This window comes from Saimiri boliviensis, chromosome 4 (genome assembly GCF_048565385.1).
Source record: "Saimiri boliviensis isolate mSaiBol1 chromosome 4, mSaiBol1.pri, whole genome shotgun sequence".
Classification (NCBI taxonomy): Eukaryota; Metazoa; Chordata; class Mammalia; order Primates; family Cebidae; genus Saimiri; species Saimiri boliviensis.
The window spans coordinates 32,069,252-32,141,340 of record NC_133452.1 but is presented as its reverse complement, the minus strand read 5'-3'; the positions used below and the strand labels follow the sequence as shown (position 1 = coordinate 32,141,340).

The following is a 72,089-nucleotide window of genomic DNA, read 5'->3' as shown; positions in this document are numbered from 1 at the left end:
TAGGAAAATATGAAGGGAAATTACAATGGGGGTTTTAAGTTTTATTTGAGCAAAAAGAACAAGAAAACAATTTTCCCGCTGCCCAGAGCGAATGAGGTAATGTTGACAGATTTCAGAGAGACAACAGAGCATCCCCAGTTCGGTGATCTCTTTAGAGAAGGCTGTTCAGAGAGACAAAGGTGAGTCAATGGACGTCCAAGATTTGTTGGGAATTTTTGGAAAATATGACCCTAATTAAATGGAGTCTATCAAAGGTAGTCAGTTCTCTGTGAGTCAGGCACATTATAGTGAAAACAGAGAGAGCCAAAAATGATCTTTCAGTAGCACAAGAGCAAGGGAGATACTCAAAAAAGAAAAAAAGAAGCACATAACATATTGATTTGGAGTCTGCAGACTATAGATCAGAAAGACTGATATTGGTATTAGATAAAATTCTAGGGAAATATATTAAAAGGATGGCCTATGATGTAATGACATGGTGACCCTGAGGAGACACAGTGATTTCTGGGAGACAGCATCTGGTTCATTAGAGCATGTCCATCTGGGCAGTGCTCATTGCCTTGATTGATGGGTTTACTGGAGAAGTAAGAGCAGTGAATACAGATTTGGCATGGCCTTGACCAAGAGTCCCAAGGCATCCTTGCATACAACGAGGAACATATGCCCATGTTGATGGGTATGAGTTGCTTGCATTGATGTAGCTCTAACACGCAGGTTAAAGGATCCCGGTTGGAGGTCTCTCATGGTCAGACTCAGCACTGAAACTCCCTTCTGTTCCACATTGTCACAACTATCTAAAGGGGATTTATATGGTACAGAGATGACATCTTTGAGTGCTGATGAAAAGCTGACATTAGTGGTAGGAAGGAGGATATACATATAGACAGAAAACTTACACCAGTCTGATAGAATTAGAATTCTCAAAGGGTTTTCACAGACTAGGGTGATGGACCCAATCTAATTTGCTGTCTAAGTCTCAATTTTCTCAGCTGTGAAATGGGAGATCATGAGATTATCTTTCCCATAGGATTGCTGTGGAGATTCAGTAAAATAGTAGATTAAATGGCAATGCATTTAGCCCCATGCTTAGGCCATGGTTAGTGCCCAGCTATTATTTTCTTTGATACAACCACTAATATAGTCACAGGCAATAAGTAAAATGAAACAAAATGAAAAACCAAAAAACTTTGGACTTAGGGCCAAAAATCAGCTCCATATATACAGAACCAGGAAATTATAACTTGAAGGAAATTTATAGGACAAATACCTAAGTGTTTGGATTGACGTTAAGTTCAATATGAGCCAGAGTATATCTAACTGTCAGTAACGTCCCATGTCTGACTTGGGTTGCCTACCAGAATTTTAGTGTCTAGAACAAGGAAAGTAGCAATTCCATTTGCCCATTTGAAGCTCTCTCCACACCAGAGGGTCCAAGTTCAGAGCTGGGCCACCCACCTTCAGGGATTCTTAGCCCTGGCTGCAAATTAGAATCACCTGGGGAATTTAGATGACTACCAGTGTCTCTGAGCCCCAACCCAAAACAAAATCAGAATTCTGGCCATTGCTTTAAATTAAACATTGGCCATTAGGAGCTTTTCCTTTAGAAATGCATCCAGGACAGTAATGGGATTTGAAACTCAGCTATCTAAAAAAATGATTATGCAAAGATCCAGGATTTATTTAAGAAAGGTGAATGTGTGCCATTAAATAACTGAAGGGCTGAGATGTAGAAGCTAAGATTTACTTTTCCTGTTTTGAGAGGGCAGAACTTGGACACCGCATGAACTAAAAGAAAATAGATATGTATTAATTTAAAAATAATCTTCCAAACTGTCCAAAGTATTAAATTTGTTAGAAAATTAAATGAGTTATTTTGGGAAATAATTAAATGTTCATGATTGCCAGTGTTCCGTGTTTTCCTAACTACTTTCCAGGTATGTTACAGAAGGAAATTGCATACATAAAACGAGCCTTTCTGTTTCAATCAGTTAATACATTTATAATTTTATTAAAAATTCTTGTTCTTTTAGCGTATGAAATTGACCACATTCACCAAGCCGTCAGGGGCAGGCACTGGTCGTTTTTAAAGGCTCATCAGGTGCCTTACCACCGCCCAGAAACATTCTGATTCCTGACTCCACGTAATTCCCAGAACCTCAGTGATAAGAATGCTGTATGATTAACCAGGGGCTTGTAGAAACAATCCTCTATGCTCCATTCACAGTGTACTTACGAAAGACTTTAGACATACAATTAAGGTAACCAAACCTAGAGGTCCAGACAACAGTGTGTAACACAGAATCCTGGAATCCTTGGGAATTTTCTTTGCTTCAACGATTCCAATCTCTAACAGGCAGATTGATTTCTGTTTAAAAAAAAAAAAAAAAAAAAAACTTTATAGTAAAAGTCTTCAACACATCACAAAAGATTTTTGATCCTCAGCCAATTACCCATTTATTTGAAAACAGTCAATACAACTGAATTCCAGTGAAATAAAAGTAGTTGGATAGTCCCCTGGAGGTTGTGACAATAGAGGATTAAATTTTTACTTTTAAAATTCCAGCTCAAAGTCCGGAATACCATCTGCTTAGTCCACCTCTTTTTGTTCCCATTTTTAATGCATTGTTCTTTCTGAATATGAGTAACATTTCTGTGCTAATAAGTCCGCATTGCTGTAGGTAAATGATTATTAGTTTATCAAAAGGGAGCGAAAGCACCTTAGCAAAGAAGAGAGTTTTATTTCATCCAGGTTATTCATTAGTGATCAGAAAACAAGAGCCATCCCAGTAATTCTGTGAAATTCCAACGGATCTCTTTGTTTCCCCGCCAAAGACTGAGAGGGAGAAGGGCCTTTCCTTTTAATCCTTAATCTCGGTCTCAAGACAATTTGTTTTTAAATTTTAGGCAAAGCCTTTTCAGTTATTAATTGATCTAGTGAATTGGGTGGGGGTTGGGGGGGATCCGTTTTCCACTTCATTACTCAACGTCTTTGTTTTTCCGTGTGTTTTCTTTCATTCAGCATAACCATCAAAAGAATTGACTGTTTTTGACTAATGTGGTATGCTGTAAAGAATATTAAGATATACCTTCATTACTTGATTTAGGTTAGATCATTTTGAATCAAAATGGGATCAGAGAAAAGTCCTTCGACTTATAACATTTTGAGTGTTTAACAAATATTAGGTTAGTAAATCATTCCCATAACATTAAACAGAATATAGAAAAATATTGGAGGCAGGGACTAACTCTGTTGCCCAGGCTGGAGGGCACCAGCACGATCGTAGCTCACTGCAGACTTGAACTCCTGGACTCAATTGATCTTCCCACCTCAGCCTCCTAAGTGGCTAGAACTACAGGCTCAAACCACCATGCCCGGCTAACTTGAATTTTTTTTTTTGTGGAGATGGTGTCTTGAAATGTTGCCCAAGCTGGTCTCAAACCCCTGGCCTCCCAAAGGAATGGACAAAAAATTATTTTTACATCCACATTTGTCTATGGGATTCACTTTATCCCTGGTTGAGTTCTACAATTTTGTGTTCTATGTTGTTAGTGGCCTTCCCTTGATCCCTTCTTTCATTCCTCAGGCGCTAACAAAACCCCAATTTTGTCAGGGCAGGGACGTACCCAGGAAAACATGCTGGCCACTAGGTGGAGCCAGGAGATACGGGTCTAGTCAATGAGAAGAAATCTTAGCTTGCTGGAAGCCTCGGAGAAAGCTTTTGGATTTCTCATTAAAGGGAAATTGATAAGGTGCCACCTGTCCCCTCTTTCCTGTCTTGAACCAGCAACTCAAGCATACATGTTGTGAAGTTGGGGAAAGGCCAAGCAAACTGCAGAGACATTGGCCCTGCCATGGAAGATTTGCTACTTAGAGAAAAAGGCTTAACCCATGATACGTGCAGCAGATACATAGTTTCTGGTAGGCTCGAGGTACTGTTTTGTCTAAAGGCAGGTAACCAAGAAGCTCCTTTCATTTGCCTGAAAATTGGGTTTTCAGGCAAATGAAAGGAGAACATTCTGAATTTATACAATGACTGAGAGGAGACTTAATGTATTCTTAGAATTGCAACTCCTGTTTAGAGAGATTGCAAGAAGGAGCACCAGGGACAGAACCCAGGGAAGGGCCACAGGTAAGAAGCTAATAATGAAATGAAAACTGAATGCATGCTTCCCTTCTACGCAACTACTGACTCTCTGACTAAATACGTTAGTTCAAGCCTAAAAGAAATGTGATTAAACTGGAGAAAAAGAAATGATAAAAATTAAAGATTTTACTTCTTTATCTTTTTTTTTTTTTCAATTAATAATGTATGAAGTGGCCAAGTGTGGTGTCTCACACCTGAAATCCCAGCACTTTGGGAAGCCAAGGGGGTTAGATCACCTAAGTAAGGTCAGGAGTTCGAGACCAGCCTGGTCAAACCCCGTCTCTACTGAAAACACGAAAATTAGCCAGGTGTGGTGGTGTGCACCTGTAATCCCATCTACTTAGGAAACTGAGGCAGGAGAATTGCTTGAACCCAAGAGGCAGAGGTTGCAGTGAGCTGAGATCATACACCACTGCACTCCAGTCTAGGCAACAAAGAGAGTTTTCATCTCAAATAAATGATGATAATGATAATAATAATAACATATGAAGCAATATTCAACTGGCAGTGAAGATTATAGCTGGGTTATCTTCTGGTTAACTCAATGCTTCTATTTCTCTTGATTTCCTTTTCTGATCATTCTATAATCTTTTAGTAGGGTGGTAAAATAAGTTCTTTGCTGTTAATGATTCTTTTAAGGAATCACATTTAATTTCTCTAAAGCAGCAGTGAGCAAACTTTTTCTGTAAAGGATGAATATTTTAGGCTTTGTGGGGCACAAGTTCTCTGTTGCAACTATTCCACCTTACCAATGTACTGGGAAAGCCGCGCTAGACGAGGCGTAAATGACTAGATGTGGTTGTTTTAATAAAATTTTATTTACCAACACAGGCAAAGTACTAAATTTGATCCGTGAGTCTAGTTTGTTAACCCCTACATGTAACATTGTTATGAAGTTCCAACTATCTGCTTTGGATTAAGCTACTTAGTCCACACTTAAGACATGAGAATCCATAATTAGAGAGTCTTCAGTTTTTCAAGTTGGAGGGAAACTGATTCAGTAAGGATAAGAAACACACCCTCACTGACAGCAGAGCCAGGCGTGGAATCTGGGGATCTGGGAACCCCAACTGAGTTGGCATTGTTCGTTCTACTATCAAATGCATTCTCTTCACAGGTATTATTCATTCGACTATCAAAAAAACACCTGTAATGTATTGAAAGATGAACACATGGTGCCTAATTTCAAAATTCTTCAGTGCTTTTTAAGAAAATATTTTTGCCATATTAAATAGTAAATATTTATGCATGATTTTAATGTTAGAATTTATTGTGATTTTCGTTTTTGTGTTCTCAGAGATTTTATAGGTTAAACATCCACAACGTTGTTTAATTGATGCCGTCTTTTATTAGGCAGAACTTCCTACCATTTGCAAATTTAATGCTTCTTTCAGGACTAAAGATGAAAATAGTGACGTGCTCTTCACACCCAGTGACTGGGCCTGCAGAGTTCCCACTCTGTCTCTCAGAGAACCTTGCATGCATCCCTAAGCCCGAGAGAGAGCAGTCACATCAAAGGTTCATTGTTCATCAGAGTCCTGGGGACTCCTGGGCAGCTGTTAACCTGGAACTCAAAGAGAAAACTTCTGTTTCCAGTATAAAAAGGAGTCAGTATAGGTGGGTGGCTGATGAAGGAAAAGGCAAGAAAAGAGTGATATTGAAAAGCTGATGAGGGAAAGGCAAGAAAAGAATGGGGCCGAACCTCTGGGGACCAAGAAAAACAATATGGCTATTTGGTTCCAGGCAAAAAGAAAAAGTCAAATGGCATGTGTGCTCATTTTCTGCTTCCAGACTTACCATGCCTAGCCTCAGTTCTCGGTTCTTCAGGGCAACGTCCCTTCCAAGCTAAAGTTTTACAACTGCTCTCTGTTGGACAGAAACTAAATTTCATCATGTCTTCTTACGGGCCAGTTTAAGTAAATCAGAAATGTTCGAACTACACTCTAGTCCCGGTGGGCTCCAAACCACCCATTCAAGGCCAAAGTTTTTGAGAATGACATTTTTTTCCCCACGTGGGCAATCGGGAACATTGATGGCTCTTGTGATTCTAAAATCAGTGTGTCCTGCTTATGTAATAGATGATAGAAGAACAGTGCTATGGCAGTGATTTCCAAACTTTCTTCTTTGGTAGCTAATCATATTCAAACAAAAGCTTGAATACACTGCTCTGTTGGAATTTGGGACCCATTTCAGACCGGAGCAGCCCCTGGAGCCTCTCCACAGAAACAAAACACCAAACAAAGGCAGGTATGGAAAAACGTACCTCAACAGAATCTGTGTATAGAGAAATCCTAGGGAGAATACTTTGTGAATTTCTTTTTCTGTTTAAAACTTTTTAAATAAATTGATCTCCAAATGATGAATCACTTTTCTCCCTCCAAATGTTTGTGTCTATTTTATTATTTCCACAGACAAAAATTCTGCCAAGTTTCTGCAGCTCAGTAAGCCACAATCAGTATGTAGTGTTATTGTCATCAAAGATGATAGGAACATTCTGGAAGGTGTAGAAGTTAGAGGACTATATACTTGTCCACACAAGGTGGTCTCTGGGGCTGCCTTCTAAAGCTCACCAAGTGCTCATTCATTACTTATTTAAAGATACAGTGCTTTAACACTTTATGGGATTAAAATGAAATGATTTTCTTGTTTCCCAACAGTGGGTGTATCTCTTGGGAACAGACCTAGTATAAGCAAGAATCAACATTTTTTAAAAGTTAAAAGAATTAACTTATTGAGAAATATGACAATCACACAGAGCATTCTCTACTATGATAGACCTACAAGATATCCTAGCCTATCAACCTGAAACCTAAAGGAGCAGACCTGAAGTCTGGAAAATTAGGTTTAGAGAACCATTTGCAAGCAAGGAAAAAGCTGAGTTAATATAGAATTTGAAAGAAATGTGGTATTAAGGTGAACATTAAATGAAATAGTGCTTTGATAGGCTCAAAAAAAAAAAAAAAAAAAAACAAGAATGTGAGTAGAGGATCAATATCAAGTCTGGACCATGACATGGACTTCAGGCCCTGTTTTCTTAAAAACCACAAAGTTAAGTAACCCAGAGGATTAGAAATCATTCTATTATAAAGACACATGCACAAATATGTTTATCGTGGCACTTTTCAAATGCCCAATCGATGATAGACTGAATAAAGAAAATGTGGCACATATACACCATGGAATACCATGCAGCCATAAAAAGGATGAGTTCATGTTCTTTGCAGGGACATGGATAAAGCTGGAAGCCATCATTCTCAGCAAACTGGCACAAGAACAGAAAACCAAACACCACATGTTCTCACTCATAAGTGGGTGTTGAACAATGAGAACACATGGACAGAGGGAGGGGAACATCACACACTGGGGCCTGTTGGGGTGTGTGTGTGGGGGGGTAGGGGAGAGTTAGCAGGGGTTGGGGGTAGGGGAGGGATAGCATCAGGAGAAATACCTAAGGTAGATGACAAGGTGATGGATGCAGCAAACCACTATGGCACGTGTATACATATGTAACAAACCTGCACATTCTGCACACGTATCCCTGAATTTAAAGTATGATAATAATAATAATAAAGAAATACTATAGGGGACAGGAGAGCTGAATGGGAATACTCTGCTATATGGTACTTGCACTACATGTGAAGCAGTAAAATGCTATTTGAAATTGACTTAAAAAAAAAGATTGATGTTGAATATTGTGTCTAGATACCCCTTATCTGAAGCTCTACAAGTGGCTTGGAAATGGAGGTTGCTTCACTGTTCAAGGTGACTGAGGTCCTCTGGGCAAGAATGAAATATTTCATTTCTACCGTATAATTTCAAACAGTGACATTTTGATCAACTGTGATATTAGATAAACATGTCTCTTCATGAGTAAGAAGGCAGTAATCCTTCCAAGAAAAAGGTCGTGTGACACTTTATAGCTGTGGTCCTTGAGAGAAACATTATTTCCCCTAAATGTTGTTGCTGGCTTTATCATGTCTGTTATTCTAGACTGATGGATGGCTGGACGAATGTTTACTTTCTCAGGGGATGGCAAACAACTCTCTCAGTTAGCTGGCAGAGCATGTGAGCCATCTGTGTAAACAAGATCACTGGTGTCTCCAGCAGTTGAGGGCCCCAGGTGAGGACGGCCGCCACATCCCATTGACCTTGACCCTTCCCCGTTTTCTGTGCCTCCCTTCTCCCTTACATCCTTCCTTATTTTCCCTTGTGGAGAGATGGGGATGTGGAGGTGACAAAAACTTTCTTTTGATACATCCCTCCTTTATATGTGCTAATATTTTCAATCAAACTTTCCATCTTCCTGTCTTGGTTCATTTTGCATCATCTTCATAGCTTAATTCTGAGAGGGGAATGGGCATCACATCATATTTTTAAATTATTAGGGGACATATCTCAAAATTTGCCCTCAAATATTATTTTTAAAAACTGTGTATTTGTTCAATGCAAGGGAAAAAAATGACCAAATTATCCTTAGTAAAGGATTATACTTGGTTGAAGTCATAATTTGGTTGAATTATAATTTTAGAAAGCAGTAAGGTCATCTAGTCTAACACATTTGTTTTAGAAATGACTGAAATGGAAGCCCAGAGAAGCATAATAATGTGTCAGATTTTGAGGGGGCCACAGAGCCTGGCCAGGTGTTGAACAGATGTGTTGATTTCTGGTGTTGAGCTGTGTCACAAGCACCCTGGGGAGAGAGAGAGCCTGTGTGTTCTAACTATCCCCGTTAAGCACTGGGCCTGAATAGTTATTTAGCATTGTGTATCCCAGGCTTTTTATTGTTAGGTTGAAGGTAGCTGTCCAAATATATAGCTTCCCCTTCAGCTGAGCTAAAATAAAACACTGAAAACAACTTCTAAGCAAACCTGACCATCTTACGGTTTGCTTAGTAATAGGATAGTTTGTTTCCTGTGGGTTAATTCTTTGCCAGACTAAATGAAAATGAAAATGATATTTTCAGCCATGCAGTACTTTTTTCAAAAAAGGAGATGCTTCTATGTACACACTTTCCTTTTTAAAAATGTATGGAAAAGTAAATAAATAACATCACTTTCAAATCAAAGGTTTTCTTGATGTGATTTCTACATAATTTTCTGAATTTTCCAAATGAGGTAGATCTGAAATCCCCAGGGCAATTTCTGTTCATGGATAAGCCGGATAAGCCTGGACTTCCCAAGTCAAGTCACAGTGAGACTTAAGCTTCAATAACCAAGAATTTCAAGACCAAACCAGCATTTCAAGAGATTATCAAGAAAGCAAATGTGAGAAGCTCAATGAGATGTTCAACTGAAATAGTCCTGCTTTTCTTCAGTACTTATAATCACATGCTGAAAATGATCTCTAAAAATTTCTTGCTATCCTGTGTCTGAATAACCTGAAGAGAACATCATTGTAAAAGCTGTCTAGCAAGGTGTTTACAGTATAATATTTTTAAGTGATGAAAATGAGTTGCAAGACAATTTGGATACACAATTCAGGTTTGGGTTTTAAAAAAAAGGAAGGAAAGGAAAGAATAGAAAAAATAATTACCATGGATAGTTGTGAGTATGTGGAAAAAAATATTTTAAGGCATCAAAAATATCTACCTGGAAACCCATCAAACTATTAGAGGTAGTTGCCTCTTGGATTATATGATTGAGAAGGCAGGAGATTTTTATTTTTTACTTTATGGTCTTTTGTGTTTATATTTGTTGTACTTAGTATTACCATATTTGTAATTTAAAAATTCAATTAAGAAAATGTTATTCAAGTTTGAAAACATCACGTCTCACTTGATTCATGACTTCTTTAGGTTTGAATATTATTAACATTTAGCAAGAATGTGAATGTGAATTGCTTTAATTTCAGTATCAGTGGCTTAGTAAAGCTCTTTCTGATGCATTAAGATGTAAAAAATTATACTGAACTCTATATTATTGTGTAATATATAATATTGTATATGATAATGTTACTATGTGATATAAATATTAGAAGTTTTGAATTTGTCAGAAGTTTAATCTATTTGTGAACTCATTGATTCATTTAATAAATGTTTAAGTACTTTCTATGCAGAAGGCTCTGAATTAAATGTTAGAAATGAACATGAAAAGTCATAGTCCTCACCCCTAAAGAACTTGTGCTTTGTTGGAATGGACCAGCACACAGAAAACAATTGATACACCGTGAGAAGTGGTGTAATAGATAAGTCTCAGTGGGATGTGGGGAATCACAGCATTTTCTTTGGCAAATGCTCCCAGGCACACTGAATGGGTCCCCTGGTAACTGTGTGTATATTATGTGACACTATTCCTACTGATCACGTTAAACTAGAACAGATATATCCCTTTACAACAATATTTTAAATATATAAGTGTTTGGAGCTATAATTTTTATATAATCAAATGTTGGCCAAATATGAAAGACAATGGAATTGAATTCTTATCATCCATGTCAAAGCTTCTAGTTGATGGGCCAGCAATATTTGAATGAATAATAAAATAATGACATGTACATTCATAAGCTATCATATTTATTTAATGAAATATATTTTTCTTTCCTTCTATTAATATTTTAGTTGAATTAATAATTATCTCCTTATGATTCAGATTTTCACAAAATTTGTATTCTATCAACAGTAAGGCCAATTAAGCCATGTTTTAAAAATTATTGTAGCTTTCAGTTCTTGTTCCTTTCAGTTTGGGTCAATTTCCCTCTCCTGAGGCAGTAGTGGCAATTATCAATAAAATTCTTAAAACAATACTTACACTCTGAAAAATAAAATTTACATATAATGTTTTATCATTGTAATGGAGCTATCTATAATAAATTGTCATGATCATAGAACCTATTTTAATTGCACATGTCACTATCACAAAACTTTCATGGTGTCTTACAGCAACATCCATATAGTACTTCTTAAGTTTTTCTTCCTCAAAAATTTCAATGTTGCAATATTATAAAAAATAAAAACAGCAATAAAATATTGCTCAATTTATTGACATTTCTCTTTATTTAAGACTATATCTGGACCTATAATGTATTCAGAAAATAATCTTTATAGAAATTGCTTTAGAAATTGTGAGTACATGAATCCTCTCGTTTCAGATATGCAGACATTCTTATTTCTCTTTTCTTTATTGGAATGCACTTTTGTTATTTCACCTGCTATTTCTTTCAATTTAGAAAAAATTCATTTTTTCTAACATTTTGTTATACTTTCAATTTTTAAAAAGTTAACTGGCCAGGCACGGTGGCTCACAACTATAATCTTAGCACTTTGGGAGCCTAAGGTGGGCAGATTACCTGAAGTCAGGAGTTTGAAACCAGCCCGACCAACATGGAGAATCCCAGTCTCTACTAAAAATACCAAGAAAAAAAAAAATTAGCTGGGTGTGGTGGTGCATTCCTGTAATCTCAGCTACTCAGGAGGCTGAGGCAGGAGAATCACTTGAACCCGGGAGGTGGAGGCTGTGGTGAGCTGAGATCACGCCACTGCACTCCAGCCTGGACAAGAGTGAAACTCCATCACACACACACACACACACACACACACACACACACACACAGACACACACACACTCACTTAACCAAAAGTAATTTGAGTTTGTTGTAAGCTTTTGCTAACATAACTAGTAACAGGTATCAGTTTGCACCAAATAAAAAAATGGGTCGAATAATGAATTTTCTCTTAATGTGGGATTTTCTACTACTTTGCTTTCTTTCAGTATATTTTATATATTTTACTTATGAAGTAAAAAAAATGAAAAATGAATTTTAATTGCTATAGCAGCATTTAGTTGCCATTCTCATTGTGTGTCTGAGTATACTGGTAAAGTTATATCTGATGAGCATATTCAGAAAATATCTAATATAATAATGAATTACTCCACAAAATGTCATCGCTGTTGAACTATTGACACAGTGGAGGCTTTGTCTCAAATGACAAATCCAAACTATGCACTATATGGTAAAAAGAATGCTTTTTAAATTTTAGCCCGAATTCTGTCTTGTACATTTGTTTTTAAAGCAATTATGTTGATACCATTATCATGGCTCTGCCTAGATAATCTTTCAGACGAACGCCTACCACTGAAAACTGTGTTTTTTAAATGTCTTCATTTGAATCAAAACCCAAGTTTTACCAACATATATCAAATGAATTAAACCTTTTTAATCTTAGCTTTTTGGGGTTCAAACATTTAAGTATTAAAAGTTCTTTTTCAACATGAATTTTGTTTCTGGCTCAATGTAGTTCAACTTAGTATTTTTAGATTTTTATTTTGTGGATGATTTATTTTCTCATTTTATTACACATAAAATTTTCAAATCTTATTTTGGGTTCTTTTTAGATAATAATCATTTGTTTCTTTTTAAATTAAATTAAATTTTAAGTTCTTGGTTACATGTGCAGGACGTTTGCTACCTACATTTGTGCACGTTTATTACCTAAACATATGCTGTGGTGGTTTGCTACATTTATCAACCCATCACCTAGGTATTAAGCCCCACATGCATGAGCTGTTTATCCTGATGCTCCCCTTCCCTCAGTCCCCCCAAAAGGCCCAGTGTATGTTGTTCCCCTCCCTGTGTCCATGTGTTCTCATTGTTCAGCTCCCACTTATAAGTGAGAACATGCAGTGTTTGGTTTTCTGTTCCTGTGCTAGTTTGCTGAGGATAATGGCATCCCACTCCATCCATATCCTTGCAAAGGACATGATCTTGTTCTGTTTATGGCTGCATAGTATTCCATAGTGTATATGTATCACATTTTCTTTATACAGTCTATCACTGATGGCATTTGGGTTGATTCCATGTCTTTGCTGTTGTGAATAGTGCTGCAATGAACATATGCATGCATGTATCTTTATAATAGAATAATTTGTATTCCTTTGCGTATATACCCAGTAATGGGATTGCTGAGTCAAATGGTGTTTCTGGTTCTGTAGGTCTTTGAGGAATCACCACACTGTTTTCCACAATGGTTGAACTAATTTACATTCCCACCAACAGTGTAAAAGCGTTCCTATTTCTCCATAGCCTCGTCAGCACCTGTTGTTCCTTGACTTTAATAATTGCCATTCTGACTGGCTTGAGATAATATCTCATTGTGGTGGTTTTGATTTGCATTCTTTAATGATCAGTGATTTTGAGCTTTGTTCATATGTTTTTGGCCACATAAATGTTGTATTTCGAGCAGTGTCTGTTCATGTCTTTTGCTCACTTTTTAATGGTGTTGCTTGTTTTTTTGTTTTGTTTTATAAATTTCTTTAAGTTCCTTGTAGATTCTGGAGATTAGACCTTTGTCAGATGGATAGATTGCAAAAACTTTCTCTCAATCTGTAGGTTGTCTGTTCACTCTGATGATAGTTTCTGTTGCTTTGCAGAAGCTCTTTAGTTTAGTTCGGTCTCCTTTGTCAATTTTCGCTTTTGTTGTAATTGCTTTTGGCAATTTTGTCATGAAATCTTTTACTGTGCCTATGTGCTGAATGGTATTGCCTAGATTTTCTTTTAGGATTTTTACAGTTTTGGATTTTACATTTAAGCCTTTAATCCATCTTGAGTTGAGTTTCATATGAGGTGTAAGGAAGGGGGCCAGCTGTAATTGTCTGCATGTGGCTAGCCAGTTTTCCCAACACCGTTTATTAAATAGGGAATCCTTTCAATGGAATAGAAGAGAGGTTTTAGAAATAAGACCACACATCTACAAGTTTCTGATTTTTGACATTTGTTTCTTTATCTTTATTCAGCTTACATGCTCAAACATCATAGCATAACATTTCTCAATAATTTCTCTTTAGACTAAAAATTTTCCATTGTTTTCTGAAAATGTTTACTGTTCATGCTATGAAAAGCTTGGGATAAATATGAAAAATCTATCATTCTTTTAAATATATCAGGCTAATAGACTATGTCTTCCTTTGCAGAATACTATCAAATTTTGCTGTTTAAATTTTTTTTAAAATTCTAGTAATTGCACATTTTGTTTTGTGTGTGTTTGTGTATATATGCACAACTGGTATATTTGTGTTCTTTTAATTGAGATCCTAAGTGTTGTTAACAACAAATACCTTCATTTTGAAGATTATTTGTGAAGTATTTGACAGTAGTTAAGTAGTATTTTGTTTTTGACATTAAAATATAAAAGCCAGTTTTAACAATGTTTTTCTCCCTTTGAGAGAATTTTGATATAAAATGGAGTATAACATTTTCTACAATGTTCAGGCAATGAAAAATCAAAATCATTTATTTGTAGCAGTGTATTTTGCAAGAAACATTCTCACACTGTCAGAAAGAAAGACCACATGTACTGTTTTTCAGGATCATCATCTAGTAAATAGTAACGTTCCAGAGATTTTGTCTTTCTCATTCAATTTAGAATGCATGAATGTTATTATTATTATTATTTTTGCATCTTTTAAGGGGAAGGGCAGAGTTGCATTTGATGGTTTTGGGTTTTGATTTTGATACGAATATCTTTTCAAATCTCATTTTTTAAAATAAAAAATTAAACCTTCATTTGAAAATATTTGTATTTTAAAATATGAATTACTGAATTTTCTTAGTTGCAGGAGTTTCACTGGAGGCATATTTAAGTTGTGGATTTAACTGGGACAATTTCTTGTTCATTTCCATTGTTTTGAACAGTAAGTAAAGTCTCTACATATACAGAATTTGTAATATCTTATTTATAAATCTTATGTAGATTTGCTTATTTGTTCAATTTAATTGTGAGTTTAAAAATCTTAAGAAAACATCCTCTTTGAAGATTATTTCTTCTTTCTATTTTGGGTTTATGTTTACATTTTCTACTTCTTTTGTGATTTTGACTTGTAGTCATTCCTAAAAATCTGAAAGATTAAAAAATTAAATGTAATTTCATCATATTTTAATTCAAAATTGCAACTTAGAATATATATATACAATTTAAAAAATGTAGTTTTCCAAAAGAAGTTTTTTCTTCTAAAATATTTAAAATCATTTTTTAAATTAAGCAGTAAACACAAATCGTAATTAATGAGTTTCATAATTTTAATCAAAATTAGTTAAACCAAGCTGAATTTTAAAATTTTTATAATTTTAATAAAATTTTGTTGTTTCATAAAAGCAAAACTGTTTGTAATTTTACCATTTAACATGAAAAGAATCAACACTATGTTTACCTGATATTGTAGACCTATATATATACAAATTTCAAAAGCAATCCAAATTGCTTAACATTGCAAAATGTTTCTCAGCTGCTACGTGTTAACAATTGTGAATGCCACCCTAAAATCATAAGTGCCTCTAGAACTGCAAATGATAACAAGAAGAGAAATAAAAGAATAGATGTTCAGTGCTACTAGAAAACAGACTTTCATTATAAGGGGATCTATTCTATTTATGGTATCTGAGAACATGGATTTTACAAGTTAATTAATTTGCCTTTATTCTTCTCTATGTGCAAGAGTTACTCAATCTCCCCTACCCTCTAAAGCACTGTTTGCCTCAAACATCCACAGCAGCACAATCCACAAAGTCTCATGTAGTCCAAATGTGCTTGCCTTGTACTCAAGATCCTATGACAAGACACAGAGAGAAATGTTTCCCTGAGGATTTAGAATTACTGCTTGTGTTGCACCAACAACTGTGCAGGATCCCAGTGATAAGGAGACCCATCTGTTTTTTAATACTTTTTTTTTCATGGTTTTGTCATATCCAGGGCCCTCTGAAGTGTGGAGCCCAGGGCAGAGGCCAGCATTGCCTGAGTCTTGGGGTGGGGGAAAAAAAAAAGAAAAGAAAAAAACATTGGCTGGGTCATTCGGATTTTTCTTCTTACAGTTTTGGAATTTAAAACTAAGGCTGCTGGGAGCTGCCATGTTAATGGCAGAGGAACAGAACTTCCCTTTGTGGAAGTTCCAGGATCTTCCAGACGCTGGGGAATTTACCTCTTCCTTGGATTCCAGCAGATATGCTAATATTCTTTTAATAAATGCCCTTTTTGTGTAGAAATGCTTGTCTGGTTTCTGATAGCTGTAACCTAAAGAATCTTTAGTAAGGCATTGGTATGCTATGGGGAGGGAAGATATGAAACTGGAGCGTTCGTCGGACCCAGATAATAAAGTGACTCCAACATCTTCATACCAAGGGTAGGAAACACACAGCTTGGGAAATACACAGTCTCTTGAGTCTGTCAAATTACCTTTGAATAATTGTATATAGGTCTCTATTCAACACTTTCCATTGTTTCAGGTATGATTATATGATGTCATTGGATGAACAGGGTTTTCCTTTCAATAGGCGGCTTTGGGCGTGGGCTGAGTGTCAGGGAAATAGGAGCTGTAATTGTCTCTTCTTCTTGTCCTATCGGGCTCTGTCAGCTTCTGGCAGGTAGAGGAGGACTGGGACTTTAGATATTCATTTCTCCTAATCTTGTTCTAATCAAGTCTTTCTTGTTTCAGAGAGGTGGAAGCTGTGCTGTGAAGGATCCTTTGTCATCATCATTATCGCATCCGCAGAAGCAGTGATAAATTCTAATAGATAATGCAACTCAGTCTACTTGGATGCTCACACCTGAGGCTGGAGAAGACCCGCTGCCTTCTGCAGAGCCAGACATTCCTCACATGCTCCTTCACAATGCTGCAAACCATATTTATTCATTTTAAAGCTAGTTATCTGCTGTTTCTTGTACATTCTTTTATAACTTTTAAAAAACAAACTAAATTTAAAGAGAAAATTATTTACTGATAGAACTAATGGCCTCGGAATAATTGCCCACATAGCATCACACATAGGAACAGGGAGTAGTTGATATAAGAGGAAGTCTCTTCCAAATGTGCTTAGATATTGCCAAAATTCTCTGCCATATAAACTAAGAATTTTTTTTTTTTTTTTAGTCAATGCAGCAAGAATAGTCTTACATAGACTGTAAGCTCCTGGAACACTGTGTCTACATCATTCACTGCAGTACCCCAAAATGTAAGACCAATGTCTTAGATGTCCTAGGTATAGTACTGGCCCTCTGTATGTATTGAATGAATATAGCAAAGAATTCCGTGATGTCTTCTTGCATTCATCTATTCTCCAAAATTTGGGTAAGGTTTTTGTTGTTGGTGGTGGTTTTTTTTTTTTTTTTTTTTTTTTTTTTTTTTTTTTTTTTTTTTTTTTGGTGCAGTGGTTATGTACTACTAGGAGTATGATATGGGTTCTTCAATAAATCTCTTCAAATTATAATAAAGAATTAGTGCTTACCTTCTGCTCATTATATCCCTCTAAGTACTACAGATGGATATGATTAGCATGCAAATCATCATCTTGATGGAATTCATGTCTTACAGGCATATGGGTTTCAAAATTGAAGTGTCTAGATTTCTTTTATTTTTGTCAAACAGAAATGGTTTTACACTATTGAGTTTACTATACTTAAAATTTTATAGAGGCCTAAAACAAAATCCTAAAGAAAAGTTCGAAAAAATACCTTTAAGAGTTCTTCTAGCCACATAGCTATAGAGGAGAATGAGTTTAAGGAAATCATCAAGTAAAGTCAAGAACATGGTAAAAATGGTAACACACCACCTTTCATGTCAGATAGAACCAGATACAATTTTTAAAAGAAGGGTTTATGCTTAAGGAAGCCATTCCTTTTGAAAAAAACTGATGTTGTAGCCATATCTGTCTGTGAATACTTGTAACAATGCTGTAGGTAACATTCCTGAGAGCATCATACAGTGGGTTAGCCTGCTGAAATGAATCGGGAACCACTACAGTGAAACTGAAAGATGGTCGGCGACTCGATCTGTGGTCTTGGGGTCCTTGGGGAAAGGGGTATGTGAGGAGATTTTCCAAAGTGGCCTCTTAATCCACTTGTATAGTAAACAGTGTCTGACAACTAAATAAATAACTTCCATGTGTACTTACTGCTGTGTTTTTAACAGATGCAAGAACACGAGTGATAACGACAGTTTAATTTGTCCAAAAGATTTGTAGATTTTGTAGCACTTGCAGATTTTACAGACTTTCTCTACAAGTAAGTATTGATAGTTCAGTGCTATGGTTTGAGTGTGTTCCCCAAAAGTTCATGTGTTAGAACCTTGGTTCCTGCATGTGGCAGTGCTGGGAGGTAGGGCCTAGTGGAAGGTGTCTGGCCACGGGGGCTCTGCCCTCATGAAGAGATTAACACAATTCTCATGGAACTTGATTAGTTCTCAAAGAGTGGGTGGTAACAGTCTCCCCTCTCCTGCTTCTCCACAATGCTGTGAAGCAGCACAAGGCCCTTGCCAGATGCAGCCCCACGATCTTGGACTTCTCAGACTCCAGAATCATAAGCTAAATTAACCACTTTCCTTTACAAGTTACCCGGTTTCAGGTGTTCTATTACAGCAATAAAAAACAAATGAAGACATTCAGCTGGCACAGAAGGGTCAGCCTGCTGAAATGAATTGGGAACCACTGCAGTGAAACTGAAAGATGGTCAGGGAGGTCCACCTCCCTCTGACTCCATCAACCATAGAATAAGCAAGAATGTTTGATACCACTAGGATAATATTTATTGGGCATGTGTAGCATATACTATTAAAAGGCTTGTGATTTTGAACCTTTGAGAGAATTTGGGCAAGACCTGGGCTGAAGCTTATCTTTGCCCTCTTTATTATGTTTTGAAATTTAAAAATTTCTTATGATTGAAGTAGATAATTTTAAAGTATTTAAGAAAAACAATGACTACAGTAGAACAGCATGTAATTGATAACTAATTATAGGTCATTTTATTGAAGCAGTGTATTCCATTAGGAGGTATTTTGTTTTACTGGATCAAGTTATCATATACGCTAGCTAAAAGACATGTTGCAAAAATACTTAAAAAATTCTGAAGCACTAAAAATGCTGAGGTTACATGCTTAGAAGCAATAAAATTAGGTATATTTCAAAATACTTTAACAATTGCAAAAATCAAAAATCAATAGATTTCATATGCTCAAAAATAACTAGTTTGAAAATAAAAGTGAAAAAAAACCATTTATAACAGCAATAAGAAAAATAAAATATTTAGGAATAAACTTAAAAGTGTCCAAAACCTAAATGAAGAAAATTATAAAGATTCCTGAAAGACACAAAGGTAGACAGGTGATATAATAGAAAGACATCTTGAGGACTTGATTAGGATGTCTCAATGGTATCTGGATGTCAGTTTTCCCAAAGATAACTTATAAATTTGATAAAATTCCAACAAAACAGCAACCTCCTTTCTTTCTGTAGCTAACCAAATTAATACTAAAGTTCATATGGAGAAATACACATGGTAGGGAAATACAGAAAAGGAATACATATAGTGTGTGGATGGGGGGTGAGGTGAAGGAACAGAAACTGGCCATACTCACATTAAAGCATATTATAAAGTCTCTGCTTTAAAAACAGTGAGGTACTGGCACGTGAACAGTTAGAACAAATAGAAAGTCCAGAAACAGACCCAACAACATGTGGAAATCTAGACTATGACAAAGGTGGTATTATCTCAAATCTCAGGGAACAAATGGGCTTTTAAATAAAGGTAATGGGGCAACTGGATAGACAGTTGGGGAAAGATAAAATTATATCCACTTCCCACACAAATAAGTGCCAGATGAATTAGAGGTCTAAATGCAACTGTACAAGTGCCAGAATAAAACAGAAATGAATCTCCATAAAATTTGATTGTAGGTAGATTTCTAACTATAACTCAAAAGCCACATGAAAGAGAAGAAATGCTTGATAGATCTGACTACAAAAAAAGCAAGTGACAAAAACTATAAACAAGTTAAAAGATAAGTAACAAATTGGAAGAATTTAAGTATTTATCACAGATAAAGAGTTAATATCTCTATTACATAAGCACTTTTAAAAGTGAGGTAATACTGACAGTACTATCTTAAAGTGGGAAAAAGACATGACAAATTCCCAAAAAGGGATATAAACATGGCCTTTAAGCACAGCAGGCATTGTATATAGAAGATGTACAATTTCACTCATGAAATTAAAATTGAAAGTACACAGAGACTCTTCTCACCCACCAGATTAGCACATACTCAAAAGCTTGATAATACGTTCAATTGAAGAGACTGTAGGGAAATATGCACACTCATACATTGATAATGGAAATGTAAAATGATATAGCCCATGAAGGGGAATCTGTCAATATCTAACAAAACCACACAGACATTTACTCTTCAATGTAGCAATCCTAATTCTAGGAATATATCATGAAGATGTAATTTCAAAATATCAAAATACAGGTCAGGCACAGTGGCTCATGCCTGTAACCCCAGCAATTTGGTAGACTGAGGCAGGCAGATCAATTGAGGCCAGAAGTTAGAGACCAGCCTGGCCAACATGGCAAAACCCCATCTCTACTAAAAATACAAAAAAATACAAAAAAAAAAAAAAAAAAAAAAAAAAAAAATCAGCCAGGCATGGTGGCACATGCCTGTAATCCCAGATACTCAGCAGGCTGAGGCATGAGAATCATTTGAACCTGGGAGGCAGAAGTTACAGTGAGCAAAGATTGTGCCACTGCACTCCAGCCTGGGTGACAGAGCCAGACTCTGTCTCAAAAAAAAAAAAAAAAAAAAAAAAGGAAGTACATACATACAAAGTTCTTTGTAGGATAGCAAAATACTGGGAAATATCCGAATACTTTGGAGTACTTTACACAACAGAGTACTATACAATTTCACTAGAAAGTATTTCTATGAATTTCAGGAGGAGTTAAGTTTTTTAAAAAGCCAATTGCAGAAGGGTATCTGCCATATGTTACCTTCCATGTAAGCAAGGAGAAATAAGAAAATACACAAGTCTGCTTATTTTTGGAAAAAGAAACACAGGAAAAATAAACCAGAAGACAATGAAAACACTTACATACAATAGGTGAGGGAAAACCAGACAGGAGTAATAGAGTAGGCAGTGATACTTCTCTGCATAAACCTCTGCAAAATGGATGGCATTACTACATTGAAGCAAGGGTTGTGGAGACAAAGAACTAATTCAAGTAACTTTAAAGACAACACTTTGATTATGTACTTTTACTCTAGGGAAAAAATAAGGAACTACAAATGCATCTTAATTTCTTTTTACTTGATTTGATATGCATGGTGTTTTGGGTATAGCAATTATGAAATGATTGTATATGTGTTTTAGGACTGGGAAAATAAGTCAGTGTTCTGATGCTGTCAAAAGGCAGAATTCTCACTGCAGAAGAAGGGAGATTCAAAGATGGAGTGGGTGGGGGAAAGTCAACAAAGAACCTCGTGGATTGGGATTGATATTGAAAGTATCAGTATAACTGCAGAATTTCTATGACATGTATAGACAAGCCTCTGTGTGTGTGTGTGTGTGTGTGTGTGTGTGTGTGTGTGTGTGTCTGTAGGCATCTGTGTGTGTATCTTTCCTAACTCTGTCCTCAAGAGCCTGGAGGCAGACACCTCAGTAACAATGAAAACATCTAATGCTGAGATTTTGGTTTCTAAACACCATTCCCCATGGTAAGGAAAGAGATGTCCTTGGCGAAATGGTTGATTCCTGTGTTAGAAAAGGGATGCTACTTGATGGGTCTGGAATACCCTGTTGAACCAGAAAACAAGAAAGTATTGTTTTTTTAAAAAAAAATTATAGGAGCATATAAAAAGGGAGCCAGCTTAAAGCAGCTCCAACTTGCCAAGTCTGTGACAATCTGAGCATTAAAAGCATTAATAACAAAAATGAATTATAACCCATGGATAAAATTGGAATCTATATATTCATACTAATAACAGGGGAGAAGGGAGAGAAGAAGAGAAGCAGAGCAGAGAGAAGAGAGAGAGGGGAGAGAAGAAAGAAGAAAGGGAGAGAGAGAGAGAGGGAGAAGAAGGGGGAGGGAGAGAGAGACATTTCTTATGGAACAAAAGAACACCTACCAATAAATGTGGAGAGAGTGGGTAAACACGTACAATCAACACTTTACAGCCATTATAGCAAAGTTTAATTGAAGCAAGAATCAACTTTAAGAAGAAAAGTGTGATGAGGAGTAGGATATTTGCATGGGCTTCACGTGTCTTTCCACATACTGCTTTCTAGTTGCAAGGGAGAAAATAGAAACACTATAGCGAAGAAAAGAAACAACAGTTTGTTCAGCTGATCAAAATTGACACAATAAATGAGGAGCAGATGGGTATTTTATGCCTAGGATACCTGTGGGGGACACAGAATCATGTAGTTTTGTGGCCAGAGAAGAAATATCAGCAAATCCAAATGGAGAAACATTCCATAAAACTACTGACCTTTGTCATGAAAGGCAAAGGAAAGACTACAGAGCTGTTCCAGATTAAAAGAGACTAAAAAGAAAAAAAAAAAAAAAAGACAACTAAATGTAATCCATGGTCCTATACTGGATTCTGGATTAGAAAAGAGAAAAAAGTTATAAAGGACATTACTGAGATAATTGGAAAAAATACAAATAAAACTATTGCATCAAAGTGTCCTGAATTTTTCTACCAGACATACAAGGAGGAGCTGATACCATTCCTTCTGAAACTATTCCAGACAATCCAAAAAGAGGGAATCCTTCCCAAATCATTTTACGAGACAAACATCATACTGATACCAAAACCCGGCAGAGACTCAACAAGAAAAGAAAATTTCAGGCCAATATCCATGATGAACATAGATGCAAAAATCTTCAATAAAATACTGGCAAACCGATTGCAACAGCATATCAAAAAGCTCATCCACCATGATCAAGTAGGATTCATCCCGGGGATGCAAGGCTGGTTCAACATATGCAAGTCCATAAACGTAATCCACCACATAAACAGAACCAAAGACAAAAACCACATGATTATCTCGATTGATGCAGAGAAGGCTTTTGACAAAATTCAACAACGCTTTATGCTAAAAACCCTCAATAAACTAGGTATTGACGGAACGTATCTCAAAACAATAAAAGCTATTTACGACAAACCAACAGCCAATATCATACTGAATGGGCAAAAACTGGAAGCATTCCCTTTGAAATCTGGCACTAGACAAGGATGCCCTCTCTCACCACTCCTATTCAATATAGTACTGGAAGTTCTAGCCAGAGCAATCAGGCAAGAAAAAGAAATAAAGGGTATCCAAATTGGAAAGGAGGAAATCAAATTGTCTCTATTTGCAGATGACATGATTGTATATCTGGAAGACCCCATCATCTCAGCCCAAAATCTCCTGAAACTGATCAACAACTTCAGCAAAGTCTCAGGATACAAAATCAACGTGCAAAAATCACAAGCATTCCTATACACCAGTAATAGACTTCAAGAGAGCCAAATCAAGAACGAACTGCCATTCACAATTGCTACAAAGAGAATAAAGTACCTAGGAATACAACTAACAAGGAACGTAAAGGACCTCTTCAAGGAGAACTACAAGCCATTGCTCAATGAAATAAGAGAGGATACAAACAGATGGAGAAACATTCCATGTTCATGGTTAGGAAGAATCAACATCGTGAAAATGGCCATACTGCCCAAAGTAATTTACAGATTCAACGCTATTCCCATCAAGCTACCAATGACCTTCTTCACAGAACTGGAAAAAAACACCTTAAACTTCATATGGAACCAAAAGAGAGCCCGCATAGCCAAGTCAATTCTAAGCAAAAAGAACAAAGCAGGAGGCAACACACTACCGGACTTCAAACTATACTACAAGGCTACAGTAATCAAAACAGCATGGTACTGGTACCAAAACAGAGATATAGACCAATGGAACAGAACAGAGGCCTCAGAGGAAATACAACATACCCACAACCATCTGATCTTCAACAAACCTGACAAAAACAAGCAATGGGGAAAGGATTCCCTGTTTAATAAATGGTGTTGGGAAAACTGGCTAGCCATGTGCAGAAAGCAGAAACAGGACCCCTTCCTGACACCTTACACCAAAATTAACTCCAGATGGATTAAAGACTTAAACATCAGACCTAATACCATAAAAACCTTACAAGAAAATCTAGGCAAAACCATTCAGGACATAGGTGTAGGCAAGGACTTCATGACCAAAACGCCAAAAGCAATGGCAAAAAAAGCCAAAATAGACAAATGGGACCTAATCAAACTCCACAGCTTCTGCACGGCAAAAGAAACAGTCAGTAGAGTGAATCGGCAACCAACAGAATGGGAAAAAATTTTTGCAGCCTACCCATCTGACAAGGGGCTGATATCCAGAATTTACAAAGAACTAAAGCAGATCTACAAGAAAAAAACAAACAAGCCCATTCAAAAATGGGCAAAGGATATGAACAGATACTTTACAAAAGAAGACATACGGGAGGCCAACAAACATATGAAAAAATGCTCATCATCACTGGTCATCAGAGAAATGCAAATCAAAACCACATTGAGATACCATCTCACACCAGTTAGAATGGCGATCATTAAAAAATCGGGAAACAACAGATGCTGGAGAGGATGTGGAGAAATAGGAACACTTTTACACTGTTGGTGGGAATGTAAATTAATTCAACCATTGTGGAAGACAGTGTGGCGATTCCTCAAGGACCTAAAAATAGAAATCCCATTTGACCCAGCAATCCCATTACTGGGTATATATCCAAAGGATTATAAATCATTCTACTACAAGGGCACATGCACACGAATGTTCATTGCAGCACTGTTTACAATAGCAAAGACCTGGAACCAACCCAAATGCCCAACGATGATAGACTGGATAGGGAAAATGTGGTACATATACACCATGGAATATTACGCAGCCATCAAAAACGAGGAGTTCACATCCTTTGTAGGGACATGGATGAACCTGGAAACCATTATTCTCAGCAAACTGACACAAGAGCAGAAAATCAAACACCGTATATTCTCGCTCATAGGCGGGTGTTGAACAATGAGAACACATGGACACAGGGAGGGGAGCACTACACACTGGGATCCGTTGGGGGGAAATGGGGGAGGGGCGGGGGGTGGGGAGGTGAGAAGAGATAACATGGGGAGAAATGACAGATACAGGTGAGGGGACGGAAGGCAGCAAAGCACACTGCCATGTGTGTACCTATGCAACAATCTTGCATGTTCATCACATGCACCCCAAAACCTAAAATGCAATAAAAAAAAAAAAGAAAAAAAAAAGTGTCCTGAATTTGATAACGGTACTATGATTATATAAGAGAGAAATGTGAGGCCTTGGCCAGGTGTGGTGGCTCACGCCTATACTCCCAACACTTTGGGAGGCCAAGGCAGGAGGATCACCAGGTTAGGAGTCTGAGACCAGCCTGACCAACCTGATGAAACACTGTCTCTACCAAAAACACAAAAATTAAACAGCTGTGGCAGTGGGTGCCTATAGTTCAGAACCCCAGAGGCTGAGGCAGGAGTATCACTTAAACCCAGGAGGTGGAGGTTACAGTGAGCCAAGATTGTGCCACTGCACTCCACCCTGGGTGACAGAATGAGGCTCGGTCTCAAAAAAAAAAAAAATGTATGAGAGAGAGAGAATGCCCTTAGTCTTAAGAAATAATTAGAAAATATTAAGAGATAAGAAGAGTGAAAGGCTAACCCCTCAAATGATTCAAAAAATGTAAAGAGTACAGACATGGGCAAACACAGAAAAACAATGATTTTTAAAATGTGGTTACAAAGTTAGGAATTTTAGAAATCTGGGTAAAGGATATATGAACATTTTAAGCGTTGTTTAAAAATTTTTTATGAGTTTGAAATTATTGTGAGAAGTTTTTTCTAAGCATATAATTAAAAGATTTTACAAATTCAGACTGTTCTTCATCCAATTAAATTGAATTAGTAAAGAATGGCTCTCATTTGTTGAGTAGTACCCTGGGAGCCTGTGAAAACTTCTGTAATGATACTCACCTAGTCCCTCTGGGTGAATCACATGCCAGAAACATCTGCTGTGTGATTCTATGGAGATTTCTGACTCCTATAAATTTGAGGGAGTATGTTTGGGAAGAAAAGCAGAAGTTTCCTCCTACTTAAGTCTAGAATGAAACAGGATTCACAGTCTTTATTTTTCAGAGCTAATCAAGTGGCAATGTCAATGGGGGAAATCCAGGTCAACTTTAATTCCCAGCATGACTAAGTGGCACCAAGACTCAGAAAACAATGACCTAGAACTGACCTCGGGGAGAAATCACAGTCAAATTAGGATTGCCAACTTCCAGGATTCTTGGTGAGGTTGACTCAGCAATTCATAAATCTCAACATTTACAATAAACACACACCTACGTCACATGTCTTTTACCCTCAAATAGGTAGTACAGTATCAAGCTTTTCTCAGGACTACATATAGTGTTTCTATATTCTTTAAAAAGACAAGTTCGGATAGCGAAATAGCTTACCAAGTATAAAGAAAATGTATATAACCATCTTAAATGTAGCAGACATTAAAAATCTAGTGTGCTTATTACCCAACTTCCATTTCTTAGCTCTGGAAAAGGCATATTCTATCAGTTTCGTTACCTAAGAAATAGAGACAATACTGATTTTCTTCAAATTTGTTCAATGCTTTTGTTCAAAAAGTAGTCATGTTTTCATCTGAAAGATAGAGAAATCCTAGAAACTGTGTGGTCTGATTGCTTATCCGTTGGCATATTCTCATAGCATCTCTGGCCTCCCTGTTGATTTATAATGCAGCATCATTCCAGGTAAAAAAGAAATCACTATATTGTGAGTCAATTCATTGCAAATAACGAGTACAAACTTCAGCTCTGAGTTGATTGTATGACTTTGAGCAAATAATTTATCTCTTTTGGCCTTAGGTCTGTTTGGTCGGTTGGTTGTTTTTGTTTGTTCTTTGAGACAGGGTCTCACCCTGTCACCCAGGTTGGGATGCAGTGGCACAATCACAGCTCACTGCAGCTTTGACCTCTTGGCTCAAGTGATTCTGCCACCTCAGCCCCCCAGACAGCTGGGACTACAGATGCATGCCAACATGCCTGGGTGATTTTTTTTTTGGAGAGACAGTGTTTTACCATGTTGCCCAGGCTGGTCTCAAATTGCTGGGGTTGAATTCCTAGCATTGCAGATGTGAGCCATCATGCCCAGCCTCGGCCTCAGTGTCTTTATAAAGTAGAGCTTCACAAGAAGGGCAAGTGAAACAGTGAGGGATCTAGAAACCATATGACATAGAGAATGGTTGCCAGAACTGGAGAGATGTCAAGCCTAGTCTTGAGATTTGGCTTTGGCTTATGACAGCTGCCTTTCCATGGTCATAAAGGTGAAGAGTGAGACTTGGTATATGATGCAATGGGCAAGATGAAGCTACGAGGTGGAAGTGCCAGGGAAGTGGATGGTAGAAAAACGTGTAAAATATTAGAGAATTTCCTATCAATTGAGCTGTGTCACATGGCAGTAACTGTTTCAGGGGTCACTAGTGGGGCCAAAGGAGACCTTGGATAATTTGGAATAGCGAAAGTTCAGCATCATGCAAAAGACTGAACTTTGAGATAACCAAACCACCCAGTGCTAAGTTAAGGTGATTCTTCGTCTAATTTGGCCTAAGATGGAATTAGCCTGTTTTAAGAAATTAATGCAAGCTCTTGACTCATACTAAGTTTGGGATCAGTTAAAGCCCCTCGATCTTTTTCACGAGAATGCCTGCCTAGTCAGACTTCCCCAAACCAGTACTTGTACAGCAAGTTCTTTATTTTTCTGGGTGATGTAAATGTGGAAAGTCTAAGCACAGATAATTGTCAGCACATGAAGTTTCAGCAACTGAATAGACAAATTAGATACCATGAACCAGTGAGTCAACAACTAATTACATTTGTTAAGCTGGTAAAACATTTCACCTCCTTGAGGCATCTAATCTAGGCTTGCACACTGTTTTAGGGGATCTTTTAAAACTTTTTCTGTGCTGGTATACAATCTCAAATTCATCCTACTGTTAATTCATTATTTCATTTTATTTTTATTTTCTACATGGTTCAGCCCAGTTGTTTTTGTTAAACCCAAAATAACTTCAATTGCTCAACAACTAGGTGAACTGGAACTGCTTAGCATGGATCAGTCTCATCAAATTGACAGATGCTTATTGAGGGTCTATCTGTCACATGCTGTGCTTGATGCAGTGTGAAATCTGGAAGTATGGAATCATGGCTTTAAATAATGTGTAATCTACTTGGGGGCTCTGTGAGTATAACTCACAATGCAATCAGTCTGTGGTGAGTGAAGTGAGTGGAGGAGATAATAAGCACTTATAGGAATCAAAAAGATACCATCTCTTGGGGTGATGTGATAGGGAAGTTTTTACAGAAACAGTAAAACTTGAACTATGTTCAGAAAATGACAAGGCCTTATTTTTTTAAAATTTGTTTTACTTTCTCTTTCCATTATCAACCACAGGAGATTAATTCAAGAAATAGAGGTGTGTCTTAAGAACTCCAAGAGGAGAAAGACAGCCAGACCTCAGGAAGCAATTAGAACAAGTCTTGGAAAACCCCAAGACTTTTCTTTCAATATCTCCCTCTGCCGCCCTTGAGCCACGTGCTTTAGTCTGTCTCTCCCCGTACACAGATTTTTCTTTTCTACTTCTTTGGTTAATGGGGATAGAATTTTCATGTTATATTTTCAGCTACCTGCAGAGAGGAAATCTCACTTAAAATTTCTTTGTGAGGACAGGTGAAGCTGTTAGTTCAGGCTAATCTAAAAGATGTAATTTAGATACAACTGTCAAAAGAAAAATAACAGGATTTTCAGTTCATCATTCAATGTTCACCCAAGATTTCTCAAAGACTGCTTCCTATATCCCTATTTTTCTTCAACTTTTTTTTTTTTTGTAGCAAGGTTTTGAGACGTTGCTACAGCAGCATAACAGAGTAGGTGAAGTATCCACTGATTAATTATGTTTGTGTCTCCTTCCATAAGTTAGCAGATAACCAACAATTGACTCTACCACTTTTCCATTAAAAGGATATGGTTCTGTAGAGCAATGGCCTGTGCAGGCAGTAATCTATTAGTCTCCTATTCTCCTAAGCGATCGATCAGACCGAGCCAAATTTATGCTTCTAGTCTATATTTGTGGTTATAACCATATAATATTTCCTTTAGATTGTAGGGAAAGTCAAAGTAGGATGGTTTGTTGGAGGTAAAATGGCCTAAGGAATGAATCAAAGGATTTTTATTATGATGTATAAGAAAATTTAGAGTTGGTTTGCACGAATCCGTATCCAATCAAGATCCAAGCATTATATTTGATGGTTAAGCCTTTTAAATCTCTTTGATTATGGAGCAGACCACCACTCCCCTTCCTCCCATCCCACCCTTATCACAGCATGGGTTTACTGAAGATACTAAGTCACTAAAGGTCTTACAGATGGTAGTGACTTGATAAAACGTGTTTAAGAAGGAATGCTGTGGCCAAAGTGATGAGTGCATTGGAAGAAACATAAAACTAAAGATTTCTAGAGTACATTTAGGAAAGAATTGCTGTATTCTGGGCAAGCAATGATGGTAGTCTGAATTAGGTAATTAGAGCAGGGAACAGAGAGAGAAGCTCATGTTAGGTTCAATCCAAGGGATAGTTCCAACCTCAAAGAGCATTACAGAAGCATTGTCTAAGATCCGTAGTTATCAAATAAGTGAGAGTCATATTAAATAAGCTTTACTCAAATGTTGGAGCAATATGATTAGGTAGTGATCTCTCCAACCCAAGAAGTGTTCAAGAAAAAACTGGATGACCAGCCACGGGCAATGATGTAACTTTAAGGCAAGAATCTCTGTCTCTTTCTCTTCTTCAACAGGTGACTGTCCAACCTGTAATTGAAGGGAAAGAGGAAACACAGCTTTGTGAGGCAGCCCATATTTTGGCTGAGCATCTATAATTATTAAAATTGTAAGTAGCTCAAAACCTATCTAGTTGGCCCTGGTCTTCCTTCTAAGACCATATAGAAATAGCTCCATTCCTTGTCATTTTCTCTTCTCCATGCCAAGCCCTTTAAGTTCGTTTAACTATTTCTAATTTCCCATCCTCATTCTTTTTCTCTGACCATGTTCCCAATTGTCACTGTCCTTTTTAGAGCATGTACCCAGAACTGAACACCCTTTGTGAGGTACAGTCTAACCTGAGTACAATAGAGAGGCTTTTCGCTCTGCTGTTCCAGACATTTCATTAAAGCAGCCAAAAGTTACAGTTAAGGTTTTAGCAGTTCCTTCATGCTCTTGACTCATTTTGAGTAAAAAAAGAAAATCCCCAAGGTTATTATCTTTATATGCTACTGTTTTGACACGTATACATGTGAAGTTCATCTTGAAATCTAAGCAGAAAACTTCATGTTAACCATAATACTTGTTTCTTTGTTGGATTCAGGTTATTATTCAAGTTCTTTTTTAACACTACATCAGACATCTAACATTTCAGTCATTGTTCTCAGTCTTACATTTTCTGGAGCATGGATTAAAAAGCCAGCTCAGGCTATATTCTTTAAAACAGAAAGTTTAAATATGGCCAGACTGTGATGGAAACCTCCTGGAGATCTCTCTGCTGGATGACATGGTTTCACAAGCAGCCCTTCCTTGGATATGGTATCTTATCAGTTACAAATGAACTTAATTGATTTGTTACATTCTATCCACAAATGTTCTTCTCCAGACTTAATCTTGTCTGCTTGCAGCCTTCCACATAAAGAAGACCTCTACAAAGGAGATGAGTCCAGCATAGCTTCCTCATCTGTCCTGTAATACACACATCGAGCTTGCCAGACTGCGGTCTATAGACTTTATCTTCCTCCCTTTTTGAAAATCAAGGTAGTATATGCCAAATTCTACCTTTTTGGAGCCCGTGTCCTGCTTCACTGTCACAGATTAATGCAGCCTTGTGACCTTTCTGGCAAATTTCTCAGGAAGCTCATTAGTTTAGGCCAAGAGATGTAAACTCAAGGGAGTTGAGTTTTAAGGGTCTTTACCAGAATTGGATCAAACTTGGCAGATCTAAAGATTACTCTTATTGATGAAGACAACAGAAGCAAACTAGGAGTAAAGCAGTATCGTTTTCTCCCTGTTTCCCATTGATGTTACATCATCAGCCCTTGGAGGAGGTCTTTCTTCATTCTTTTTCACGATGGAGTGTTAAATAGGTCAGACAATCTATTTGCTACTGTACTGAAAGTGAAAAACAGAGTGGTTGTATGGGTACTCCAAGTATGGTTTCTACTGAATGTGTATTGCGTTTGCACCATAGTAAAGTTTAAAAAAAAATCACATCGAACCATGGTCAGGGGCCATCTGTATAACCTTAGCTATTCATGGTTTTCTTGGGTATATATTTTTTAAACTTTTATTTTAGGTTCAGGGGTAAAAGTGCAGGGTGTTTTTACCCAGGTAAACTTGTGTCATGGGGGTTTGTTGTACAGATTATTTCATCACCCAGATATTAAGTGTAGTATCCTTTAGCCCTACTTCCCGCCTTGAACATACTCCAAATCCCCTCACTTTTCACTTCAGCCCTTTTCACAAGCCTTTGTTCCTTATGTAAACTCACATGCATATCACTCCTTAATTATGAGCTTTGCTACCTTTCCTGTGTGTCTCTCTAAAATCTGAGCTGAACTCCTTGAGAGCCACATGAGCATCTTTGCCGACCACTTCAGCTTTACTTAAGCTGGGTTATTTGCAGACATCATTGGTTACTCAGACATTTCAAATGCTCTCTATTTTATAGTTGAAATCATAGACTTACATCCAGCTTTAGCCGAACTCTTTCTGAAATGTCTCCCCAGGTCTAGTTTAAATGTCTGATACTTTTCAAAAGACATGGTCTTTTTTATTCAAGGTTCTCAAGGAAGCAATGTGGTCATGTAGGAGGCCTGGACTCTGAGTCAGGGCTTTGCTCTAAATCTGTACCTGCTAAAACTAGTTGAGTGACCTAAGTCCAGTTACTTCATGTCTCTGAGGTCAGGTGGAGATACTCATGCATTCCCTCAGAGCCACTGAGAGGAATAAATATAATGACATGTTTTAATTGCTGTGGGTGACATCTGATATGTGGTAGGGACTCAAGAAGTGTTTGCACGCTTCCTCTTTGACTTTCCCTCTCTTCTCTTCAGTTCACCAATCTGCTTTCACCTGTCTGTCATAATTTATCCATGGTCGAAGCTCCTTTCATGAGTTTTTGTTTCTTTTTGGAAGTGTCAGCCTCTAGCCAGGTAAGTTAAAAATGTATCAGGCTTTGAGTGCAGATGAATTGAGCTCTGTCAGCATAGTAGAAATCCCCCATCATTGCCACAACATGCCTCTCTGCTGCTTTTGCAATCTAGGTCAAGACTTCAGTCATATCCTCCATCCGGTCAGGTGTTGATCACTATTAACTCTAAAAAATATTTAGAAAATACTTAGAACGTTTTCAGCCTTTTACACTTAGCTGGTCTTATGTTTAGCTTCTTATCCCAAAACATAGTAATCTTTTACATCCCAAGATGATTTTTCTCATCTTGGAGAGATGAGAAAACATGGAGTGTCCAAAACAGAGTGTTTGGACCACACCATGAAACTTTTCTATCCAGATTCCCTAGAGTTGTGTGCACTTCTGCAACTATGTTACCATTCCAAGTACAATGCAAACTTCAATTGGATGACAGATTCAGAAATAAGTTTTCAAACTTTCAGATCTAAATATGATGAGTGTATACATTTTCCCATCCCAAAGTAACAGTGTTTGGTCTATTTTCACAATTTGAATTCTATTCCTGTTGGAATGCCTGGTTGACAGGCCAGAGTGCCTCCTCCATCTTGATTCTCTCTTTATTCTCCCCTCTTTGAGTCAATTTGCAGTTTTATTCCAGAATGAACTTCATGGGTTATCTGGGAGTATCAACAATGGCATATTATAACACAATACATTCCTAGTTTTATTTGGCAACATAAGCCCTGAGGAAGGCCTTCACTTGTGATGGTCAGAATGTCTACAAAACAAGGAAATATTTATATGTGCAAAATTTGGAAGGTAGAGGGAGGCAAGTTGCATTGGTGGGTGATCCAAGGTCAATGCTGGATGGGATGTTTTGTTCCAAGGCTACATGGGCTGAACTTAGGTGGAAACAGATCAAAGGCTCATAGGAAATGGGCATGGAACTCCCCACCATCCAATGCCAAGAGGTGACCAGAACAGATGGGAGCAGAATGATAAGCACAGCATCCCACATCAATGGACACTTATTTGGAAATAACTGAAGCGGAAAGGTCAGGAAAAAATGTCAGTATCTCTGTGTGGGTGAAAGTATGTCTGAGAAACTGACTTCACTCCAAGAAATATGAAGGCAAAGGGGAATGCCTTGGAATCAAAGAGAAGACACTTTCAGTGCCTTTATCCCAGCTGAATGTACTCTTAGACTCCCTAAATCTGATTAAAGTTGCCTCTTACCCTTAGTATGCGATCCTTGCTTTACCCTTATTGCTATTTGGTCAAAAAGTTGGAGAAGCTGCTGCTAGTGAACGCTCATGGAAGAAAATTTTTTGGTAATGAAAATGACAGGGAACAATTTTCCCCTCCAGATATTTTTAGGATACTTACAAAAACTTCGGGAAAGTCATTTTGAGATGATCACTCAATGTTCATTATTTCCTCCTCATTTAGTTTGATGTTACTCATCAATTCACTAGCATTTATGGAGTATTTGCATTGAGTCCAGCTCAAGAGAGGTTTATGATCAGTCATATATACCCCAGGGCCACTAAACTGGGAAGTTTAGTGATTTATGGAAGCGGTGACTCAGGAAAGCAAAGTCCAGGAGAAATTGATAGTGTTAACACAAATATTAACATCAACACAGGAGTGCCCTAAAGAGCTGAAGGGAGTGGGAGGTTCGATGAAGACTGGAAAGCTGAACATCTTTCCAGCTCTAGGCCTTATTCTCCATTCTCCAGGAACTCTTATAGTTTCTGTTTACTATGTTGTGCCCTTTGAAAGAAAACCACAACCTTCCCTAATCATGATACAATGCACCCAGGTTTTCTAACATTAGCAATGGAGTAAGAATTCTGTGTCCAGAGGGGCAGCTGAATCTTGCAGCTCTGACTTGCTCCACTTTCTTAGGAATTTTTATTTTTTTCTTACTGCTGCCACCGTGATGCCTCAGGTAGCACTTCTTCTTCACATCTTTGTTTACATGGAAAACAGGACCTAAGGCTTCAACGCCTTCCTAGAAGAGCACTTACAGAAGAATTGAGAGCTAGAAATGCCGTAAATATCAACAGTGTGATTTGCAGGATGCACTTACCATCTAGGACTCCAGACCACTTCCCGTGTCCTCTCGTGGCTTATTCCCATGAGCCTGACATGATCTCACATCCCGGATCCCATGTTTCCTACACTTCTACCCAAGGGACCACATCCCAGGAAGAAATACATGTTCAACTTTTATGCACAAGGTCATCAAGGGTGTGGTTACTTTTATGTGTCAACTTGACTGGGGATGTCCAGATAGCTGGTAAAACATTATTTTGAGGTGTGTCTGTGAGAGTGTTTTCAGAAGAGATCAGCATTTTAATCAGTAGACTAAATAAAGATCTATCCTCACCAGTGTAGGCATGCATCATTCAATCTGTTAAGAGCCCAAATAAAACAAAAAAAGTGGAGGAAGGGAGGATTCGTTCTCTCTGTTTCCTCTGAACCATCATTTTCTCCTGCTCTTGGACATTGAGGTTCCTGGTTTTCAGGCCTTCAGACTTGAACTGAATAATACCACTAGCTTTCCTGGTTCTCTCGTTTGCACGTAGCAGATTGTGGGACTTCTCAGCTTCCGTAATGTTGTGATCCAATTCTCATAATAAATCCTATTGGTTCTGTTTCTCTAAAGAACCCTAAGCCCCTCAATCAATTCCCAGACTTGAGCCAGTTTAAAGGTCCAGAACTCTTGAGTAAAGGGGAGGTTGGGTCCCCTCAAGGAAGAACCCCAGGACACTACCCAAAATTTATATTATTAATCATCCCCCCATCTTCCCCAAATACACACATAAATATAAGTATATATATATGTGTGTATGTGTGTGTGTGTATATATATATGTATACATATATATATACACACACACACATACACACATATATATATACTTATATTTATATATATATACATATTTGAGACGGAGTCTCACTCTGTCACCAAGCTAGAGTGTAGTGGCATGATCTTGGCTCGTTGCAACCTCCACTTCCAGGGTTCAAGGGATTATCCTGCCTTAGCCTCACAAGTAGCTGGGACTACAAGTAGCTGGGACTACGCCACCATGTCCAGCTAATTTTTGTATTTTTAGTAGACACAGGAAAAACCTATGGATTTTTACCAGTATAAATGTGCATTGAAGAAAAGAAAATAATCAGATATTTTGAGGACTAAAGAACACTGGGAGCAATGTCATCATCCACAGATAACTACTCTCCTTTTAAGAGACGGCCTTTGGCCTGCCCCTGGGCCTTGTGCAAACAGAATGCAGAACTGTAGCCTCTCTCTGAGGCATCCCTGAAAGACAGTAGTGAAGGGAAATCCTCCCAGTGGGCAGAACTGCAGGCAGCACACCTGGTTGTGACTTTGCAGGAGAAGAAGAAATGGCCATATGTGAGATTACATACTAACACATGGGCTGTCACAGATGGTTTTGTTGGAGGATCAGGGACTTTGTAGAAACGGGATTAGAAAATTGGTGACAACTGAAATTTGGAGATGTATATATATAAATTACTTTCAAGGCAAAAAATATAAAAATATTTGTGTCCCATACAAATGCTCACCAAAGGGTGATCTCAGCAGCGGGGGGGGGGGGGGGGGTTAATAATTAAATAGCTACTATGACTGTTCTGTGGCTCTGTCAGCCCTGTTGCTAGCCACCTCATGATTGCCCAATGGGAACATGAACGAAGTGGCCTGGTGGCAGGGATGGAAATTACGCATGGGTTCAGCAACATCAGCTTCCACTCAGCAAGACAAACCAGGCTACAGCCACTGCTGAAAGCCCAATCTACCAGCAACAGAAGTCGACACTGAGCCTTTGCTATGGCACCATTCCCTGGCGGTCAGCCAGCTACCTGGTGGCAGGTTGACTAGATGGGACAGCTCCTATCATGGAAGAGAAAATGTTTTGACCTTACTTGTTCTGGATATGAAGTTGCCTTTCCTACATGCAGTATACCATTCATGGACAGATTTGAAACAGTAACTACCATTCATGGACTTACAGAATGCCTATCCTCTGTAGTGGTATTCCACACAGCATTGCTTCTCACCAAGAACTCACTTCACAGGCAGAGAAGTGTAGCAATGGGCCCAAGCTCACGGAATTTACTAGTCCTACTATGTTCTTCACCATCCTGAAGCAGAAGGCTTGGAGAAAGAGGAAATGGCCTTTTACATTCTCAGTTACAACAGCAGCTAGATGGCAGTATCTTTGCAGGCTGGGGCACAGTTCTCTAGAAGGCTGTACACACTCTGAAACAATATCCAATACATGGTACTCTTTCTTCCATAGCCGGGATTCACAGGTCCAGGAATAAAGGGGTGGAAATGGGAGTGGCACTACTCACCATTACCCCCAGTGACACACTAGCAAAATTTTTCCTTCCTGTTCCCATGACTTCATGCTGTGCTGTCCAAGAGGTTTTAGTTCCAGTGGGAGAAATGCTACCACCGGTAGACATAACAATTACTCCATTGAACTGGAAGTTAAGACTGCCACTAGGCCGCCTTGGGCTCCTTGTGCCTGAGTCAACAGGCCAAGAATGGAGTTACAGTGTTGGCTGCATGACTGTCTGACTACTAAGGAGAAATTGCACTGCTATTCAACATTGGAGGTAAGAAATAGTATGTTTGAAATACAAGAGATCTCTTAGGGTATCTCTTAATGACCATGTTCTGTGATTAAAATCAATGGAAAACTACAACAGCTTAATCCAGGCAGAACTAATATTAGCTCAGACACTTAAGGTATGAAGGTTTGGTTCACTCTGCCAGGTAAGAAAACCATGAGCAGTTGAGGTGCTCGCTGAAGGGCAATGGGAATGCGGAATGGGTAAGAGGTTAAAGTAGTTATCGATGCCAGCTACAGTTATGTGACCAGTTATAGAAACAAGAGCTGTAATTTTCATGAGTTTTTTTCTCCTTATATTGTTATAAATGCATTTGTGTGTCTATGAACATATGCTAAGCAAATATCTATGTTTTCTTTTCTCTCTTACTTCCTTATCATGCAACATTAAGCTGTATTAACTTTATACCAGTAATGAAGTATTGCTAATATTACATCAGTATTTAAGTTACGGGAAATCAGGAGAGTAAATTTTACTCAAGAGCTTTATCTCCTCTTCTAGGGAAGGGATTTTTGGTTGCGCACATCCTGATTGTATCATGTTAGGTGGCATTATAACTCTGCTGTCTTTATTTACAGATTAAGTATGGCTTAAAAAGAAGTGTGTCGGTGCCAGATTAGCAAGGGCAGGATTTGTGACGGTGAATTTTTCAATTGGACTGGACAAAAGGATGCTCAGATAGCTGGTAAAACATTACATCTGAATTTGTCTTTTCAGGTAAGATTAGCATTTGCAACAGTGAACTGTGTGATGAATATATGCCCTCACCAATGTGGGCAGGCAACATCCAATCGATTGAGGGCCTGAATAGAACAGAAGCACAGATGAAGACAGATTCCAGTCTCCCTGTTTGAGCTGGGCCATCCATCCTTTCCTACCATTAGACATTGGAGCTTCTGATTCTCCAGCCTTGGGAATTGAACTGACTTACAGCACTGGCTTTCCTGGTTCTTCAGCTTATAGACAACAGATCTTGGTAACTTCTTGTTCTCCATAATCACATGAACCAATTCCCATAATCAATTTCCTGTTACATACATATATATCCTATTGGTTCTCTTTTTCTGTAGATACCTGACTAATACAAAGGGTTAGTGGTTAATATTTAAAATTCAATAGGCTGGATTTGAACTCTTGCCGGCTCCACCATTCACTAGCTGAGTCCCGTAGTTTTTTCAGCTATAAAAATGAGGCTAATAATTGTCTGGTTGTGAAGATTAAATGAGCTAATACGAGAGAGCCTTTGGAGTATGCCTGGCACAGATAAAAGCTCAATAAATCTTAGCTTCAAACTACACAAGAATCATCATGTCAATGAATCCCATAAACCCCTTGAGTTGCCCAAAAGGCAGCATCTAGGTCATTTTCTCACAGTTTGCTTTGTAGGAAATGTCATGACCTGTAAAACCTTATGTAGCAAGGCTCTGCTTAAGTCAGAACCTTCTTTAAACATTGAATGGACATTTATCCTCTATTAAAATAAATGTGGTATAAACCTAAAACTGTTGCAGAAAATAAAGTGTATTTAAAAAAGAAAAATACACTGATGAATGATGAAAGCGGAAATCTCCTTTCTTTTTTCCTAAATTACTCAGGTAATTGTCTCAATCTTTGTATCACATCAATGATTGAGTCCTGACTACTCAATATAACAGGTTTAAAATGAGAAGGTAATATGATGGGATGAAAAATAATTAACCTGGAGTGAGCCTGGTCATCCCCCTTTCTCCTGAGACTAAGGAAAAGCACTGATTGCTAGAAGCCCTTTCCCTCCTGGAGAAGATGGGGTCTCTCTGCCTGGGAGAGTGGGTGAATGGAGATGCCTGGGAGAGTGGGTGAATGGAGATGCCTGGGAGAGTGTGGAGTAGCCAGGCTGGGGGCTGGAAGAGAAGAGCCACCTGGGGCTGAGGCTGGAGAGATTTGGTGCACCGAGAAGAGAGGCACGAGGGTATGTGAGAGGGGCATTTCAGAGGAAAGGGATTGTTGGAACAGTAGCTGTGGGGTGGTGTTTTGATCTCTTTCACAGTTTCATTGTTTTGTTTTTTTCAAAAACTCCACTCAGAGGATTAACATGACTTTCAAAAATTTATGTTGGTCATTGGCCTGTAATTCTGCAACTCTGTCAGCATCTCAGAAAAGTACAAGGCCATTTCCAATTTGGCAAAGGATTCAGAAATACCCTTTCGAACTTGAAAATCCAAATGTGATAGTCTACAGATTCCCCAGTCCCAAAATATCAGAGATATTTTGTGTTTTAAATGTACATTCCTATTGTGTTTTTAAATGTGCATTCCATTCCTGTTGGAATGCCTCGCTCACAGGCCAGAGCGCCTGCCCCATTTCCATCCCTTTCCAGCATCTCCTACAGTTCAGCTTCTGCACTAATCTGGTTGCATTATTCACCTTCCTTTGCTTCCCAGTGGCTCCCTCTCTCTAGCAGCATCCAGGTTCATGTTTCTTAAATGACCCTGGCCCTCTATAGACCCTCCTCCTATATAAAGTTCTCTACCAGACAGGAGCCCAGAATGCAGGCCTCCAAACAGGCTCCCTGCTGTGCACACCCAGCCCTTTACACAGGCTGCTGCTTGTGCCTGAAATGCTTCGCTCACCCTTCCTTCCTGTCTACAGAATTTCTACCAGGACTCCCTTGAAAACCTCCTGGCTGCCTACCTGGCTGTCCCATCTCTGTCCAAAGAGAAGGGAGCATTTCCTTTATGGCTCTTTCTGCCATGTGTAAATCCTAAATTTTGCTGTAAGCATTAATGTTTCTCCAGCAGTTCTGCAGTCCAAAGGACATGAACTTGCCCTTTGTTCATGCTGGACACTCAGGGTAGAATAAAGGCGCGAATGTGCTTAGCACCGGGTTGTTTTGTTGTTTTTGTTTGCTCTTTAAGGAAACCTGGAGCATCTAATCACCATATCCCGTTGTTTTTAACCCAAAGAAGTTCAAAAATCACCCACAGGACTTTTATTTTTTTTTTCCTATGATTTATTTATTTTTTTCCTATGATTTATTTATTTTATTTTTTTTCTATGATTTTTTTCCTATGATTTTATTTTTCCTATGATTTTTAAATTTATTTTTCCTAAGATTTTTTTTTTTCCATTTTGAAGATCTATGTCTTTCATTAGCTGTTAAGTCTTTAGAGACACATGAACACTTTCAATCTCACAACTGAACATCATTTAATGCCGTGAAGCTATATACCTACTGGAAGATCCTTTGGATTCATCTGAGCCATTCTGGAAGCCACAAAAACATTTTTATATTTTCACAGAAACCTATGGGTGCCTTGTACATGGTAGGCAATTGATTAACATTGAACTGAATCAGCATTTTAAAGACATAATATATTGTGTCAGAAAAAGGAAAGCACCTGCCTGGGAGGAATCCCCAAACCTTGCAGAATGTAATAATCTACCGTCTCCACTGCTGTTCTCGGGCTACTGAGCACAGCTGGAGGAAAGCCTCCTAGTGAATCGGTTGTTCCTGCTATAATCTCTTGGGCTCAGGCATTGTCAGGCCCGCCCCTCTCCTGAATTCCTCTAAGGAGCTGTTTTTCAATTTTTTACTTTCTTAAATTATCCATCCGCTACTTTCCAAAGAGAAAACAGAAGCCATCTGATGAACTTTCTAGTATATCTGTCACCAAAATTTTGAATATTTTTAAAGAATGCTTTCTATTACAAACATTAGAAAACCTAGCTCAGCTGGTGCCATTGGCAAGCTCATTTTGTCAGCTCACATCTCCACAAGTGTTGTAGCAGGGCCTGTGAGTTTGGTTTTTCAGTCGCTCAATGATGGTGTCAGGGGCCCAGGGTTTTTCCATCTGTCTTCTGTACCACGTCAGCTTGTCCACAGGCTAGTTCCAGGCACTACATCCACATGCAGCAACCTTTTGTGGAAGAAAAATTGTTCCCAGAAACATGTCCAAGCCCCACAGCAAATTTCCCTTAATATCTACTTGGCCAGAACTAGACCATGTGCCACGCCCACACCAAATTAACCCCTGGCAAGAGGAATATGTCCATGTTTAGCTTCTTCTAGGTTAAACCAAGCATCAGGTTCTCTTTCTTAAGGGCTGAAAACTGAAAGTTGCAGGATGGACTTAGCCCCAAACCCACCCCTCCTTTCCTAAGTTTCACTCACTGCTCTTTCTCTGCACGTGGTACAGAGCTTGATTAATATGTGTTGAGTCGATAAGTGACCAGCCATGTTCAAATACCGAATGAACTTCTTGGACCTCTGTTTTCTCTTCTGCAAAAGGAGGGATTTAATATAGCTTAAGGTCCACTATTACCGGCTCCATCTCCATGACTTCCTCATGAATGCGGAGGGTTCCCATACCTTAGGAGTACCTAGCCTGCCCAGGGCGTGGCTGTGACTCCCTGTGGAAATTGTCAGCTACCGATGACAAGAGGGGCAGTAGCAATCTTCGTCAATGTCCAGCCACGGCTCAGCAGACAGGAGTCCACATGCCTTCAAACCAGCTTTAGTTTCAGCTCAAGGCAGCAAACAAGGCAAAGTCTTCCTAGGAATGCTGTCTGGCCCTGTCCATCCTGCTCAGGGAACCTTCGCAGGGTGAGGCAGTTAAGAGTTTATCACCATAAGCCATTGTTTTCATAGCACTGAGAGCTCTGGACTTTCCCAGGAATTCCACTGGAATGTAAACAGTCTTCAGATCCCAGGCAGAAACCAGCGGATATCCTGAGCTGTCCGAAGTCCCATGTTGGATCCCAAAGATTTGATCTCTCTCTCTCTTTTTTAAATCTCAAAATGTATTTTTGCTCACTAGATAGACTTCTTTTTCTATCACTGAATATTTAACACACCTGACCTCAGTTAATAGTTAATGATCTGAAATGAAAGAATAAATCAACTGAATAATAATAATGTAATGAAGGTGTTATGCAAACAAGTCTCCATGTTTCTGAACTCTAGAAACTGTCAGAAACATAAGCTCATCAAACGTCCACCTTTTCGTTGTCTCAGCCAGGCCCAGTGGCTCACACCTGTACTCCCAGCACTTTGGGAGGCTGAGGCAGGCAGATCACCTGAGGTAGGGAGTTGGAGCCCAGCCTGATCAGTATGGAGAAACACAGTCTCTACTGCCTCAGCCTCCCGAGTAGCTGGGATTACAGGCATGCACCACCACAGTCTCTCCTGCTTCAGCCTCCCGAGTAGCTAATAGCTGGGCATGGTGGTGCATTCCCGCAATCCCAGCTACTCTGGAGGCTGAGGCAGGAGAATTTCTTGAACCTGGGAGGTGGAGGTTGTAGTGAGCCGAGATCGCACCATTGCACTCCAGCCTGGGCAACAGGAGCGAAACTCCATCTAAAAAAAAAAAAAAAAAGACAGAGAACTACAATTCTGAATTGTTGTTGTTGTTTAATGAAACACAAATTCTTCTCCTTCCTATGCCAGAGTGTTCTGCCATCTAGCACGGCCCTCAAGCAGAGTACTTCAAAGACAGATAGTCCACAGGAAGCCTGGGACTAAAAAGCTGATGTTAGTCAACTTGTGTGTCGATGATGACCGTAGCTCTAATGGTTTTCTGCCTCTGTCTCTTAGGTTCTTTCTGGACCATTTCATGGCTCAGGAACCACACCCTCCTTCCCCACTTCCTGCATGCATGGGATGGCCAGGTACACTGAAGGTCAATCTTGTGAAAAGAGCACTTCAGAGGCAGGAGGATCTGGATTTGAATCCTGGCTCGATCCCGGGTCAACCAGGACCAGTTCTGCTTTCTGACCTGGGGCAAGTTACCCAACATCTCTGAGCATCTGTTTCCTTCGCTATAAAATGAGGAAAATGATACCACGTGGGATTGCTGAGAAGGTAAAAAGAGAAAGCACATGAAAAGCTTCTCAACATGACCTCTCACAAAGCACTTAACTGTTAACTCCCTTCTCTCCTCTTAGCAGCTGCTGTTTCCTGGAGTTGCAAACCTTTCTAGGTGAGCTCATGTGAGACCATCTGAAGCATTCCAAGAAGTAGTCCAGATATAAAGACAACCTTATTCTTGGCCAGGTGTAGCCTTATTAGAATGATCCATTCTGGTAGAGAATCATCTAGCCCCTTAGAGAACGATGACACCAGGAATCAGAGGACACAAAGGTCCGTTACAGGATGAGGATATGTAGATAAATGTTGATGTCATGTTTCTTTCCTTTTTTGGTTTCCTTTTCCCTTGAAAATGCTTTCAGATCTCTGAGACATCCCAGTGTCATCTTCCTCTTTTAAAACCCTCATGTGCTCTTTTCCATGAAGGGCTGGTTGGCAGCTGCTGAGGCCCCAGGCTGAAGGCAACTCACAGGCTCATGGTGCACCAACCCCTAACTACAGGTGGGCGGGCGGGGAGGGAGGCTGCAATTTCATTCGCTTCTTTAGATTGATATTTTGACATCTTCAGAAGCCTCTGTTAAAATGGAAATGTGGAATCTGAGTGGTCAAACTGGTATACCAGGACATTTTGGTGGCTACTCAAGTCTGATGAAGCTTTTCTAGTAACTTGTGCCTTCCCTTTCCTAGGGACAAGAGTGAGTGAGGGATAAGGACACAAGACAGCAGCAGTTTCAGCCCCACTCCTATAATACTCTAAAAGTCTGACCTTGCATCTTGGTAGTCTTCTCTCAGACAGAGGGATTAAGAATATTAGAGAAGTAATATCCTGATACTTATGCATTTTAAGGTAAGCCACTATCAGAAAGAACAATGGGAGGCCCAGAAGCTCACCCCCAACCACTCCAACCAGATACACCTAAGTCTGGCTCAGACCAGATACAGCCACCTTGGTGATCCAGAGAGGCCTCCTACTGGGTGCAGCGGCTCAAGCCTTAATCCCAGTGCTTTGAGAAGCTGAGGCGGGAAGATTGCTTGAAGCCAGATGTCAAGACCAGCCTGGGCAACATAGTGAGACCCCATCTCTACAAATGAAAGAGAGAGAGAGAGAGAGAGAGAGAGAGGAGAGAGTGAGAGAAAGAGGCCTCCTATCAGGAATCATGCTCAAGTTCAGATTCAATTTCAATGAGCGATAAGAGAGTAAAGAGGAAGAAGGAAGGAGGTTCCAGAAAACCCCAAGACTGGGATGCTGGGCTGCCATTGTTCACAGGAATTACTCATCCGTGAGTCTCCATCTGGTTTCACCCACAGGCCTGTGCATCCCGTCTTGCTCTCTAGGAACCAGAACATCTCTGTGGTTCTTTGGAAACAAGTACTCTATTTCAGGGGCTCTTAGATTTTTGTTTATTTTTAAAAAGGGATGATGGTGGTGAATTGCCTTAGGATGACTAAAATAAAAGCATTAAGAAACCCCCTAACTCCAAATACATCTGGAGTCATTCTTTCCTAATAAGAACAATATTTTGTTACCAAAAATGGTAAAAGGCTGGAAGGGCCCACGTCTCAGGATAAAGGATAGTTCTTTACATTTAACTAATTTACATTCAGACACAAATTTTCCAAATTGATCTTATTTTTTTTCGTTTTGCCATGGATTGATAAAATTTTATTGCAAATCACAATAGAGAATTAAAAGATCTGTGTTTAAATCCAGGCCCTGATGCTATTTACATCCCCTGGGCAAAGCAATTATTCTCTCTGCTTTCTGTTTTGTTATATCCTAAAGGAGAGAATTATATTAGTTGATTTCTTAAGCAGCTCTCACTTTCTTTGAGCTCCTATTTCTCTAATGTGGAAAACTGAGTTTTGCTTCCATCTCTACACAACCACATACTTCATCTACTATTTTATAACAAATATTGTTTCCCTGATTTCACCATTTGCAGCCCAGATAACAACTCTCTTCCTAGGATTAGTGAAGGCTTGTAATATCATACAAAACCCAGTAATTTTCCCACTAATCGGGGAGTTTCCCAGAATTATCTGCCAAAGATTACTTTGGCATCTACAACTTTTTTACTTTTCCGTCATCAGTACTATCATCAACAAAAAATATTTCTTAAGCTAACAAGGAAAATACTGAACAAAGAGAATAAAGACACAATCCTAGAACGGGTAAAGGTTCAGACAGTCTGTTAGAGGGCAGTGCTTTCCTCCAGTCATAACCATGTCAAGGACATGAGACAGGGATGACGGTGATTGGAACGACAGCTTTGAGGATCACACACTGAAATCGTTAGCGGACAGAGAAGACAGTACCCTCCTTCTAATCAATCCAAAACCTTCGTAGAATAAAACAGGATTATGTAAGAAGCTAGTCTAAGGGGAGGGCAGCAGAAGTGAGACTTTATGGGGCCAGATGTCAAGGACATTTCACAAAATAGAGCCAGACCTTAGACCAAGGTTGTGACTGGGGCCGATGTTGGTGGCCCCCAGAGACATTCAATCACGTCTGGAAGCGTGTTTGATTGTCACATGTGTGAAGGAGTGCTATTAATATCTAGAGAGTAGAGGCCAGAGACACTGCTAAACATCCCACAGAGCACCATTGTCCTATAAACACAGAGCAGTCTCCCCAGTGAAGATTTATCCAGCCCAAAATGTCAATGGTGTTGAAGTTGAAAAATCCTGCATTGGAGTACACTTGGGAGCGATCATGAGACTAAGAGCAGAGGTCATTTCACATTGTGTGATAAACAAGGCAGAGAAGAGGAGAGTGAGGAGGTACATTCCTTACTGAAATCTGGACACCTCCCATCCTTTACTGAGGCCCTGGAATCAGTCCTAAGAAGTATAGAAGATCTAGCATCCCGGCCAGGCCTGTTGTCCTGAGAGCAGAAGCAGGGAGTGGGGATGAGAAGCAGAGGAAGCTACTGCTTTTCCTCATCAGTGCATTTACCATGGAAACCGCTGGTGTGAAGATGGCTAAGACCAGACTGGACGAGAAGGAATGAGAGCAAGTGAGGTGAGGGCCAAGTCACCAGACCCAGAGGAAAGCAAGGTGAGCAAAGCATATCTGCTCCCTCGAGATGTGCAGTCCTAACTCCCACACTTCCGCCAGCTCAGAGCAGCTGCCCTCTTAGAACAGGGCCACACCTCTGTCGGGGTTTAGCACACAAAAACCCCTGACCCGAAGTGCTCTGAGTAACTAAATAATCCCGGGGTAATTAGGTAGTCCCAAGGGAATCCCATAATTCAAAATTATGGGCTCCTGAAGATCCTATTTGGCCCCTAAAATCTTACTGTGATTCATTCTTTCCTTAATCAATATTTATTGAATACCTATCACGTGCCAAACCTGTCTGGCAGGTGAGAAAACAATTGGAAGCAGAAACAGACATAGTCCTCTGACGCCTGGCACTTAGAGTCTTTCCGGATAAATAGTAAGTAAGTAAATCACACGAGTATCATAGTGAAATGCACACTCTGAAAACGTATGTACTATGAGGGATATCTTGGGGCGTCTGTTAGCCATGGGGGAACGGGGCAGCCTTTTTGTGAAAATGGGGCCAGAAAGGCCTTTTAACTAAGGGGGATTTACTGGCAAAAAGGCTGTGAATTTACACTCTTGATTGTGTATCCAAGTGAGGTTGTAGGCTCAGGTGCAGCAACCCTCTGATGGGACTGGGAGAAATTGCTATGTCCCCCGTGAAACAACCCCATATTCTGTCTTTCCAATCTCAGTGGAGGCTGACTCAGTTCCCAGTACTCAGGCCAGAAGTCTTGGGTCATCCTTGACTCTGCTCTTTCTGACATCTCACAATGAATGAATCTTTATTGAAATTTTACTGGTTCAATCTTAAGATTACATGCAGAATCTGGCCGTTTCTCATCAACTCTGCTATGTGCTCAGTGCAAGCCACCAGCACCCCTCACGTGGCTGGTTTCAGCAGCCTCCTAACTGATCACCTGGCTCCGGTCCTTGCTCCCTACAGTCTATTCTAAAAATAGCAGCTAGCATAATTCTTTTAAAATGTACATCAGATCACATTGTTTGTTTGTTCAAAATCTTCCGATGATTCCCCATGGCACTCAAGAGTGAAAGTCAAAGTCCTCACTGAAACCCACAAGGCAATTCACAATCCACCTTCCCGAATTATGTCCTAGGCCCCACCTACCTCCCTGCCCTCAGCATGCTGGACTTCTCTATTATAGCAGACACACCCCTTCCTCAGGGCCTTCGCACGGGCTGCTTGCTCCCCTCCCCTGGAGTGCTCCACCTCCCCATGGCCTCAGAGCTACCTCCTTCATGAACTGCAAATCTCTGCTCAGATGCCAACTTCTTCATGACATGTACCCTGACTATCCAACAAAGTTACAACCTATCCCTCTGCACCATTCCCCACTGCCATTACCTGCAGCCTTTTTTTCCATAGTAATTATTAATATTTCCCATCCTCTCTATATAAGTCTTAATTAGTTTATTCATTGTTTATCCGCCCCCCTCCCCACCATTAGCATGTATGCTTTTAGAGGCAGAGATTTTAGTCTGCTTTGTTTACTGATATATTTGAGCATCCAGTAGAGTGTTTGGCATATACATATACACAGCATAGATAGATAGATAGATAGATAGATAGATAGATAGATAGAGAGAGAGATAGAGAGATAGATAGAGAGATAGAGAGATAGATATGAAACAAAACAAGGCTATTCATTCCATTGCTATGTAGATTTAGAAATTAATATTTTAAATCTTATGATTGTATAATAGTGAACACCATTACATCACATTGCACTCATTCATAAAAATAATCTTTTTTTCCAATATAAGCTTTTTATTTTTGAGACAAGGTCTTGCTGTACTGTCCAAGCTGGAGCACAGTGGTGTGATCACAGCTCACTGCAGCCTTGACCTCCTGGGCTCTCAGCATCCTCCTGCTTCAACCCCCTGAGTAGCTGGGACTAAAAGTGTGTCCCACCACACCCAGCCGAGTTTTTTATTTTTGTAGTGAGGAGATTTTACTTTGTGGCCCATGTCTCAGACTCCTGGACTCAAGTACTTCTGCTACCTTGGCCTCCCAAAGTGTTGGGATTACAGGCTTTGGGCCACCTTGCCCCGCCTAGACATTTTAAATACAGGATTTCATTCATTCGATTTAAGTATATCTTTGTTTCTATTTATTTATTCACAGCAAAGAGCCGTAGCATTTTATTACCATTACAAAAGTCAACAAATGATATTTTCGTTGAAATATTCACACTGAATGCTGATTCAACATGTGTGGCAAAGAGGGATGTCTCTGGAGAAGGAAATTAAGGGAGACCATTAGCAAATGTTGCCCACTGGCTAAAATAAAAATGAGCTTGTTCAACCTGGCTGGAGGCAGGCCTGTTAGGGGTGTTCTTCTCACTGCGTCCTGACTAAAACCCAGTGGCATTAAAAAGCATCACATTTCCCAAGTCAGCGGGTGCCCCAGTGGGGTGGTGCTGCTCTCAAAACCCCTGTGTCCCTAAACACATCCATCCTCACAAGATCAGTTTCCCCAAGTGCTCGTTCCAAAAATAGTCTCAGGGTTGGCAGAAATCATTCAGGAAGCTTCTTGAAGACCTTCTCTTTATTTCTCAGTCTGACTTTCAGCTTGTCCCCGCTACTGTAAGCAGCCTCGGCTTCCCAAGGTCACTAGCAAACTTCTATGTTTGCTAATACCCTTGGTTTTCCGTGGCACTGGTTGTGACCGGCTGTTAGACTAGTGGCTCCCCTGTTAACAGCACCTTCACTTCACACGCTTTTCTTGAATCTGGGCTGGGCTTGTGACTTGTTTAGTAAGTACAGGGCATACTCAGACTCTCTCCTGGTTAGAAAAAATCATCATCAGCAGAGGGCAGCAGAAGGGAAGCTGCGACAATTCTGGACTTAAGCCTTCAGGAGGTCTGGCCACTTCTGCTTTTGAGCTCTTGGGAGCTCTGAGCTGCATGAGAGGTCTAGCTACCCTGCCGGTAAGGCCACTGAAAGAGACTGCATGAAGGAAAGAGACTCAAGACTGCAGGCAGAGAAAGGCCCAGCCATTCCAGTCTCCATGATGACCTGCTGACCACGTGAGTGGCCACCTGCAGGCTGGCAGACGAACAGCCAGTCAGTCTAGCATTTTAAGCCACTAAAGTTTTGGGGTAAACTTTTCAGCAACATTTGACAACCAATAACACTGGTCATTCACAGACGCCTTTTTTCTAAGTACAAGACAAAGATTCAAATGCAAAGAAAATATGGCAAACATTTCCCCCCAAACAACCTTCTCAGTCAACAGCCAAATTGTAATTGGTCATCGGCTAAAAGAAAAAAAGCCACAGCTCTTAATTCATAAATATCCATTATTCTTTTTCTCTGACTCTTTAATGCCAATGCAAAGGCAGACCAGTCCGCTTCTGACAGTCTTAGGGACTGGCTTAATTCTCATTTAGCCAGAAGCCATCAAATAGAAGCCATCGAAATGAATTATCCACTGCTGGATACGTGATAGTAAATGAGATTGCTCCCACTCTTCTAGGATGTTGTTATTTAATTTTCCCAAATCATTTCTTCTTATCATCCTCCACAATGAGAAACAAAAAAATTAAACTGGTTAAGATAATTTTTTTAAAAGCCTATAACTAGAATTTTAATCCCCATAATCTGCAAAATATAGTAAACAATTTAACTGCTTCCGCAATTTGAAACAAAATTCTATAAAATACAATGCTGTCTACACGGTAGAGATGACTTCTTCTTATCTGAGGAAATGAGTAATTGGGAAGCAGGTATTGTTGAGTTAAAACACAGTGGTCTTTACATGGTTTCCAGTATTGCGTATCGAAAGGTAGTCAACCACAATGCAAGCCTTCCAAATCCAAATCCTGTCTTTACATAAACTTTCTTGTGTCTATTCTTGATCTTCTTAGGGAGAGGGTGAAAGTCCACATCTATCTCTGTGCGGAGGTTTTGGCAGGTCTCATCTGAAAGTTTCCTGCTATAGCGTCAGGTGCACGTTTTCATTGACTCTAGGCATGGCCTCCTCTCGTTTCTGCTCGGTGTGGCATCGGAGTACAAGATGGGAGGGGGCTCTGATCTCCACTCATCTAGTCCGCTAGAGAAATACTTAATATTTGTGTATTTGTCCGCTTTCCTCTTGCTTGTCCACTCTTCAGTCCTGCACTGCAGTGCTTCAATGTAATGCTGGACCATCGCATAGATAAATCGGCACTGTGACTCTGTCTGGACCACCCCTGACTTTTGAGACCACACCATCTGGATGGTTTGGGGAACGTCAATGTCGCAGTCAATATCTTTCTCTCTGATCATGTCAATCAGAATATCAATCGCAATGAACGTCCCTGTCCGGCCAATTCCAGCACTGCAGTGCGCCTTGACAAGCCCTGCATCCATAATGCTCTCCTGCTTATGGTGGCATCTCCACCAGGAAGTCCAGCACACCCCTGAGGTCGCTGGGCACTCGGTGGTCTGGCCAGGTCTAAAAGTGGTATTGCCAGACCATCTCTCTGCATTCCCCTGGAGTAGAGCTTGTCCAACCTTGAAAGTTTACATTCTCTCAGCATATAGTCATGAGCTGCACTTTCTTCAACGTTCCTAACACACATGACGCCATAGTCTTTTAGAGCACACTCATCAGGCCAGTATTTGACACATTTACCCATTCCTCTCTCCGCTTCTTTCATTGTCATGACAATCACTCGGGAGTCTTCTTGGAACACCATCCACCAAAAGTCGTTCACTGTGTTTTGCAGGCAGCCTTGTGTGGCAATGTAACTCTTTCTGGCCTTTGAATTGTTGACTTGGTTTCAGATTCAGGCACAACAGCATTTGCAGTGATGCAATCTGAAAGGGGCTCATTGGGGTCACCGTGGTGTAGGACAAACCTGGTACTGTCAAAGGGAAGGATGTTTTTCTATTACATTTTCTTGCCTTTGACCCTTTTTTTGGTTGTAGAAAAGTTTGCACTCCGCTTGTTGCAGTGTCTCAAATTCTTCCCAAAAACCTTGTTTGACGTTACCTCTGGTCTCAGCTCATTTTCTTTTTTCTTGAACTCTGCTTTCTATTTCAGCAGCATTTATACGAGTCATGTTAAGGGGCTGCTTGAGTCATAGTCCTGGACCCAGTGTTTCCACCATAGGATTCTTCTCGTAATGTTCCACAAGATCTATCAAAGAGTCAACCCGTTCTCCTCCACAGCCAATGCCATGTTTCAGTTCCTGACAGCGAATCACGACATGGGTCACTTTAATCTTGCCGTCATTGCTGTCCCCTTTGTCATCACTGGTGCGCACAGAGAGAACAATATCTCCAGCATGGCTCTGGCTCTCTCATACAAGAAAGCTAGTATGTGGTTTTTGTTTGTTTGTTTGTTTGTTTGTTTTCCGTTGATAATTTCTCTGTCTCTTTCCTAGAGAGGTGTTAGTGAAACCGCCTTTCAGAGGTAGGATATGCATAGTTCAGAGGATACTGAAGCTCAGGAACAGCTCCATTCTTCTCTTTTAATTGCCCGTGATATTCCATGTAATACTGGACCAACTCAGCCAAAGTGGCAGACTTCTCCCCTCCACACAGGCCATGGTAATCACCAGTGTCCTGAATCTTGATGTGGATGACAGCTGCATTTCTACTAGCAGAAAGTGTGAAGTCTCCAGGGTTACTTTCATTAGGCCCTGCCAAAAAACTGCCATCAACTTCGCTTGTCAACAGTAGGTTTTTCTGCCTCCATACCGGTGCTATGTGGGTGAAACCATTCTCTCCAAGCCTCAGTTTTCTCCATTCTTTTCTTTCTATAAATAAGGAAAGTAGGCTGGGCACGGTGGCTCACACTTGTAATCCCAACACTTAGATAGACTGCGGCAGGAGGATCGCTTGAGTCCAGGAGCTCGAGGCCAGCCAGGGCAAAAAAGCAAGACTCATCTCTACAAAAATGCAAAAAAAAAACTAACCAGGCGTGGAGGCTGTGGTGGGAGGATCACTTGAGCCTAGGAAGTCGAGGCTGCAGTGAGTCATGATCATGCCACTGCACTCCAGTTTCCTTTCGTTTTATTTTTAACGAGCAGGAATCTTTTTAAAATGGAAGTGGTTTGTCCTTGATGTCTCATTTTCCTTACTAATACACAAACCCAGAGAACTATTTGCAATGGTGTAGTATTTAGAACAGGCCTCAAAACAGAGAGGGCCTATTTGTTTCTGTTTGAAGCCACCCTTTGGACAAAACATCTGGTAACCTCGGGTGGCCCATGAAGCAATCGGCGAGATCTGAAGTATGAGAACAGTGCGTTCTTTGAAATCCCTCTGACAAGCAGACAGTCCCTCCTTCCCTCAAACCATCCTCAAAGGGAAGTGTGTCGGCTTGGGCAGTAATGAGATGATGTGGGAATTCCCCTGTCCCTTTGGTTTACTTTACAGACAAACTTCATTAGGGTTAAAGATGGGTCATTCCCATCCACAGATTCCTTCACTTGAAATCAAGACTTCTTGGGAAATATAAATTTGGAGAATAGGTGAAAGTGAACTGTAGTTCCCCCAAAACAAAATTTTTTAAAAATCAGGTATTAAAAATTGCTGTTTTTAATACCAGTTACCAATAGATGGCAGCACGGGATTCATTTTCGCCCATAAGCAGCTTCACCCCTGCTTTTCCAGGTGAACGTTCACTGACAACCTCAGCCCCTCTGACGCTCTTGGTGTCATCAGAGAGCAATCTGAGGTGTGCAATAAGATCTTTGGGTTACCCCCTCTTCTCTAGGTGACCTCAAACCACAATCACCCATCAACTGTGGTACTGTGACCTGGAAAAACAGCAAGGAAACTAAAAACAAAACAAAACAAAACAAAAACCCATCCTGTGAGCTTTGCAAGGGAGAACAAGATCATGCCACACAGGCAGTTAGCAAACTAAGTTGAAGATGGGTTCTGTTCAGAAGAGTCAAAAAACAAAAAGAACAATTTTTGTGAATTGCATGTTTAAGATCACTGTGTCTAAACAAAGGAGTGTCTCCTGTGCAATATATTCTGACTTCACCCCTGCAGCTCCTTCCAGTTCCAAAAACCTGTGATCTGTGAATAGAAAAGTTTCAGCAGATAAGTTTCCAAGAGAATGACACTATTTCTAGATACTAGGCTAGTAGCTATATGCATTAAAACACAAAATAAATGAACTTTTTTCACGCTAATCAAAATATTTTTTTAACAGAAAGGAAACCAAAACTTATCAGACCCAACCCACTAGAACTGTTTTTTTTTTTTTTTTCCAATGCACATAGCAATAGATTCATGTTTTGGAAACCAATTATGTAGGCCATAACACCCGTTGGAGAAAGAATAGCATAGCATAGCATAGCATGGCATAGATCGGAGTGTATCACATCCTACAGATTTGCAAGGTAAAATTTCTGGCTCTATGTTATGGGCCAAAGAAAACTTGCAAAACTCTACCATAAAGAACAGCACCTGTCTTCAACCTTTGTATCTTCCACATCCCAATGCTGATAAGTTCCTCACCATCAAAACATCTAACTAGACAAACAGAATTTTTCGTAGGTTTGAGTGGCACCAGGCTCAAGTTGCATTAATCTCTTCTCGATCATTGAAACACAAATACGGAGAATTCGTTTATTTATCATCATTTTACGCATATCCATGCTTTTCCAAGACAATCCCAATTTCTGACATTTTGTTCTACTCTTTCATAAGCACATTCATATTGATGACGTTGTGTGTCCTGAATTTCAGTTCGGAAAATATAATGGTTAAATCAACGGATGTGGGATAAAAACTTCAATGTCTGAAGTGGCTGGGTGGATAGAATATATGAAGCAAGCCAGAAATCGAAATGGATTAGAATGTATATTTTATAGAAGAGCTATACATTTTTCAAAACTTAATAATAACATTAAAAAAGGAAAATGATACTGTGCTGGGTAGAAGAAATTAGGTCTTCTATGGACTGAGTTTTATCCCTTCAAGATTCTTAGGTTGAAATCCTAGCTCCCAATGTGACTATATTTGAAGACAGGTCTTTAGGAGGTAGTTTAAGGTTAAATTGAGGACATAAGTGTGGGGCCTCAATCCTCTATGACTAGTGGCCTTATTAAGGGAGGAAGAGATCTATCTCTCTCTCTCTCTCTCTCTCTCTCTCTCTCTCTCTCTGTGTGTGTGTGTGTGTGTGTGTGTGTGTGTGTGTGTGTGTGTGTGAGAGAGAGAACATGCAGCAAGGAAAGGCATGTTACTACATTGCAAGATGGCAAATGTCTGTAAACCAGAAAGACAGCCCTCACCAGAGAAATGAATAAGGCGGCACTTTGATTTTTGAGTTCCCAGCCTCCAGAACTGTGAGAAATAGATTTCTGGTGTTTAAGCCATCAGGTTTAGGCTATGATCTTTTGTTACAGTAGCCTGAGCAGACTAATGTGAGGCCTTAGGCCTGGGTATGCCCAGGACCTGCCAGGGAGTAACTTCAGGATGAATGAAGCACTGCAGATTGGACAAAGCACAACCTCATTGGGATAAATATCTGAAGTCATCTTCATTTAAGCATCAATCCTCATCAGGGCTCTGAAGTCCCAGAGCAACCTGTAACAGGATATTCATTCATTGAACAAATATTTTAAGAGTACAAGATTAAAACTAGTTTGACTGTGAGTCAAGTGGGCCAAAGAACAGTGACTTGGAGAGCATAGAAAGAAAATGTGAGCAATTCCAGAAGAATGGGTGCTCTCTAGAGTTTCAGAATGAGCATCTCAGCACTCCCACACCCATGGGCCTGGGAAGGGATTGGCATCAGCAGGGCAGGGACCATAGCGTGGGCTTTCAATTACATCTTCTCGTCCTGCTCCAAGTCATTTTCTCTGGTGTTCTAGTACAATTCAAATATTATTTGATTTAAGCCTCAAGGTTTTCAGAATTTCTTTTATTTTTTCAATAATTATTTTTTAAGTATGTTGGTGAAGAAAACAGATGAAAATTCTTGTGTTTGTGGCATCTTTAATTCGGTAGATAATAAACAAAGTGAGTAAAAAATGTGAGATGGTGGAAGGCTGTAATATGCATTGGCAGTATTGCTTGAGAATATTTAAGTATTGGAAAATAAGTGAGCAGCTTGAGGGACAGGTTAGAAAGATCAAGTAGAGCATGTGTACGTGCACAGGGGCGGGAAGGAAAGGCAGCCCCAGGATACCTGATCTTCATGACACTGTAATACATGTGAGACACTCGATATTCATGAGTTCCTTATTTGGCTACTCATTTGTGAAATTTATTCTGACCTTGCGTTACCTTTGCCCACAAAAACCAAATACAATGTTGGTTGCTTGGTTAATTGTCAAGCACCAGCCATCACCATGTGCTGGATCCTGATACTGTTTCTGTCTGCTGAGACCCCGTGCTCAAAAGTTCAACGTTGGGCTGGGTGCGGTGGCTCACACCTGTAATCCCAGCACTTTGGGAGGCTAAGGCAGGCAGATGACCTGAGGTCGGGAGTTTGAGACCAACCTGGCCAACCTGGTGAAACCCTGTCTCTACTAAAAAATACAAAAATTAGGCAGGCATGGTGGTGGGCATCTGTAATCTCAGCTACTCAGGATGCTGAGGCAGGAGAATCACTTAAACCAGGGAGGAGAATCACTTGAACCGGGGAGGAGGAGGTTGCAGTGAGCTAAGATCACACCACTGCACTGCAGCCTGGGGACAGAGTTAGACTCTATCACAAAAAAAAAAAAAAAAAAAAAAAAAAAAAAAAAAAAAAAAGTACAATGCTGGTCCTAGTGACTACCAGGAATGGCTGGTGTGGTAGAGAAAGAAAGAGACATCTGAACATTGTCCTGGTTAGGGTTTTTACCCGTTTGTGTGCTATGTGAGGCATATTAACTCACTCCCACTTCTCCAGTGTGAATTTTGAGTCAATTTAATAAACTATACGATTTGATCACCTTCATTTGATCTGTGATCCTTTCTGGGAGAGTTTGCCTAACTGTGGACTCAGAGGCTGCCATTGATTGCAATAAAATAATTTCCCATGTGTCAGTGATTAAAAACAAAAAGTATAACAGCATCCAAAATAAAGCATGGAAGGGAGCTAGGGAGTAGTTTGGGGGATGGATTTCCATTTTAAATACAGTCCTCAGGGAACGTCTGATTGTGAAAATCCCGTTTGAGCAAAGACTTGAAGGAGGTGAGGAAGAAAGATATGTAGCTATCTTACGGAAGATCATTCCAGACCTAGGGAGCCACAAGTGCAGAGGCCTCAGCCATGAGTTTGCCTGGCCAGCTCCAGCAGCAGGAAGGAGGCCAGTGTGCAGTGAGCAGGGTGACAGGAACTAAAGTTTGACGTTACTGGCCTTATGGGTCATTGGAATAACTTTGGCTTTTACTCTAAGATGGCTTTCCACTGGACAGAAAATTGGTCATACATATATATGTATATTACATGTATATAATACTTTAAGTTCTGCAGCACATGTGCAGAACATACGCATTTGTTACATAGTTATACACGTGCCATGGTGGTTGGCTGCATCCATCACCCCATGCTTCCCTCTCTGTGTCCATGTGTTCTCATTGTTCACCTCCCACTTATGACTGAGAACATGCAGTGTTTGTTTTTCTGTTCTTGTGTTAGTTTATATTTTTACGTGATCAGTCTGGCTGCTGTATACCAGAAGGGAATAGAGAAAGATTGTGGAGGTCGGTTGTGAGACTTGTGCAATGATCTAGGCAAAGATGACAACTCAGATCACGATGGTAGCAGTAGAGGTAGAAAGAAGTGATGAGACTCTGGATACGTTCTGAAAGTGGAGCCGTTGGGATTTGCTGTTGGATATTGGAGAGAAGCAAAGGCAGGAGTCAATGATGAATCCAAGGATTTGGGCTTCAGCAGCTGGAAAGATGGAGAGGTCAAGAATGCAGGAGGGAGAAATTTGGGAGAAGTTCGTGTCATTTTACAGAAGAAGCAACGGACACTTAAATAACGTATCCAAACTCACATAGGAAGTTAGTAACTCAAGCCAAGAATCGATCCAAGCCAGGCCATTTCCAAGCTCGTGTGTGTGTGCTTTCTCTCTCAAGTCCCTGAGAAGACTGCCCAGGGAATAATGGGAGCTGAGTGGATGGAGCGGCTTATTCTGCCTGCCATGGGGTTCAAAGGTTTCACAGAGGAAAATGTGCAGCTTGGCCTTGAGGGGTCTGGACCAGGTCAGGGAGAAGAACAGGTATTCTAGACAAAAAGGAACATGGATAGAACTGAAAAATAAATAGTGCAGGGAAAAATCAGAGGTTTGAAATGTCACTTTATAGTTCTGTAAAGCTGTCTTATTCATGTAAAGATAGGGTCATATCGCAGCAATGCTTCAATATGCTGTCAGTGTGTAGCTAACCCAATTATTGCTAGAAGTGGGAATACAATGTTTTCACTGTGTGTTTATCGTTACGCAAATACGCATGTGCAAAGTCTGCATTGCCCCTCTGTTGCGGAGGAGGCACTGCTCAGATGCTGCAGACATTGCTTCCAAGTGATGCAGGGAGGCTGGTGTGGGGACAGTAAGAAGAAGCTGGAAGGTGGAATGGGCAAAGGCTTCTGCCTGGTGAAGGTCCCCTGGCACCGCCATGCACAGGAAGCAAACGGAGAGGATGAAATCCCTTCTCCCTCCTTCTGCCTTCCAGTCTCTCCTCAGGTTCCTTTGGGGTGGACCCCAACATGGAGCTAACATGGGGATAACAGGAATGTCAGAATTCACCCCAGCATCAGAAAATAGAGTATAAACAGCTTAGCCTGGAGCTGAGAGACACTAGGGCAGGCATCCCCAAACTTTTTACACAGGGGCCAGTTCACTGTCCCTCAGACCGTTGGAGGGCCGCCACATACTGTGCTCCTCTCACTGACCACCAATGAAAGAGGTGCCCCTTCCTGAAGTGCGGCGGGGGAGGGGGGGGTGGATAAATGGCCTCAGTGGGCTGCATGCGGCCCACTGGCCGTAGTTTGAGGACACCTGCACTAGGGTATCAACCACTAAAGCATTAAAATGGGAATAATAATACCTGCTTTAAAGGTCACATTAGATTACATGTGTAAAAATACAATGTGCTTTGTATTGAAAATAACATTATTGACAAAGGCTATGGAAGGTTTATTGGGCTGTTTGTAAGGGATCAAACCAGTGTATAGGATGTTGACATTCTGCTTGTTAGCCACTAACTTGTATATACATAAGCAAATAAGGTAAAATTAACTTTAACCTTGAGCTTTAATTTTGGAACAGTGTCGAGCTGCTTTGTTACAGACACTTGTAACCAGGGTGAAAGATGTCCAGTGTCCTGATTCTGATGACTGTGTATGTGAGGGCCCCTCCCCCGACATGTAGGGAAGTTTTCCAATTCTGGAAAAATCCCACATCTTAGCTCTGGGAAAGGAGCTAACTCAGACTTGCTTCTTCTCAGCAGGGAGCCTGGAAGAAGCTGGATTATTGGATGAGGGTGCATGTCTGTTACATTGCTGGAACAAGCCGTTTTGGAAAACTGCTTCATGTTGTGTTTGTTGTTTATGGTAGACATTGATGTTTATATTGACTTTTTTTCAGGATAATTTTGTCACAGAGCTTCTTAAACACATTATATTTCCATTTCTGTTGATTCAGTTCGCAGAAACAAATCCTGTATTAACATGTGGTTGATCCCCAAAACCTTGCCTTTGAATTATGACATTTATTTTTAAGAATCATTTCTTTTGTTTTACAAAGGGATCTTCACTTTGTATTTCATGAGATTACATGTGTTACAGATTATATTGACTTACTCATTCCACAAATAATAATTGAGAGCTTACCATGTGCCTGATCCAATGCTAAGTGATCAACCAAAAAGTGATTGTCCTTGCCTCTGCGGAGGTTATAATCTACTGAGAAAGACAAGAGACAGATATACAAACACACAAACACAAAAGTTCTCTATGAGGAAGGACTCTGTGAACTAAGATGAAGAGCATAGGCACTGAATTTAACATCTATGTTTAGAGAGGTCTCCTAAACATATAATGTTGGAACTGTGAGCTAATGGATATGTCAAGCCCATGGTGGGTGGGTGGGTGCTTTGGCAGACTCAGGGTGGAGGAGAAGACTACCAAATGGTCCATCAGTATGGCTGAGATGCAGTGAGAGGCCTTGGAGAGTCCAGAGAACAGCCAGACCCTCCCACTGTGCATTTTATTCTAAAGTCAACAGGAAGCCTTGGGGGGACTTAAACACTGGAGTGACATATTCCGCTTTGACTGTTGTGTGAGGAATGGATGATGGTGCAGAAGCGATGGAGGAATTTAAATAAAAGGATGCTGCAGTGGTCCAAGCAGTATCACCCTGTGTCTGTCTCCAGGGATGGACATTCACCTAGAGAGAGAAACTATCATGGCTTGGACTGGGGGAAGAGCGGTAAAGATGAATTGAATTAGATTCGAGCTCGATTTTGGAAATCTGATCTGCAAGACTTGGTTACTGATTGCATTTAGAGGAGGATATTCCTGGATTCCTTGCTTCTGCAGTTTGATGACTAGAAAAAAGAATTTTCGGAAGAAAGGACTTATGGCAAGAGAAAAAATGAAGGAGAAAAAGCCAAAAAGGATGTCAGGAGTGAAAGGCTTTGCACACCCAATCAATATATGCACATACAATGAAAAGAAATGCACTCCCATATAAAAAGGGCTCATACACAATAATCGGTGGTGATAGACTGACTCACGGAAGGCGGTAGGTATCCTTTTCTAAGAACTGAAATCTCTGTAGCAACAACTTAAAGTCGGGCCGCTAGTTTTTCTCTACAAACTTACTTTGGTGAATTCACTGCCATTTAAAAAAGTTAATGCCCCTTGGCTTTAGAAATGGGAAAAAAAACTCTAGAAACAATTATTTAATATAAAATTTCAAGGCATATAAAAGGTAATCCTTTGGTGTCAGTTTGCTCAACACGAAGTCATAGCTATTGCATCTTGGAGAATAAAGAGCCTCTGTTAGAAATGATCTGTGATTTTTAGACCTCAGATTGATTCAGAAATCGGCAGAGCCGATATTAGAATCCAGGGGAAAATAAGAGTTGAAATTCTTAAATGAGTCAGGACAGATGATCAGAATTATCTGGAGACAAATTATCTACTTTCAGGTTTCAATAATCCCAGCTGGCTTTCTATGTTCCCCAGAGTCATTGAAATACCATTCCATGCTTTAATTTAACTGTTTGGATAGGGTCATAGGCTTTGTAATAAACTCTCTAATTTAAATAGATCAATAAGATCATAATTACAGGTCCTCCTTCAACAGTCTCTACTGTAGAGTCTGAAATGACAGAGAAAACCTTTCTATGATAACTAACTGCCAAAACAAAAACTCAAACCTTCTAATTTGATTTCAAAGATATTTCCCAGTATTAATCATGATAGACCAAACCATTAACGCATAATGGGATAAGGCTTTAAACATAGAAACTGTCATTCACTGAACTTGACCATAAAATAAATGGCTTCTAACATTTTATCTTCAGTATAACTTGGCTTAACATAGGTTATTTGTCACATGAAAATCCTAGCTGATGATGCCTGCAGATGAAAATAGGGTGGTGAGAGTTTGGCCTTTGACATCGAAAGCTGTTTATGGAGACACTTCTTAATGGTTCAGAGCACAGACTCAGGGCTTAACTGCCTGGGTTTGAATTCTAGCTGCCCTTTCTTACCACCACCCAATTTCTACCAGTGTGATCTTCACTAAGTTGACATCAACACTCTGCACTTTGGTTTCTTCATCAATGAAGATAAGAATCTACCCAACCCTAGGGTCTCATATGGTTTCAGTGAGGTAATGTGTCTAACGGGCTTATGACGTGCTCCCTCCGTGTAAGCACTAACACTCTGGGTGACTGTGTAAAAGGTGGTGTTTGTTTGGGTTTTAGCTCTTCACAAACGAACCACAGGAAGATGTGGTGACTTGATATGAGCAAATACTTGTACCAAATTCTTTTTCAAACCATTCCTGGGGTGTATTAGAACCTAAACATAAACAATATGAAAAGACCTGCCTTGCAAAATACTTGATGTTATTTGGATCCTTTTGACTCTACTATGTTTTACTTAGTTGATGAATGACATTCACATTAGAGATGCTTACGCAATTTAGGTATTATTCAAAGAGCTTGGAAAAGCAATACATGATGGCTGATATTTTAAAAATTAATTTTGTATTTATCATGCCCGTCATGTGCACAGCACTTTGCGAGCCTTATGGAAGAGATGGAAAAATCTTAAAATATGATTGCTTAGGCCAAAGTAGCTTATAGTCTTACAGAGAGGTGGATATATATTCAGAGGGTAAATCGAACCAAGTTGGGTGGTGGCAGTGTTAAGTGTATCTAAAATTAAAGCTCTCCAGGCTCAGATGCCCAATTATAATGCTAGCGTTACAGCCTTGCAATTACTTTTAAGCCCCATGGATATGCCAGAAACAGACAATCTTCCTGGGGCCTGTGGCAGTAGGTATGGGCAGGAGAGCAGGTCTTACAGAAGAGGCTGCTTTTGAATTCCATCCAACGGTGTGGCAGTGGTGAGGTGTCTACCTATCTGACTGGCCTTAGAGAGTAGGATAAATATCAGGGGTATTTCTTTGATACACTCTGATTTTTAGGAGCTTATTATCTCATCAAAGAGATGAGTTGTATGCCCTCCGAAGCTGATCATTTCATTCCCCCACTTAAAGCCTTTTAATGTCCTTCAGGACAAAACCACAGTCCTTACCAAAGCATGTAAGATATCGATGACTTGTTCCTGTCAGCAATAGATAGGCGTGCTTTCATCTGCAAGTAATAGGACATTCAACTAACAGTGGCTTCAACCAGTGCTCCTTAAGCTCCAGTGTACCTTCTGATCACCAGGGCTTCTTATTAATATGCACATCCTGATTTAGGAGGTTGGGGTGGGGGCTTGAGATGCTACATTTCTAACAAGCTCCCGGGTGGTGCTGATTCTTCTGGTCTAAGGCAAACCTCGTGAATAGCAAGAAATTAAAAAGGGCTTTAAAAGATGAAGTTTTCTGCCTCTCATATGACAAAACATCTGAAAGTTGTTCTACACTTGATTCAGAAGATCAACAATGTCAGTGCTCTGGGATTGGCAGATCAGGGATTGGCAAACTATGCCCCACAGGCCAAATCTAGCCCAACAATTGCTTTTGTAAATAAAGTTTTATTGGAACACAACTGTACTCACTTGTTTATGGGTTGCCTGTGGCTACTTTCACACTAAAATGGAGCTGTGACAAACACCCAGAAAGCCCAAAATGTTTACCTTCACCTGGCCCTTTATGAAAATAGTTTGCTGACCCCTGGCTTAGACATCATTATTCGCCTCTGATCTGGGCACCTCTCCTCTGCAAACTCAGTGAGGACTCCATTAACCAGGAAGAGAGGCAGGAGGAAGCCCCGTGTGGAACGTGACTCCTCTCCCTCACATCCTGCCATCCCCTGGTGTAGATTCACCTTACAGCCATGGCAACCGCGGGCAGTTCCCCAAAGGCACCATGCTTCACTGTGGCTTCAGAAAATGTCATGTGGGTTTTGAGGACAATGAGATCAGAATGTTTGCCTAAAACAGTATAAAGGCTTTTAGGCTGGGCAGGTAACTATGGGGACGACACGGAGAGTGGCCTCAGGTTCCAAGCTAAAGCATTTGGACTTACAAGTCATAGGGGTGGGCAGTGGCAGCCTTGGGGATGTGTAAAGCATGGGGTCAGTTTAGTGCTTTACGCATGTAACTCTGAGAATACTGGGCAGATGGCCTGCTTATTAGTCTGTTACGACTGACATGAAATACCACAGACCAGGTGGCTACAACCACAGAAATTTAATTCATTGCAGTTCTGGAGTCAAGAAGTTCAGATAGAGAGGCTGGAAAACTCAGTTTCTGGTGAGGCCCTCTTGCTGGCTTGTAGTTGGCCACCTTTTCTCTGTGTATGAGCAGAGAGAACATAGTGTCTCATCCTCTTCCTGTAAGGACACTAGTCTTATCAAATAGGGCCCCATCCTTACGAGCTCATGGAACCACAATTACCTCCAAAAATACCCTGTTTCTGAATACAGTCACATGGGCTTAAACATATGAATCTGCGGTGGGGGGAACATAATTCAGTTCATAACAGCTGCTAGAGGGAGAAATGTGTGCAAGGAGACAAGTTGGACGTATCCGTGAGCTATTAGAGACTGAGAATACAAGGCCTGATCTAGAAAATTGGGCTCTAAGAATAGAAAGGAAGGAATGGGTGACAAGACAGAGATTGTTAAAAAAAAATCAGTAGGTCTTGGTAACTAAACGAATTCAAGCAAAAGTGATTGTGTCTGACAGCTATGTTTAAAGCCGAGTGGGTAGGGAATGGAGCCATAGTTAACAGAACAGTGAAGACATGGGGACGAGAAAGTCTTTGGGCAAATGTAGTGGTTTGGGATCTATTTAGTCTGAGGTGAGGTTATCCAGGTGTATTTGGAAGACTATTAATTCATCTTCCCTAAAGTAAATGCTACCTAACTCACCTTTTATCAAGAAGTTGTGAATATTGATTTTTTTTCAAAAGTCATTGCACCCTTCCCTTGAGACCCATGTAATCATTTGTAAGCATGAATGTCAGGTTCTTCATGATCTATTCCTAGTCCTGCATATTAGGATTTAAGCCAGCTTCTCTTATTCTGATCAGTGGGGATGTCTTCATCACCACAACCTGTTACACATAAGATTCTCTAAAGAAATAGAGAACATTCATCTACACATGCATTCAAGCAATATATATATATAGTAAATGTAAGATACAGTCTGGCACGAGGGATTTCAAGGTGTCTAAAAAGGACTAATTTTAGCTACATTGAAAGCGAGCTTTATAGTTCTGTTTTAAAAGTGCTTACTCATTTTCTCATGTAAGCTTTCACTTTCTTAAGTTTTCTTTAACTGTCAGGAAAGAAATGAGACAGCATTCTGAGAAGGACCTAGATATGCCACAACGAACCTTCTGAAGGAGGCTGATAGAAGGGACAACCCGCCAAGTCTGGGAGTTGACTTGACAGCCCTGCCCACGAGAAGCTGGCTAAGACAGCACAGCAGAGATGCAGCCTGAAGACTGGGGTGCGAACACGGCACAAAGCTACCATCACCGAGTCTTGTATTTGCCTTATTTGTGAAGACCATTGTACTCGCACACCAACAAGAACTCACCGCAACTGGCCTCAGCTACGGAGTCTACAGTCCTTGGAGAAAGAATAAGTCAGAAAAAACACCTTCAGGATCCTTCCAGCTGTTTCCTATGATTTATCATTCTTACGTTATAGTCACTTCAAAATACTCTTTTAACTTCATACTATGAATTCCAAACATATTTAAGGGTCATTTCTGCCTTTGGGAGGATATAAGACCACTTGTGCCACCGCTGTCTCTTAGTTGGCTTTGATATTTCCTTTCATGCGTGCTCTGTTTTCCAGTAAAATAACCCTATGCCGGGGCCTCTGACTAGCTCTACTTTTGAATTAACTAATATTTGCTGTTTCCACGTGGCAGGTGTGATGTTAGGCCAGGTGCTATGAGTTAAACAAAGATAAATGAAACCTGGACTCTGCTCTTAAATAGGCAAACCAGCCAAGGGCTGGTGGTTAAACTCTGGACTCAGACAGACCTGGGGTGGAATTCCGGCTTCTCTACCTACCAGCTTGGGCAAATTATTTACATTCTTTTAAATTCCTTTTTTTTCCCCTCTCTCCCCAACTGAGCAGGATAATATCTACCTTATAGACTTGTTGTGATAATTAATTAAATAATAAAGTACAGTGCCATATAGAAAGTGAATAGTTTATCCTTCTCATTATTCCTATTATCATTATTTCCATAGGGAAGAGAATGTTTGGACTTTTCCTTCTGAACCCTGCCTTTCTTTTTTCATTCTACTTCTTAACTGCACAGAACTCCTCTATTTTCTTTTAAGAGAAGAGGGAAAGGCACTCTAATGAAGATCTGAGTCCAACCTTGACGGTAAATGCACAGAGACAAGAGGAAATTATGTCATACCTCTATTTAATCTGCATGGATCCTGTTTTCATCTCCTCATTTCTGACCTTTGAGAATCATTTGTTGTAGAAAAGGACAAATAACATGATTACGTCACGATGATTAGTCTTGAGGCATTCACTCGATAAATATTTATTCTGCAATTTCTGGGTGCCAGGTCCCAAGTCAGTGCTAGAAACAGAGTGGTGGACATGACAGCTACGGCCTCTGATCTCATGGAGCACACAGCACAGCAGACGGCAAACATGTACCCAAGTGCAAGAGGAAGCTCTGGAAGTGGATGTGGTGGGGCTTTGCCTAGGCTCTCAGGCAGCACCATGGCCTTCTACCACAGTGGCAGTCCCAGGTACCTGGTGAGTCTCCTGTGCATGGTGTCAGGCACACTATGACCTTCTACCATAGTGGAAGTGCCATGTACATGGTGAGTCTCCTGTGCTTGGTGACAACTCTCAACTGCCTGAACTGGAAACTCGGGGTGAAATACATAACTGAAAGCTTGCAGATCTATACAAGGGATTAGATAGTAGAATACTGAAATCCATTGATATCAGTGATTTTAAATTGAAAAAGAATTACAAAAGAATGTGAGTTAAGAGATGGCTTTAGCTTCTCCAAGCTATTTTCCAGCTAGAAATGATAACACCAAAAATATTATAATCTGACAATGGAGGAGAATGGCTGATGTTTCCCGTGCCTTCCTCCAGTCCTCAGGATGACCCTGGAAAGTAAACTGTGAATTTGGATTGTAAATAATGTGGTCTGGTTGGAGGGCATCTGCTTCATCAACTGGATACAACGGCTGGAGACGCCCAGAATTTGCAGTTAGCAGAGTTCAGCTGGTCTCCGTGAAAATGGTAGTTCCATTGGTCACGGGGTCTGCAATGATCTCATATAAAAATGGCATCACACTACTTAGCTATCTGGCAAGGATCTGATTGCTGCGCCTTGGTATTCAGGATGATGTGAACTCACAGCTGAATGTGGCTGGGGTCAAGGTGAAGGACTGAGGCCTGATATTATACCCATTCTCCAAATGGAATGAGTCCGGTGCTGAGTCGGGTCCCAATTGACCCTTGTACCTAACTCACCCTGTGATGATGGACACTGCCCTTAACCACAATTTGAAGATGTCTCAAATAGTAGGTAAAGCAAATCTCCAGGCATTCCAGGTGGGGCAAGTCTTGGCAGTCTAGGCAGCAATAAAAAGGGCTAACACGTGTTGACTATTTCCTCTGTCCTACAGAGTTCTAAATTCCACTTGAATTACCTGCAACCCCTCTACCAAGTCTTAACATGAGGGATTCCTACAGTCAGGGAGCTGGGAGAGGGGGAAGGAAAATAAGGCAGGGCCCTCGGTTCCATAGTCCTTAGGACTATAGCGGAATTCAGAAACGAGACCAAGGCAAAGGCCCAGCTATGTAAACTGGCACCCTTGAAAAGCCATTAGCAGTCTGTGGGTCATCCCTGACTAAGGGACTGTATTAAGTCTCTTTTGACCGTCCAGGCAAAAGAGAGCTAGAAGAGAGCATAGAGGCATTGGAAAGAGATACAGGAGGCCAGAGAGGCGTTTTGGCTTCCAACTTCCGGGTGAGTCTGAGAGACAGAGAGGGAGATAAAGAGACTGAGCAATTCTCCCCTTTCCAGCTATGGAACACCAGGCTCAGCTCAGAAGGAGCTCCAGCTACTCCTGTGCTTCTAGACTGGTGACTCTTGGTTTATCACCTGCGGCCAGCAGGGAGTAGGGGAAGGAGATGGGATGGGGGAGGGGGGCAGACAAGCCAAATGCAAAGGGCAGCAAGTCAGGGCTGTCATTTACCGGAAAGGGAGCACCGGTTCCCATGCTGAGGCACATCTGAGGAAGAGTCATGGGATTACTTCAGGCTTTTGGAGAAAATGTACTTTAATTGTGACTAATTAATAGTCTCCTTCGCCCACTCCCTATAGATCTCCCTCCCTTTCCCACCCTCAATGGGCAGCCCAACAGTGTAACCAATCTGCTAGGCTCTTTGCATAATAGTTAGTGGGAAAGGAAGTGCCTTACTCGTGGGTCATTTAGGCAATGCAGATGTATACTCAGAGAGCATGGCAGGCTGGCTAGCCATGCGACAGCTCACGAGAGGGAAACCGCATCACACAGAAGTAACAGGGACTCTTTGAGCCTGTTCCCCTTCTTTCCCTTGCACAAGGAGCTTGGCAGGCACCGTTGTGGGGGCCAGAGGGGACACTCAGAAAAACAGCACGCTCTTGGCTTCTAAAACTCACTCTACCAGCTCCTGATTTATGAGGTTGGTGGCAAAAGACCTGCTCTTTCTCAGCCTCTGTATCTATATCCCTGAAATGAGGGGGTTGTGTTGTATGATGCTGAGAAATGTTACGATCAGATAAGATGATGAAAAACTGTTCCTCCTCTGTGTTCCCAGATGCCTTAACCAGAAACCACGGAGTCATGGGAGATGCCTCACTACTGTTTCTACCTCCTAAACCCACCCCTTCCTCTTCTCCCAATTGTCCCCCCTTGTGTCATGCTGTCCCGTTGTCTCACCTGGATAAACAGACTCCCAGTGTCTCACTTGACCCTCCTTTTCTGCATCACTTGCACCGTCTCCTCACTCCATCGTTAAACAGTGAGAAGGCATTCTGTCTTTTCTCTCTGCGTCACCAGTGTCAAGCACAGTCATATGGAATAAGCTCCCCTCAAAATGTCTGATGGATGAATAACTAGGTAGAGGAATGAATTAATTTAACCTTCTGTGCAAGTATCTTTTATAATTTACTTTTAAATATTTATTTATTTATTTGAGACAGGGTCTCACTCTGTCACCAGGCTGGAGTGCAGTGGTGATCTCAGCTCACTGCAACCTCTGTCTCGAGTTCAAGTGATTCTCCTGCCTAAGCCTCCCAAGTAGCTGGGAATACAGGTGTGCACCACCACGTCCAGCTAATTTTTTGTATTTTTGCTAGAGACAGGGCTTCACCATGTTGGCCAGGCTGGTCTCAAACCCCTGACCTCTTGATTCACTCACCTTGGTTACCCAAAGTGCTGAGATTACAGGCGTGAGCCACTGCGCCCGTCCTGCAAGTACCACTTTTATAAAATAGTGTCTGAATGTGAGCCGCTATTCTCTGCAGTTCAATAAGCATGAATATTTGCTATAGATTTGGCATTGTGCTAGGTACCAGGGATGTGAAGTTGAGTTAGATACAGTTCCTGATATTCAATTACTACACAGGGAGCAAGGTGGGCTGAATTAGTTAGAGTTCGCTAGCGAAACAGAGCCAACAGGACAGACAGATAAATAGGTAAATAGGAATTTATTTTAAGGAATTGTCTCACGCAATTTTGGGGGCAGGCAAGTCAAAATTTGCAGAGATCAGCAGGCTAGAGACTCAGAGAAGAACTGATGTTGCAGCTCTAGTCTGAAGACAGACTAGAGGCAGAGTTCCTCCTTCCCTGGGGGAACCTCAGTTTTTTGTTTTTGTTTTTTTTTTTTTTTTTCTTTTTAAGGCCTTCAACTGATTAGATGAAACTCACTCTCATTATGGAGAGTAATCTGCTTTGCTTAAAGTCTGCTGATTGAACTGTTAGTCATAACTAAAAAATGCCTTCACAACCACCTCTAGACTGCTGTTGACCAAACATCTGAGCCTAGCCAAGTTGACACATAAAAACTATCACACAGGCATATAGGCAGATGACGGTAACATCGTGCATACGATTGCATTTCTGCAAAGTAAACTGCGTCTTCCGTTTGCAAGAAGCTCTGTACACATTTCGGCATTCCAAAACTAACATTTGCGAACCGCTTTCTCTGTGTATGTCATCGCTCTACAGGGTGCATTCATAAGCATGGCTTCGATCCTTACAACAATCTGTGATGTGGGTATTGCGCTCGCCTTTTAAAAGAGAAAGAGGTTCAAGTAGCATGCACGAGGTTCCACTGCTGATGTGTAGCGGAGCTGAGATTTGAAGCCAACCCTCTGCACTACTCCAAATTCAATAATCTTCGTTCTACATCATGAGACCTTTAACAAACAAATCTAGCTTGAAGCTTAGCTTTTCCTAAAAGAAGCACTTCTTTAGCCATGAATACTACAAAATCACTAGATTTTGTAACAGGAATCCCTATGCCCCACACCAAACCCCACCACACACACACTTAAGGAAGTGAATCGGTGCTCCCAGCTCATTTCCTATTGGCTCTGAAGCTCGGAGAGGAGCATGACTAGCCCTGATCCTATTGGGTCATGTTGAATCAATAAGCTGAAAAGGAAGCTTCTCAAATGTCACTATTATGACTGAGTTTTTGTCACACATACTTAAATACTTTCTCTTTAACTCCAAGCCAGACATAGACCACATAGCCGCTAGTCTTTCTCAATAGACAAGACAGAATTGTTAGTACTAGATTTCTCTGTTAACTGCTCAGTATATAAAGAATATTCAGCTTTAAACTTGCCAGAATTATGTAGGAAATGAATTGCAAATGAAAAATTGCATTATCTGGAGTGCTAACTTTCAACATGAAAACAGACAGATGATACGAGTGCAGTAATTATTTATTGATCACCTACTAGGCGTCAAACACTGTAGGCCTTCCAAGGAAACCAAATGAGTAGGGATAATCTCATACCTCAGGGATACACAGAATGGGGAAAAAGAGAAGAAATATTTACTGAAGGGCTTTCATATGGCAGTCATTTTATCATCTCATTTAATCCTAACAATCCCATGAGATTGATAGCATCAGCCCTTTATACAAAGGAGGAAACGTAGTGTAGAAAGTAGAAAAGTTCCTCTTTAAAGTCTTCTTTCTTGTTAAATAATAAGTCCTACGTGTGCTAATAACTCTTTGTTAAGCCCTATCCTATGTAGCTATTAGACATGCCATGCTTCAGGCACGTAGTACATTCTATGTCCTTGTACTTTAACTGAGATATCTGTGCTGGATGTGCTCACAGGCATGTCCCAGCTTGCCACTGCTTTTACCTGTTTAGAAAAGTTTTAAGTTGTTAGCCAATCGGGTTTTAGTTTAAATCATGGCAAAATGGCTAGCACGAGTACGCTTCCTGCAGCCCAGGAAGTAAAAATTGCTTTGCTGAGAGATCCGTTGTCTCAGTGCTGATTTTTCTTTGTGACCACTGAGCATCTGTCTCCAACACTTAATCTTAGCAAAACGGAGTGACTTGCCCAAGATGACACATCTGGTAAATACCGATAACTTAAACCAGATCTCTCTCTAAATCCAGAGCTCATCAACCTTCCACTGATTACAGTGCAGAGGAGAGAAAACAAAAATATAAACCATTATAGCGAGGATGGGCACCAAGAAGGGGTCAAGCAAAGTTTGAGGAATCCGAAGATGTTATTTGAGATGGTCTTTAGAAAGAACAGATGGGATTTTTCAGGCAGAGATGAGAAAGAGCACTTCAAAGGAGAGGAAAGAGCTTGAGTGAGACTTGGAGCAAGAAGTAGAAGGGCTTTGGAGGGTAAGAGCTGGAAAAGCGTTCTTGGATTTGCAAAAGCAGGATGATCCTCCTAAACTAATATAGATTAGAGCAGAGCAGATTGGAAGATCCGGAGACGAGGTGGGAGATCCTTGCAAGTGTCTTAGAGAGCACCTGGAGGAACAGGAGAGAAGACAGATTTGAGAGACAGCACGAAAAAGGATGGCAGGGTGACCCTGAACTGAATGATGGACCGGTGAGTTCGGACTGATGTCGGAGAATGGAGCCAAATGCAGTGTTGGAGTAGGTGGCCAGGTAAGGGCCATGCAGTAGAAGTCAAGAAAGACGAAAAGCAAAAGCATAGCAGAAAGAGGGAAGGAGGGAGTCAGAAAAGAAAGGGATTTCCGAATGTGCCATCCTGAAAAACGGAGTGGATCTGAGTTGTGGCCGAGCCTCCTGGGGAGTGGTTGAGAACAAATGAAGACAGAGCTTATCCAGATGGAAGACACCAGAAGATTAAGTACCTGGAAGTCACTGGGAAAGCTGGCAGTGAATTATATGGAAAGAAAGTCAGTGCTCCAGAGACTGAAACCATGGAAGAATGTGAGAAAAAGTCCTCAGAAATAGAAGTAATTAGGCAGTGAAGGGCAGAAAAGTCACAAGTTTACATCAAATTAGAAAAAATCACTTGTCTACAAAATGGGTGGTGCATTATCCTGCAACCACAGAGGGCATTTCCACTGGAAAACTTAATAATAAGGGATCTCACTTCTCACGTCTTAGGGGAAAGGACAGGACAGAGTAGGCACATTCACAGGGGGTGTCACATTTTCACATTTGCTAGCAAGGAATGTCAAGGGAGGCAACTAGTGCTATCAGATAACATTGAAATGCCTCACCCTCACCTTTCCTCACCTGTCCTTTGACCCACCTAGCCTGCATAAACCCAGTGAAGAAGAGAAAGATCAAAGCTGAGCAAGTTCTCTTCCATTTTTGCCGAGTCAACCACTTGCTATCGCAGGAACAGGCATGCATGTTTGAGGACACCCCGCCCGTCTGTATCACTTGTGCTGTCAAGTTGGATGGGCAAAGTGTTAGTTCATGTGATGTGCAAGAAGACTTGCAGCCTGAGTAACTTCTAATCACCATGAAGTAGAAGAGAAAAGCCTTTCCAGTATGGAACTGAGCTGCATTCCAGCCCCATGACTTGGCATCAGGTTTAGCGACTGGGTCAGCAATTGTGCTCCGCTTGTTGCTTCTATTTTCTACAGGGTGTTGCAAGCCTGGAACTTCCAACCACCCAAAGCGGACCGCCAGAGCTTATCTGGCGTTTGTTAGTGCAGAACTCATTGTGTTGCCATGCACTGTCTAGTTTAGGCTTGATTCAACTGTCACATAATCCAAGGGAAAATGAAGAGCTCTGTGGACTAATCTCCATTCATTTTCAATTTTCTATTGTTAGTGCTCTGCCTGCTAGGGAATTCCAGAAAGTGTTCCTTAATAATTACAAGGTAGGTTGTAGCAAAGAAATGAATGATGTCGCTGCCAGTCATAAGGGAAGACTGGGGAAAACAGCCCTGGTTGCCAGCAACTGACTAGATGCATTTGCTTTGTGCTGACATTAGAATCTCATTCGGAAGCATCCTGGGAGGTCCAAGAATCCATCTGCTCTCTCAGAGCAGCAGCGTTGGAATATGGTCTTTTGTTTTTCTCTTGCACTGTCGCCCAGGCTGGAATGCAGTGGCACAGTCTCAGCTCACTGCAACCTCCACCTCCCAGGTTCCAGCAATTATCATGCCTCAGC

The 72,089-nt window shown here is 40.4% G+C and overlaps 1 long non-coding RNA gene and 1 pseudogene across 1 annotated transcript; one reads left to right on the top strand and one right to left on the bottom strand.

Moving 5' to 3' along the window:
- Positions 1–36,682: 36,682 nt before the first annotated feature.
- LOC141584127 (uncharacterized) lies at positions 36,683–64,280 on the top strand. The gene is made up of 4 exons (XR_012517074.1): positions 36,683–36,889; positions 37,622–37,880; positions 42,477–42,743; positions 63,724–64,280. It is a non-coding gene; the product is annotated as an uncharacterized LOC141584127 (long non-coding RNA).
- On the bottom strand, positions 49,785–51,553 carry LOC101053516 (tyrosine-protein phosphatase non-receptor type 11-like; annotated as a pseudogene).
- Positions 64,281–72,089: the final 7,809 nt, after the last annotated feature.